General features: G+C 34.7%; 3 protein-coding genes, 1 long non-coding RNA gene and 1 other non-coding gene across 6 annotated transcripts; all 5 read right to left on the bottom strand.

Moving 5' to 3' along the window:
• Positions 1–2,836: 2,836 nt before the first annotated feature.
• On the bottom strand, positions 2,837–6,008 carry LOC146929095 (receptor-like protein EIX2). The gene has a single exon (XM_085708213.1). It carries the CDS (start codon positions 6,006–6,008, stop codon positions 2,871–2,873), a length of 3,138 nt encoding a protein of 1,045 aa, XP_085564339.1. The 3' UTR covers positions 2,837–2,870.
• A 4,845-nt stretch (positions 6,009–10,853) lies between these two features.
• On the bottom strand, positions 10,854–31,179 carry LOC146929092 (uncharacterized). 2 transcript variants are annotated; one of them, XR_015005960.1, is made up of 3 exons: positions 30,905–31,179; positions 27,464–27,694; positions 10,854–11,602 (listed from the first exon to the last, which is right to left on the bottom strand). It is a non-coding gene; the product is annotated as an uncharacterized LOC146929092 (long non-coding RNA). The 2 variants fall into 2 exon arrangements; XR_015005961.1 differs by having other exon boundaries at positions 30,918–31,179.
• Positions 18,681–18,787, bottom strand: LOC146929094 (small nucleolar RNA R71). Its single transcript, XR_015009213.1, has one exon. It is a non-coding gene; the product is annotated as a small nucleolar RNA R71 (small nucleolar RNA).
• LOC146929093 (uncharacterized) lies at positions 28,901–29,703 on the bottom strand. Its single transcript, XM_085708212.1, has 2 exons — positions 29,253–29,703; positions 28,901–28,935 (listed from the first exon to the last, which is right to left on the bottom strand). Exons 1-2 carry the CDS (start codon positions 29,701–29,703, stop codon positions 28,901–28,903), a joined length of 486 nt encoding a protein of 161 aa, XP_085564338.1.
• Positions 31,180–35,410: 4,231 nt separating the features above from the next.
• LOC146929091 (glutamine-dependent NAD(+) synthetase-like) lies at positions 35,411–41,702 on the bottom strand. Its single transcript, XM_085701168.1, has 13 exons — positions 41,509–41,702; positions 40,810–41,115; positions 40,192–40,415; positions 39,915–40,018; positions 39,671–39,805; positions 39,271–39,439; positions 38,388–38,523; positions 37,769–37,907; positions 37,290–37,466; positions 36,806–36,973; positions 36,445–36,540; positions 35,905–36,033; positions 35,411–35,771 (listed from the first exon to the last, which is right to left on the bottom strand). Exons 1-13 carry the CDS (start codon positions 41,700–41,702, stop codon positions 35,550–35,552), a joined length of 2,199 nt encoding a protein of 732 aa, XP_085557294.1. The 3' UTR covers positions 35,411–35,549.
• Between the last annotated feature and the right edge of the window lie 14,863 nt (positions 41,703–56,565).

Here is a 56,565-nt window from a genome sequence, read left to right as displayed (position 1 = left end):
AAATTCTTGAAGATCAGTTGAAGAAGCAAGCTGAAGAAATGGAGAAGATGAGGAAACAACTTCAAACCAAACCTTAGTTGCACACCTTAGTATTTATTTTTGTTTGTTGTTTGTTTTAATCCTTTTCTATTTCCTGCTTCTGAATACTTCTTATCTTTGCGTTTCTTACTGCTTCTGAATACTTAATGGTCCTGATTCTTAAATGCCTGAATACCTTATATTGTTTATATATTTTCATTGCTTAGTTACTTATATTTTTGATGAGCTAGATTATAGGTTCTGATTCTTTGTTATACTCTCTTTTGTTTGAGTTTTTTTTCTCAAATCTTTTTGTCTTGATTTTTTTTTTGATAATGACAAAAGGGGGAGTATATGTGATAGTATTTAAAGGCTCTGAGCCCCATTAATGATATTTGAAATTTTTTGAAAAACTTATATCTTTTAGTCTTACCTAAACAGAGGTGTATCAAAAAGGGGGAGTATCAAAATCTCAAATAAAATTAATAGAATCACTCTTCTCATCTATAACTCATTTCATTTTAAGCTCTGAGATTATTATTGCGCGAAAAATGAATTTAATTAACTTGGATAGAACTTAGGGGGAGCTTACAAACCTCACCTTAAAGACTATCAGACTCAGGGGGAGTTTGAGCTTACAAACCTCAGATTCTGAGCTTACAAACCTCAGAACCCCAAAGTCAACTTGTTAATTAGATTAACAACAATTGATCAATTTTAAATACTATTGTTTGTCATCATCAAAAAGGGGGAGATTGTTGGAACAAAATGTGTTTAACAATGAACCTTAAAGAGTTTTGATGATAACAAGGTATTAAAAATTGTAAATTGGACTAGCTAATATTTGTTCAAGTGTACAGGACCTTAATTAAAAACTTACATCATTTATTGGTTCTGAGTGAGCAAATAAAGAGAAAAAGGAAGCAACAAAATTGAAGCTTAGTGATTCTGAATGCAACTCGCTCCTGAAGAGAAAAAGCGCTCCTGAAGTGAGTAAAGTGCTTCTGAAGAATAGTGCTCCTGAAGAATAGTGCTCCTGAAGACAAGAGGTCCAGAAGCCACATCATCAGAAGCTGCGTTATCAGAAGCTGTATCAATCAGAAGCTGCATCATCAGAAGCTGCCTCATCAGAAGTCATTTCACTAGAAGCTGAAGATCAACTGGATTTGCAAAAGATTCAAGGATTGAAGAATCATCACTGCAAAAGCTGTCTATTGGATTCAAAAACACAACAAAAGATTAGTGGAATTTTGCAACGGTCATTTCAAAGGTGTTTGAAGGCATGTGCTTGCAATTTGGACGAAAGCGTTGACATTGTACTTTGTACGAACTGTACAACCACCTTCTCCACTACTCTGTTTTGTGTCCACGCTACAAGACAAGAAAACAACTCCAGAATACGGCTTCGCCTGCATAGATGTTCCTTTGGATAAGGAATGGATTTCAAATTGGTTCTTCATAGGACAACAACCAAATCAGGCAAAAGATCATTGGTGAAAGATCAAGCTTCAACAACGACTTTTTGATGTGCTGGCAATTTCACAACGTCTCTTTCATACCTCTATATAAAGGAGTGAAGACTTAGAGAATTGACAATGCTGAACAAAAGACTCACAACATTTCTACAAGTGCCAAACCTCTGCTGAAATTGTTCTGCATTCACTTAGAATTTCTGTGTCTCATATTCATATCTTAGAAATTCTTAAGTCATTGAGTCTGTATCTGATTTGTATTGTGAGCACCTCTGATTGTATATCAAGTGTTCAACCTTAAACAATTTTCTGTGTAATTTTGTTTAGCTAGAAGTCTCTTGCAGTTGTGCTTGAGCAGGGAAGTCTCTTGATTGTGTTCTTGAGCAAAGGAAGTCTCTTGCTTGTGTGCTTGAGCAATGGAAGTCTCTTGCTTGTGGGCTTGAGCAATTGTAATCAGATATTACTCTTAGTAAAATCTCCTTGGAAGTGCAAGGGGGACTGGACTACTTCCGGTTTGTGGAAGGAACCAGTATAATTGCTTTGTGTCGTTCTTCTTCTCTCTCTCTGTTTTATTCCGCTGCATTTAGATTCTGATAACCACTTCAGAAGCTGTTTCACTTAGCTTCTGACCAGTGTGTTCAGTTTTTAGGAGAAACGAAAAATTTTCCAAAACACAATTCAACCCCCCTTCTTGTGTTTTTCTCACCTTCATAGACATGATAGGATTAGGAATGACACCATTAGAGAGAGTGGGGGTAGCACTTATAGTAGAAAAGTTGGTAGAAAATAGGCTTAGATGGTTTGGACATGTAGAGAGAAGACGCGTAGATGCCGTTGTAAGAAGAGTAGATCAAATGGAGGAGAGTCAGGTTAAAAGAGGTAGATGAAGACATATGAAAACCATTCGAGAAACCATTAGAAAAGATTTAGAGGTCAATGAGTTGGATCCAAATATGGTTTTTGATAGAACACTATGACGTCATTTGATCCATGTAGCCGACCCCATTTAATGGGATAAGGCTTGGTTATTGTTGTTGTTGTTCTTCTTTCTTTTCTTTTGACAAATAATAGGTTTTCACTATATTCTATACTTTTTTTTAAAGGAACAAACTTATGTTATATCATTTCTGAATAATAATTTCAACAACACTTCCTTCAAAAATAATAATTTCAACAATACAAGTAGGAATAATAACATGAAAAGTTTGAGAACAAGCGATACATGTAGCTACTCTATATTAATAAAACATTACAGATTTTATTGTAGAGGCAAGAATAAGAGTAAAAGATCAAGTTCCATCATGCTCGATGATCTTATGAACCTTTTTTTTTTTTTTTTTTTTTAAATCTTTGAAACCATGTCAAATTCATGTATACAAACTATTGCCTCTGACGAATCTTCTTCCTTTGGCCATGATTTATCCCTTGTTTGAGTGTGCACCTCAATAACTTGTGAATAACTTGATCCACAAAACCAAAATAGACATCACCCCATGAACTTTTCATTGTTAAAATGAAATAAGGAACTAGAATGCCTGTTGCAAACCCCAAACCAAGACTCATGTAAAACCAGTTATCAAACAATCCCTCATCATCTGTATCATCACTACTCTGTCTGTTGTCACCATCATCTGAACACCTCACAAGAAGTGGAGGACCACAGAGACCCGGATTCCCGGTAAAAGCTATCGCATCAAAAGTTGTCATATGGCCTGTATATGGAATGGCACCCGAGAGGTTGTTATTGGACAAATCCAGGGACCCTAAAAATGACAAGGAAGACAAGCTTGAAGGAATTGTTCCGGAAAGTTGGTTGGTTGATAGATCAAGAGATGATAATTGAAGCAAATTTGACATACTTTCAGGAATTTGACCACTTATATGGTTTCTTGACAAGTTGAGAACCACTAAACCATATAGTTTTGTTATTTCAATGGGAATATATCCAGTGAAGTTATTATCTGAAAGATCTATGCTAGTAACAAGTGAAAGAGTCTTGGTATACTTTAGCACTTGGTTTTTCACATACACATTCAATCCTTCTTCATAGTAATGACCAAGATATTGTCCATACAATAAGTATTTATTTTTCTTCCGCACTTCGGCTATTGCTTTTAAATCAGCCAAGTTTGTTGGGATTCTGCCAGTCAATTCATTCCCAGCAAGGTCAAGGACTTGCAAAGAACCTAGTTTTGAAAACTCAAGTGACAATTCTCCATAAAATGCATTGGACCTCAAAATGAGAATTCTAAGATAAGGAAAACCTTTCTCAAACCAAGTTGGAATAACACCAGACAATTTATTGGAGCCTAGATTCATGGTTTCCAAATTGGACAAATTTCTTAAAGATGATGGCAAATCCCCTGAAAAGTGATTATCATTAAGGTGCAGTGATCTGAGTAGTTGTAATTGACCCAAAGAACCTGGAACTATCCCAAATAGACTATTATTCCCAAGGTCGAGTACATCGAGTAAAGAGCAATTTGCAAGGCTTGGAGGGATCCTTCCAGTTAAGTTGTTTCCTGAAAGATCAATGGCAATAACAGAGGACATTTCTCCTAAAGACAATGGTATTTCTCCATTGAGTTGATTATGTGAAAGAGATAAAAATCTCACTCCATTCATGCGTCGACTTATGTTCAATGGTATTACACCTGAAAAGCGATTGTGTGAGAGATCTAGCAATTCAAATCCTTGTGTCATAGTAGGGAGAGGTCCGTGAAGAAGATTAAAGCTTAGATCAAGCCTAACTAATACATAAAATGCCATAGGGATTGGACTTGGAAGCCGACCTTGTAACTCATTATGAGACATGTTTAGAAATGTCAATGAAGATGTAATATCCCAGAACCAATTTGGAATAAAGCCAACAATGCCAGCGTTGGAGAAGTCTAAAATCGAAATCCTACTTTGCGATTTCAGCCAAGGTGGAAATGAACGACCCAAAGTACATGAACCCATATCAAGTAAAGATACTTGGAATGGTGGTAGCCAATTTGCACTGACATTTAAAGTGAATGAATTGGAAGACATAATCAAAATTGTCAACTTACTCATCTTTGAAAAATGGTCTTCAGTTACCATGCCTGTCAACTGATTGGAAGAAATATCTACATATGACAACTTATCTAGTTGTCCTATACTATAAGGTAAAGTACCATTTAATTTATTCCCCTTAAAGTCCAAGAGAACGAGATTTTGCAGTGACCCTATGGAAAGAGGAATGGGACCTTCAAGCAAATTATTTGAAATACTAATATGATCTAAATTTTCTAGCTGCATTAACCAATCTGGAATTTGACCTTGCAGCTGGTTGTTGCTCATGTCGAAAACCTTCATATTAGAAAGAGGTATTTTAGAAGGACATTTTTCTATTCCTTGAAGAAACTCGGGTAAAGTTCCTGTCATGTTGTTTCTTGATAAATAAAGTTTGTTCAAGTTGCAGAGTGCACCAATTGAACTAGGAATAACACCCTCGATATTATTATTTGAAAGATCAAGGTAAGTGAGAGAAGTCAAGTTTCCAAAGGATGAAGGAAGTCTCCCATATAATTTATTACTTTCCAAATCAAGGACCTCTATTCTTTCCCATCCTCTCATGAAGAATTGAGAACAATTGGCTGTGAGATTTCCATTATTCCCTAAATTCAAAAACTTTAAGTTTGGTAGGTCTCTTAAACCAAGTGGTATTTTTCCATACAAAGCACCATTTCTTATGTCAATATGTGTTACGGTACTAATATTAACAACCCAATCAGGTATCTTTGAAACAAAGTTATTAGAACTAAGATCTAAAACAGCAAGTGAAGTAAAATTGAGAGATGGGGGAGATGGAATATGACCAAAAAGTTTGCAAGAAGATAGATGCAATTTCATTAAAGAAGGTAGCTGGTTCAGTGCACTAACCCAATCTGTTCTCGCTACCGATGAAAGGTCGACTCCATCCATGGCAAGATGTTTCAAAGAGACAAGGCCAGCCACCCATTTTAGATTTTCAACATGCAGGCTATTATCCGTGAGATCAAGAGATTGCAAGTGAGAAAGGTTTCCCAAATGGGATGGAATTAAACCAGAAAAGCCAGCATTTGACAGGTTCAAATATTGCAACTTTACCAGTGATCCAAAGAACTTAGGAATTGTTGTTCCCTTGAATGTGTTAAAGCTCAAGTCTAAATGACTTAGTGACTTGAGCTTCATCAAAGATGGTCTTAGCTCACCATTCAGGTTCCAATCAAATGACGGTGGATGCGGGTTATGGAGATCGATTGAAACGACCGCGCCTGTGATGTTATCACAGTAAATTCCACGCCATTGACAACAATTGGTGTTTCTCCATGAAGATAGCCGGTTGTGAGAATCCTCAAGCCCATTTTTGAAGTCTATAAGAGCTTCCTGATCAGAAGCTAAGCATTCAATTGCTACAACATTGATTTTCACAGAAATCGCAAGGAACAAGCTATAAACTAGTAATATTAACAACCAAACTTGAGAAATGTTTTCCATTGAAGCTTCTCTCATCCTCTCACTGTAAACTGATAATTATATGTCAATTTTGAAAGCCTAGGTCACAATCAAAACATTGCAATTTAAGCCTATTTTCTTGTTTTTGATAGGCAAATTATATTTATAAATAGATGCCAACTTTTGACCAAGGTTATCAAAATCGGGACTTTACTTCAAGTCGAAGGGGAGTAGCAAAATCGGGACTCGTAAAATCGTAATCAAAATCGAAGGATTTTGCTCAAGGACTATTGTAGAATCGATATAGGATAGTAAAGTCGGGACTCGTAAAATCGCAATCAAAATCGAGGATTCTACCAAAACAAAAATAATGCTAAATATATGTTGATTGAAGGAAAGGATGATGGATTGAAGGAAGGAGGCAATCTAGTTAGATTTAGTTCATTTTGAACTAGATGAAAAGTGAACAATCCCGTGTAACTATTGAGGAAGTGTGGGGGAAGTGAAAGAATGAAAATGTTTGGCCTTTAGGGTATTTATAGAACCGGGCCATGGATTCAAATTGAGTCAATTTACGAACCGGGTTAAAAATTGACCCTTATCAAAAATTGAACAAAATCCTTCAAAATCCATCAAAATCCTGCGATTTTGAACGGATTTCACGATTTTGTGCGATTTTGATAGGATTTTGTCTGTTTTTGGGACTTTGCTATGGATTTGAGTCGTTAAAGCTACGCAAAGTCACAAAAACCAGGATTTTGGGACTTAAGTCGCGTTTTTGATAACAATGCTTTTGACCAATTCTGATCCTTCGTTTCACAGGAAATTTCTTTTTGTTTACCATGCAAGGGATCACAATCAAAACTAAACTAAATGTTCATAAATACTACAAAATGCATATATATAAACAATTACCTATATACAAACCAAAATATTAAATAACAGAATTAAATTACGTTTAGTTTTCCTTGTGAGTTTATTCATTTGGAAGTATTCATTCTGTAACCTTCTCTGCCAAAACATATTTTTGAATCAGTCATTCTACATTGTTTAATAATAGATCATTAGACTAACAGTAGGATGAGATAGAATTTTAGCAATAGTACAATACAGTGAGTCCAAGAAATCTAAAAAGAAGTCAAACTAATAAAATGCAGATCATTTTCCTGTGAGTTTATTAATTTGGAAGTATGCATTCTTCCTGCTTGTGTGATTTTGACTGGAACTACCAAGTACAAATACTGTTATGACCTCTTCCAATGGTTGTAATCAATATACCCTATAGCATTTTAACAGCCGCATTGTAACAACGCAACGATTGTAACAAAGTGGGTGCAAAAGCTGCATCGAACCGCAATAAACTATAAAGTTCTCACAAATTAGCTCACATTTCTACTGCCAAGATGCTGATAGAAAGAATAATCGACATGAATAGAATTTCGGAATTGTGATACAGTCATTCAAATTATGTACTTCCATCAGAGAGACTAACCAGAACTACTTGTTATTTGTATGATGGGAGACAATTTGAAATGTGATATACAGTCATTCAAATTATGTACTTGATTCCATCACCATGCACGAAGATACCATTTCCTTTTCATCAACCATTCAAATTATATTTCTTTTTTTGCATAGGAATTCTCCATCTCCATCAATATCAGTATAGAATATTTTATAAAAACAATATCAAAGTTCTTTAAAAATACTTTCTCAATAGAATTAATCAAAAGGAATTAAAAAACATATATCTGTATAATATTAAAAATAATAATTTTGGTGCCCTAAAAAAATGGTGTCCTGAGCTGCTACTCCCACCCTCAGATGAGAGCCACCCCTGGTGAAGTTCAAGAGTTTGTATAACTCATGAGACTAGATAGCGAAACCAGACACCACGTTGGAGATCTAGATTCAACTCATTGTCTCGTTGGGTTCATTGCAAACATGTAATTATGAGTTTGCTCATGTTTTCTGGTTCATGACTTTGATCGTGTTAATTTATTATGGATTGAAAAAGAAAATGTAAACGAAATTCCTTGTTAGAATATCAATTGGAGAGGATCGTTTATACGATGATGCAATTGATCCGTCAAGAAACATGCATAGAGTGAAATACCTTTTAGCCGTTGCACAGTAATTGACACAGTAATATTGGTTGTTTCTGGTTCTCTAATGTGAGTTTAAATAAACTACTTTATGGGCATTTGATTAAATGCTTGGAGGATAGGTTGTAGTAAGGCATCAATACTTGGGTATTGGGGTTGCTGGGACACACTCCTTGGTGGTAACCGTGTTGATCATCGGTTAAACGACGATCGGAATGGCATTACGATTGCTAAGAAAAAGGAGTCATTTTCAAGATTCCTAATCACTATGTTGATCATTAAATTTAGATTTGCATCGAGTTTATCTTTGACCTGCGCCTTCTCGATGTCGATGCCATGGGACAACAATTGTTTGAAAATACATTATTTGGATCAAGAGCATCAATTCCATTTGTTTATTTTTTTTGACCAATTCCGAATGTATTCAAGCAAGTATTTTGGAATTTTATGAAATTAATATTTTTTTTTATCGAAAGTGTGATTTAAAAAAAAATATTCATCAGTTGTGATTTAACAAAATTAATGATGTGCGGAAAGTGGGACAACAATTAATATTTTAGGCCGGTTGCTCTTAGAAGATTCTTTGTTGTTATTAGCCCTCTATATGGGGTTTAAATATTTTTCCCATTTTCAAGTTCGCATTCTCTCTGTTTTTCTTCAAAGAAGAGTTCGCTTTGTCTTTTTTTTTTGTTACAATAGTTCGTTTGTCTTGGAAGGCTTTTTTTTTTGTTGTGTCATGGGTTCGAACTTCGGACCTTGCATATATTATGCATTGTCCTTACCAGCTTAGCTAAGCTCACGGGACTCTTGGAATGACTTTAATAAAATTATGGGTGCGTTTGTTTCGGCTTTAAAAAAATAGATTTTGAGTTACAATAATCCAGAGATTTTTTTTAGAGATTTTCAAAAAAATCTAAAGCTATTTCTGTTTGTTTACTATCATAAAAATCATTTTGAAAGATTTGAAGCTCCTACACTTGAGTTCCTTATATTTAGAAAAAAATAGATTTTGGAAAAGCTACTTGAAATAGCTTTTCATTTTGAGGCTAAAAATGATTTTTTTAACAAAATGGATTTTTAAAAAATCTGAAACAAACACTACAAAAAGAAAAAAAAGTGTTTTTTTAGTTTAAAAAATAGATTTTTTTTTTCAAAAAAATCCAAAACAAACGGGCCCTATATTTGCCGATAAAAAAATATTAACATTTTTTTAAAGGAAATTTTTTTATGGTTAATACCGCTTTTGGTCCCTGTAATATTAGCAAATTCCGGTTTTAGTTCTTGTAAAAAATAAAAAAATTGATTTTGTCCCTATAATTTCAGATTCCTCCACTTTTGGTCTCTCATTTAACCACGTCAGCAGAATCTGCATACATGGCACGTGAAATGAGGGAGTAAAATTGAAGGTATATAAGATTACAGAGACCAAATGTGGAGGAAAATGAAATTACAGGGACATAATTTATGCAGATTCTGCTGACGTGGTTAAATGAGGGACCAAAAGTGGAGGAATATGAAATTACAAGGACAAAATCTATTTTTTTTACAGGGACTAAAACCAAAATTTGCTAATATTACAGGGACCAAAAGCAGTATTAACCCAAAAAAATTAACATTTATATTTACTTAAAACATTTAAAATTTACGCATAACAAACTTAAACTATATTAAAAAAAATGCTTAATTGCACTTTTGGTCCTCGCATTTTAACTAAATCACAAAATTGGTCCAGTCTTTTTCAAATCGAACTTAGTTGTCCCTATACTTCCATTTTTTTGCACTTTTGATCCTTGCCTCCATTTTAGCTACCAAAAACGCTGATGTGTCACATTTTTTTGATGAGGTGTCCTTAAAAGCACTTAGGTGGCAAATCACAAGTGGAAAAACACTTGTACATGTCAACAAATCATATTTAACCATTTTTTGAACCGGGTGAACATCATAAATTTGTTAATAAAACCAAATGACTTCAACATTAACGGTTTGATTTGGATTGGCACGAAATTTGCGAATTCTTCGTCCTTCCTACATTCTTTCTCATTCCTATTAAAAAAAAGTAACTATTCTTTTGTAAATTTTCGTTAACTAGATCGTCTGCCCGTGCTACCGCATGGGTCATATACATTCTTTTTTTACTTAAATGCAAAGTTTCTATTTATAATAATGAGGGCCTAAACTCGTACTTAATTGATATATTAGAAAATTTCTTTATATATTATATTTAAAGTCATATCAATGCAATTGTCATTTTTATCGTTAAGAATTTTCAGACCATTTCTTGATGTAATTCTTAGGTAGAGAGACGATATGACAAATCCATTATAAACTCACACATAAGCGGAGGTGTCGAGGTTTGAACTCCGTTCATGGTGTCTGGTCTTAACAATTTCGTGACTTATGTCTGGTCTTTACAATGAGAATTATAAAAATAGTAATATGGAACATAGTAAATTTATCACAATCTTCACTATTATAATTGAAATTTCATACATTTTAGTGATTAAATTTTAAAGGAAGTGAGCAATTTAAAATCTGCTGTTGACATTTGGCATGCTCAAATAAACGTGTTGCATCTTCAAATGGATATAAGGTAGTTCTTCTTTAGACAATGTCATTTGAGCAATTTAATGCTATATATGTATCTTCTTTAGACAATGATACCAATAGTTTCACACATCACTACTGCCATGGACTAAAACAACTTCACACATCACTTGTTTATAGTATTACTCTACTACTCACTTGTGCAGATTGGAGATGATAATTAAGTAAGCATTTAAAGAACATTACACATAGCTTGAAGCAGAATAAGTTGTTTTAATTGGATTTTATTGAAATTGAAATACAAAAACAGATTACACAGTGGAGCTGAACACTTTAGACGCAAACTTATCTACCACAATTTTGATAATTGGCAGATTACAATAGAAACAACATTCAAAATTGAAATCTCGATAGACATGAAGGTAAACAATTTCACTATTGCCAACGATCGGATCACCCAGCTTGAAACGTACACCTTCAACAATTCCGCACTCAATCATGCGCTTCCACTCACCACCACCAATTATGATTGTACGACATAGATCCAAAAATAAGAGTGCAATTCCACTTGTTGCCGCAATTGTGCTATGACCACCATGGCCGTAGTCCTCTTATCCAATGTGAATTCACAAAAACCATTGTAGAACAACTTCTATGAATCAGGGAAGAATAGCCATAAGAAGTAATTTTGTCCAATAAAAGTAATAATAAAAAATGTGAATTGGTAAGGAACATACCAAAAATTCACGGGTAACATCATACTCAGAGATAATGTTGAAGGGATGACAGAGTTTTCAATATTAATGAAAGAATAGAAAATTTCTACTCAGTACAGTAAATTTGACTTAGGGTAAGTGATTTGGTGTGTACAATGATCATGAGAGATTATGGGAACTTCAGTTTAGAGAGCTATTTTCCCATGGAGTGCAAACTAATTTCATTCTCAACCCCTAAATGAACAAAGCACAATACCACAATTGGACAGCCCTGTAAGTAACAAACCTGTAGCTGCACAAATCATTAGCAAATCCGCAAAAAACACACAGCCAAAACAAAAAATAGCTCTTAAAGAAATGTTTGGATACATATGCTTATACACAAATTTGCAATCGTTTCAAAATCAACATGAACCCATCAAAAGAAAATATTGTAGCAATGACATGATCTAATAACAACGACCACTTCAAATGGTATTAGAAAACAATAGTTAAAGAAAAATCAGCAAAAATTCAAAGTTATTGAAAAAATGTTAATTAACTACTTCAATAATATATCATATTTACTGTTCCAAATTTGCAAAAAAGAAAGAAAGTTTATTCATGCTTTTGAGCCACTTAAGACATATTGATGGTTCACACTAACCAACATTTGTTACATGTTGTAGATTAAACCGTGCACAGATCTAATAATAATGATTGTCTCAAATTGTTGTTACTAGGTTGAGTCACGACCAGGTCGCTCTCTTTAAGACGTTTCGTGGCACTGCCCAAAATTGTGCAAGAACGACTATCAACCACGCCGCCTCTAGGATAAAACAAGCCCAGCTACAACTGTGCGATTAACTACTGCACTGTAGAAAACCGTTCGAGAATTACACCTTCGAATATGGTACTAAGATCACTCTTTAATACTGAAACCACTTTAATATGGTATTGTTACCATTCTGTTATGGTGCTGAGACCACTCAAATATGGTGTTACCACCATTCTAACTTTAATTTCTCCAAAGTATCAATATGGCACTACGACCACTCAAATATGGTGATACCACCATTTCCACTTTTTAATTTCTCCTCAATTAAAATATTGAAAGAATATTTATTTAAATACTGTTAAGATCATTCTTAATTCCGACGGGACATTATTATTCAAAAAAAGGGACTATGATCTTAATAGTACTCTTTATTCCGAAGGGACTTATATTATCAAAGGGACTATGTTTTTAAGACCATTCTTAATTCCGAAGGGACATTAAACCGAAAAGGGACTATGGTCTTAAGAACACTCTAAATTCCGAAGGGACAGAAAAAAGGAGATGAAGAGAAGAAAGACTCGTCAACACAAGTCAAGAAAGGGAGAAGAGAGAAAGAGTTCCCGACAACTCAATGAAACTCTTTGGTGTGATTTTGGAACTAGGCGAGCTCTCCTTTTATAAGGAGAGTTTGTAACTAATTTGGAGAAACTTAATAATGAAGTAAACTTAAAAATTAAGCAACCCACAGATCAGCTCAAGTAACAAACTAATCGGATAAGTTCAAAAAGAAACAAACCCACTAACGAAGGAAAGATAGGAAATTCAGTTGGATTCTCAATCTTATCACAACAAACATAACCTAAAATTATGGGAAGTGATATCCATGAATAAAGAATAATAATAATTATTATTTTCATTATTATTTTCATAATAGTAATTATTATTTTAATCATTATCATGTATTTAAAATTAAATACCACTATTTAAACACTACTAATGTGTATGTTCTATTTTATGTGGGACTCCCACACTCTATTTTTTCAATTCACACAACATTAGATCAAAGTTTAATAACTTGGTGTTTAATCTTCGAACCTTCCAATTTCTTTCCATTTTTACACCAATGTTCCAACAATCCCCCACTTGAATTTAAAAAATGGTTTCAATAATAACGTCAAAACGTTTCTATAAGGTTGCTAATAAACAAAGGTGTCGCCTACAACTTGAACCTTTGCATAGCAGATAATATTCTGATTAACAAGAGTTGCTTACAGCATTGAACTCTATCTCAGACATAGAACCCGCACACAAACCTTTTCATAAGGTGTATTCTAAAAGCCCGTGCGTTTATGGCCCTGCACGTCTATCCCAGTTTTAACGAACGCTCTAGGTATTCTGCCCTGAATCCTATAGGAATCGGCCCTTAGTTCCACATTCGTATAGGTGAGTCTATCAAGAGTACTCCTATAGCTATGTACTCCACTCAAGATAAAGTATAGATCTCATTAAGGGTTTCCATTATCTCATCCTTATGTCGCTGTAGGAATCATGCTTTCTTACTTTTATCATAGCATGTTCTATCACTTGTGACTTATTATTACCCATTGAACCTATTTCTTGGGCTCTCCAATCATGTAGGTCAGGTTACCATCACTTGTGATCTTTGGGCATTAGTCCCATCCTACTGGATGTGTTTAGGATTTTCTTTATAGTAATTCCTTTCGTCAAAGGATTTGACTAATTCTTTATCAGTACGTGCACGATATACTTTAACCGTTCCTTTTAGAGCTCTCTAATTATTCTGTGTTCGTGCCTTAATTATCGTCTCTTACCATTGTGGTAACGATTCTCATTTTTGTAATAGCTGCAGACTATCACAATAAATTAACACTTCGGACAACGGTTTCACCCACTAAGGGTTCTCAGCTAGCAAGCATCTTATCAACTTGCTTCTTCACTAGTTTTCTCTAGTGTACTCATCTCAGATTCATTCCATAGTGGACTGAGTCAATATCATTTGTTTTAACAAACAACTCCTCCAGTGAAGCTCATTATGCAAACACTAGTCGCTTTAAGACTCATCTGAAAGATGTTCTATTTTGTATCTTGTACCATTCAAGTACAAAAGATTACTCCTCATAATTTAATCTTAGAGTCATAGTCTTCTTAAGGAACCTCATGACTCTTTCAGTAGCATGTCAATGCTTCTAATCTGTCTACTAATAAACTTGAACAAAAATCAACGTCGAGTCTAATACATTTAATGGCATACTTAAAAGATTGCCAATGATGCTCGCATATTCTATTTGTCTAACACCATCTCATGTGTTCTTTGAAAAGTTTTACACTTGGATCATAAGGTGTGCTTGCAAGTTTACAGTCAAATAATTACATATTCTCAACTTTGTGAGATTCATCAGAAATGTTCTCTTTTCTGATCTAGTAATCTTGAAACCAAGAATTACTTCAACTTTGTCTAGGTCTTTCTTATCAATGTTGTTGATAAACAATGATTTCACATAATTCATAACATGAATCTTTAAACCAAAATATGAGCAAGTCGTCTTCATAGAGACATACGATCGTGCAAATATTATTTGTCACTTTCATTCACTTTATACTCATTCGATAGCATTAGAATGTCAAAAAATTTATGTCATTCCTTTTTAGACCTCACAAAGAATTATCTAACTTACAGACCTTGTTTTCTTGTCCATGAATCACAAAACCTTCAGGTTGTTTAATATAGATTTCTTCTTCTATTCACAATAAAAAGGCAACTTTCACATCCATTTGGAGTACTATCGAGTTATGAATGGCGGCTAAAGGGACTAGTACTCTTATGGATATGATTCTAGTGACTGGTGAATGAGTATCGAAGAAGTCTATCTTTTTCTTTTTGTCTAAAACCTTTGACTACAAGGAGGGCCTTGTATTCATAAACCGTACCATCAGGTTTTAGTTCTTTTTCCCAAAATCGAAATACAACCAATTAGTTTGAAACTATGAGGCAAGTCAACCAAGTGTCATGTTTCGTTAGACTCTAGAGAATCCATTTCATCATTTATTGTTTCTTACCATAATCCAACATCCAATGAGGATATAGTTTCTTTAAGGCTTAATGGATCTTTTTCCAATGTATAAACCGTAAGGTCCATACTCTTTAGCAATTCTTGCTTTCTTACCTCTTCGAGGTTCTATAACATCTTGTACAATGTTTTCATAACTAATTCTGATTACTGAAATATGATTAGATATAATGCCACCACTAGTTCATACTTTTTTTAAAAAAGGGAATTATTTTGCCCCCACTAATATCGTGCTCCCACTAGTGCCCCCGCTATTCTTTAGTTAAAGAGGTAAATATTTTCATAGAAATCAACATCGTTTTATTCTATGATCACTTTAACATTTAGGTCATAAAACCTATATGTTTCGCTAATTATAGCATACCTAATGAATACACATTCATAGGCTCTACTAGTGAGTTTAACTTTCTTAGGGTCCAGAATCCAAATATAGTCCAGACAATCCCAAGTTCAAAAATAATAAGACAAGTTGAATTGTCTTTTCTTCAAAAATTTCTTAATTAGAATTTTTGTTCATAGACTTGGGTACTCTATCCAACATAAATTTCAATTTATAGAAATTAAACATATCAAGCATGTCAATTTTATTTTCCAAAATTTGCAGTCATCAATAAATATGATAAAATATCATTTTATCATTTCTAGGTTATGTGCCATCAAGTTCACACATATCATAATTTATTAAGTTTAGAGATTTATATTCTCTAAATTCTAATTTATATGAACTGTTGGTTCATATATCTTGACTGCAATAAATAAAATTGTCTAATCATATAACTTGGAATTAAGTCCAAGTTACTCAAGTTTAAAATTAAACGCTTGTTCGTGATCAACTTTGACGTGTCAAATATTAAAATCACACAACTAATAAAATAAAAGCAGAATTTAATTTTGAACATACCATCAAATGCGCAGTCTTTTCCACAAGAATGCATGATACACAAGTCTCTCTTTAAGTCTGAGTCAACTCAGTCTTATTCAATAGAAATCTGAAATTCAGATTCTTTCTAATATTTGTTTCAAACATTTTGAACATATTTCTCATATAATTTCTTTAAACGATTAACCAGTGCTCAAATTTATGAATTTGCGCATTTTTCCATATGGTTATTCCAAGAGTAATTCACTAAGCTAACAGCCAATCACAACTAAATGCATTTCAGGAAATCATTAGTAGATTACCATCTATTCTTTAATAGCAACTAGCAAGAGGTTCGTAACAGATGTTAGCTTTTCAATAGCAACAGTGAGGTCATGCTTTTAGTAATTCCCTAAAAGTTCTTCAACATCGTAAGTCACATTCTTATTTAATATGAAAGGTAAGCAAGACATGCAATGGTTTGATTGTGGCTTCAAATATCAAATAAGATCAATATTGCTCTCCGGTTAATTTGTCGTTTGAAACAACAAGTACTTCATTGTTTCAGTCGAAATGTAATTATATATTGCCAGATTTATCCTTAATGTATTTAGGGACAACTTAACCTCAGTAAGTAACTTATTCGGTAGACATAGCAGATCGAAACGTCTTAAAATTGTTGTTTTTGGATTTCCAAACTGTTGTATTTGGATTTCCAAATTCTATTATCTACCGAAGTTGTTACTAGGTTGAGTCACGACCAGGTCCCTCTCTTTAAGACGTTTCGTGGCACTGCCCAAAATTGTGCAAGACCGACTATCAACCACGCCGCCTCCAGGATAAAACAAGCTCAACAACAACTGTGCGATTAACTACTGCACTGTAGAAAACCGTTCGAGAATTACACCTTCGAATATGTGATGAGTCATAGATAGTCTAATTTATTGCCTTATTTAGTTTAGTTTTAAATAAGATTTGATTTAGTTTTATTGCATTTTATTTTCTTTTAGAATATTTTACTTTAAATTGTCTTTTATTTTATTTTAGGAATGAATATATGGTGGAAGGTGCCTTGGAGCGAAAGAAAGAGGACTGGAGCAAATACAGCGCAAGAATACGAAGATACGGGACAAAAATATGTTCCCCCAATCTCAGAAGCTTGGCACGGCCCGTGCCATGTGGCACGGCCGTGCCCGTCCCAGAACACTCTTTTGCTGCTTTTCTTCGGGCCCAAGTTACCATGTTGCAGCTTTACCGTTTTATCCCTTTAGTTGCTTAGTTTCTAAGTCGATTGTAAAGCTATAAATAGAGTAGCTCTCCACCATAAAACATTCACCTTTTACTTTGTTGATTTCAAGTATTATTTCAATAAAAAGTCTTTATTTCCTTTTTACTTTCTTTGCAATTTATTTTACTGTTTATCTCTCTTCTTCCCCCATGTCTACGATGAACATGAGTGAGTAGACTTCTTCGTCTTGGGATTGTTGGGGAGTCTAATGACTCAATCCTAAACAAAACAAGCCTAAACCCTAATTTCTATGTAACCCTAATTTCTAATCTAGATTCACCGTCTTAACGTGGATTAACAATTATCAAACTGTGGAAGCGAAAGCGGAGGGTTTGATAATCGTTAATCCATCATCCCAAACATCAATTCATAAAGCGAGAGCGGAGTCTTGATGTTGGAACAAGTGAATCTAGACAATAATTGCAAAACAGTGAAATAGTCTTTGCAATTATTGAGACAAAGAGTAGTTTCAATCCTCTATGCATCTTCTAGTAATCATGTCAGCGAAATAGGCTTGGTTGCTAGAAGTAAACTCTCACCGGACTTTCATCGGAAAGGTGAGGGGCTAAGGGAAACCGGTCTTTAGAAATTTGTGTGTAAACCATGAAATTAGATGTTTAGGTCTTGTCTAGTGAAGGATTTGTCATTATGATGAACCAATGATCCCGAGGCCCTTTATTATTATTGTTTTTACCTTCAGCAATAAAACTCCCTTTTTCTAACTTTCTCTCCTCTAATCATTCACTAAAAGTTAATTAAGTTGAACAACTCCCTAGCGGAACGATACTCTTACTTACTACTATTACTTCGATAGGCCGTGCACTTGCGGTTTGGCTCTATCAAGTTTTTGGCGCCGTTGCCGGGGAGTTAACTAATTTAATTAGCTTTTTCTTAGTGATTATAATTCTCTCTTCTTCTTTCTCTTTTCTTTTCTTTTTATTTTTAACTTTTTATTTTTTTCCTTCATCATTAACTTCTTGGAAAGCATAAAAATAATACCAAACATGGCTGAAAGACGTGCTCTTAAAGAATACGTGACTCCTTCAACGGAAGAGCCATATGCTATTATTGTGTATCCAACGGTTGAAGATGAAGATTTTGAAATTAAGCCTGCCCAACTTAAGATGGTGCAGCAAAATTATTTTTCGGGATCCCCCGATGAGGATCCCAATCTCCATATCTCAACTTTTTGGCGGCTCACCGTAACATATAAGAAAAACCAAGAAACTTTGAGACTGCATCTCTTCCCTTTTTCTCTAAAAAACAAGGCTCTTAATTGGTTCCATTCCCTAAGAGTTGGTTCCATCACCTCATGGGACCAATTGAAGCGTGAATTTTCTTATCCGTTTCCTTCCCCCTTCAAAAATCGGCCAACTAAGGGCCAAGCTTTTTCAATTCACTCAAAAAGAGGGGGAATCCCTTCATGATTCATGGGGACATTTTAAAGATATGCTTAAACTTTGCCCCCTCCATGGACTAGAGGAATGGTTGATCATCCACACTTTCTACAATGGTTTATCTCAGGCCACTAAAATCTTTGTTGATACAGCTGCATGTGGTGCTCTAATGAACAAGGACTTCGAAACAGCTTATGCCTTGATTGAAGACATGACTCGAAATCTCTTTCTATGGACTGATGAAGAATTCTCTACAAAGTCTTCACCCTCCAAAAAGAGGGCAGGTATGTACGAAGTCTCTAACTATGACCACCTTGCTTCTAGGATTGATGCACTAACCCACAAATTTGAAAAACATAATGTTAGTGATACTACTTCTACATCTCCTTGCAAAACATGTAGTGAATGCAAACTAGGTAGTGTTGAGCAAATAAACTTTATTCAAAGCAACCAAGGGGTAAGTTTTGACCAAAGCCCTAATGAAAATCCCCTGGTTTACGGAACAACACCACCAAGTTATGCTAATGATCAAAAGGTTATTCAAAAGTCTAATCTTGAACTTTTAATGGAAAACTATCTTCTTAACCAATCCGAGCAGCTCAAGGAGCTTGCAAATCAAACTAGACTTTTAAATGACTCTTTTGTTTCACTTACATCAAAAGTAGACTCCATTTCCTCTCACAACAAAGTCTTAGAGGCTCAGCTCTCTCTAGTTGTTCAATTTTACCAACCTAGAATGAACGCCGTTACACTTAGAAGTGGTAAGCAATTAGAAGACCCCTTAAGAGTCAAGCCTAGTGAGGAAGAGACTAGTGAACCACAAGGTGAGATGACTAGGGAAGAGAGTGAGAAACCACAAAGTGAGGAAGTTACACCACCCCTCTTCAAACCAAAAATTCCTTTCCCTCAAAGATTTGCCAAGTCTAAACTTGATGAGCAATTTAAAAAGTTCATTGAAATGATGAATAAAATCTACATTGATGTTCCCTTCATCGACGTTCTAACTCAAATGCCTACCTATGCTAAGTTTTTAAAAGAGATTCTTTCAAAAAAGAGGAAAATTGAGGAAAGTGAAACGGTGAACCTTACGGAAGAATGTAGTGCCATCATCCAAAATAAGTTGCCACCCAAGCTTAAGGATCCAGGAAGTTTCTCCATACCTTGTGTCATAGGGTCTGAAATAGTAAAGAGGGCAATGTGTGACTTAGGAGCCAGTGTAAGTTTGATGCCTTTATCTCTTTACGAAAGATTGGGGTTGGGGGAACTTAAGTCAACTAGGATGACCCTACAATTAGCGGACCGTTCCCTTAAGTATCCAGCTGGAATCATAGAGGATGTCCCTGTCAAGGTAGGAGAAATCTATGTCCCTACGGACTTTGTTGTGATGGAAATAGAGGAAGATAACCAAGTACCAATACTTTTGGGAAGGCCTTTCCTTGCTACCGCTGGGGCTATAATTGATGTTAAACATGGGAAGTTGGAATTTAATGTTGGTGAAGATACTGTTGAATTTGAACTTGCTAAACTAATGAAAAATCCCTCCATTAAAGATTCTTGTTGCATGTTAGATATAATTGACCATTGTGTGAAAGAGTGCTCCTTAGCATCAACTACACATGATGGCTTGGAGGTGTGCTTGGTTAGTGATGCAGGTACAAAGCTAGAAGGAGATGCCAAGACATACGAGGAGTTATTGAATGAAAACCCTCCCATGCAAGGTTTGGGAATGGAAGAATTAATAAGGGAGGAAGCAGCCCCTCTACCAAAAGAGGCACCAAAGGTGGAGCTCAAGCCACTTCCACCAAGCTTGAGGTATGAATTCTTAGGCCCTAACTCAACCTACCCTGTTATTGTGAATGCAAGCTTGAATAAGGTAGAAACTGAAAAATTGCTTTATGTTCTCAAGAAATACCCTAAAGCCATAGGTTATACCATTGATGACATTAAAGGAATAAATCCCTCATTGTGTACGCATAGGATATTGCTTGAAGAGGACTATAAGCCCTCTGTTGAACACCAAAGAAGATTAAATCCTAACATGAAAGAAGTTGTGAAAAAAGAAGTCTTAAAGCTCCTAGATGCAGGTGTTATCTATCCAATTTCTGATTCTAAATGGGTTAGCCCGGTTCAAGTAGTACCTAAAAAGGGTGGTCTTACAGTTATTAAAAATGATAAAAATGGATCCATTGCAACTAGAACTGTCACCGGTTGGAGGATGTGCATCGACTATAGGAAGCTTAACAAAGAAACCCGTAAAGATCACTTCCCACTCCCCTTTATAGACCAAATGTTAGAAAGGTTAGCTAAGCATTCACACTTTTGTTACTTAGATGGCTATTCTGGATTCTTCCAAATACTCATTCACCCTAATGACCAAGAGAAAACCACTTTCACATGTCCCTTTGGTACCTTTGCCTATAGGAGAATGCCCTTTGGTCTTTGCAATGCCCCCGCTACCTTTCAAAGATGCATGATGTCTATTTTTTCTGATTTTGTTGAAGATATAATGGAAGTTTTTATGGATGATTTTTCTGTGCATGGATCTAGTTTTGATAATTGTTTAACTAACCTGGAAAAAGTTTTGGAAAGATGTGAACAGGTGAACTTAGTGTTGAATTGGGAAAAATGTCACTTCATGGTAAGAGAAGGGATTGTCCTAGGACACTTAGTCTCTGAACGAGGTATAGAGGTAGATAAAAAAAAATTGAAATTATTGAAAAAATGTGTCCTCCTACCTCGGTCAAAGAAGTTAGAAGCTTCCTAAGACATGCGGGATTCTACCGCCGTTTCATTAAAGATTTTTCTTCAATCACTAAGCCACTAACAAGCTTGCTCCTTAAGGATGCAGATTTTGTGTTTGATGATACATGCCTAAAAGCATTCTGCAGGTTAAAAGAAGCCCTGGTCACTGCCCCAATCATACAACCACCAGATTGGAACTTACCTTTTGAAATAATGTGTGATGCAAGTGACTATGCAGTTGGAGCTGTGTTGGGACAAAGAAAAGACAAGAAGATGCACACCATTTATTATGCAAGTAAGACCCTTGATGAGGCACAGGTAAATTGTGCTACAACTGAGAAGGAACTGTTAGCAGTAGTCTATGCTATTGACAAATTCAGGCCATACTTGGTAGGATCAAAAATCATTATTTACACAGATCACTCGACAATAAAATATTTGTTAAACAAAAAAGATGCCAAACCGAGGTTGATCCGATGGATTTTGCTCCTCCAAGAATTTGATATTGAAATAAAAGATAAAAAGGGCACTGAAAATGTTGTGGCTGATCACCTGTCCCGTCTTAGGGAACCCAATGAGGACGAGTTGCCTTTGGATGATTCTTTTCCGGATGACCAACTCTTCTTATTGGCGCAAACTAACGCACCTTGGTATGCAGACTTTGTTAATTTTCTTGCAGCAGGAGTACTACCGCCTAACTTGAACTACCAGCAAAAGAAAAAATTCTTCCATGATCTCAAGCACTACTATTGGGATGAGCCTTACCTCTTCAAAAGAGGTTCGGATGGGGTTTTTCGAAGATGCATCCCTGAAAGCGAGGTAAGTAGTATTCTTCACCATTGTCACTCCTCCTCCTATGGTGGCCACGCCAGTAGTCAAAAAACTTCTTTCAAAATTCTTCAATCTGGTTTCTGGTGGCCATCACTTTTTAAGGACGTGCATCTCTTTGTTTCTAAATGTGACAATTGTCAACGCACCGGTAATATTACTAAAAGGAATGAAATGCCCTTGAACAATATCCTTGAAGTGGAAATTTTCGATGTATGGGGTATTGATTTCATGGGGCCATTTCCTTCCTCTTTTGGTAATCAATACATATTAGTGGTTGTTGACTATGTGTCCAAATGGGTTGAGGCCATTGCTTCCCCCACCAATGATGCACATGTAGTTATGAAATTGTTCAAAAAAGTTATCTTTCCAAGGTTTGGAGTGCCAAGGGTTGTCATAAGCGATGGAGGGTCTCACTTCATTTCTAAACATTTTGAAAAACTTTTACAAAAATATGGAGTGAAACATAAAGTTGCAACACCCTATCACCCACAAACTAGTGGACAAGTCGAGGTCTCAAATAGACAAATAAAGGCCATTCTTGAAAAGACAGTTTCTATCTCTAGGAAAGATTGGTCAACTAAGCTTGATGATGCTCTTTGGGCCTATCGAACAGCTTACAAAACTCCCATTGGAATGACTCCTTTTAAGCTAATTTATGGGAAATCTTGTCACCTCCCGGTTGAACTCGAGCACAAGGCTTATTGGGCAATTAGGAACCTTAACTTAGACCCCAACTTAGCCGGTCAAAAAAGGAAACTTCAACTAAGTGAGTTAGAAGAACTTAGGATAGATGCCTATGAGAATGATCGCATTTATAAAGAAAGAACTAAAAAATGGCATGATAAGCATATCCTTAAAAAGGACTTCAAAATTGGTGACCTTGTGCTGCTCTTTAACTCTAGGATGAAGCTCTTTCCAGGAAAACTAAGGTCTAGGTGGTCTGGTCCGTTTCAAGTCCGCAAGGTCTATCCCAATGGGGCTATTGAAATCTTTTCTGAAAAAACCGGACCATTCAAAGTTAACGGACAAAGGCTAAAAGTTTACAATGTAGGAGAATGGACTGAAGTAGTGGCTGCTTGGAGACTTATTGACCCGCCTTAAAGTTGTTTTTCTTTTCGTCAAGCTAATGACGGTAAAAGAGAGCTTCGTGGGAGGCAACCCACGCATTTAATTGCTTTTGTTTTGTTTGTTTTTCTTTGTTTTAAGTTGTTTTGTAGGTAATTGTCCAAGTATGATTCGACAAGAAGTCAAGAAATTGAAATTTTTTGAAGTCCCCTTACTAGAATGTTGGCACGGCCCGTGCCATGGTTTTTAAGCAAAAAAGGGAGGGCTGCCACAGAATGTTGGCACGGCCCGTGCTGAGGATGGCACGGCCGTGCCAGCTTGCAGATTCCAAAAATCAACATTTTTTGCTATTTATAGCACAATGTGAGCTTTCTGCACCCCTTTCTTCTTTCTTCTCCTTCTTTTGCTTTTTAATTTCTTTTCTTTTTGAATCATTGAAGACAATGCTTCCCCTAAGTGTGTGTGTGTGTGTGTGTGTGTGGGGGGGGGAGGGGGGCTAATAAAGTGTCTAGAGTCATAGTGTCCAAACTCCCTTGAACTTTATTCTTTTGTTTTGTTTTTATAGTGAAAGGCATGACTAGTAGCTTGCTTTTAATGCAAAAAATGGCATGAAATTTTTTGTTTTGTCTCTTCTTTAGGTTGCTTCTTGTACATGAAAGTAGTTTCTTGTGTTTCTTATGATCATACTATACCCATATCATGTTTTACTGTGAAATTCTCCAATGAGAAAAGCACTCGGTTGCAATCCTTGAGCAAATGTATGAATAGGTATTTTAAGGAACACGTTCTATCTTTAATGTTAACTTAGACCTTTTAAAGTCTTAAGAGTAAAAGTAGTATAAGTTTGTGTGGGAAATTAATCTATGTTCTTAATTGTTATATCCTTAATTGTTAAAGTTAAAATGGGGCGGGAGAATGGCACCAACATGTGGGGGAAAGGACAATCCCTAACTTCCTAATTATGGTGGTGACTCCCTAATTTGAACTTAAAGTGAAACAAATTCATCAATGCTAGGGGGAAAGGACAATTACATCCAAAAAGACTTCCTACGCGGAGATGAAACAAATAAAATTTTGCAGCATTGCTTAGGGTGATTTTGAATCTAGGGGGAAAGGACAATTACATCCGAGAAGACTTCCTACGAGGATAGATAGCCCCTAAGCATCTGCAGCCCCTTGTGCTTAATTGTTAAATTAATTCAATCTTAACTTAAATTCCCATCACTCTTATATGAAATGAAGAAAGGACTTTTCTCGGTTACTTTAGCACTAAGGATAGAACCTATTCCTCATAATATCTGTCTTATACAGGAGCAAGAAAAGGGTTGGACTGCACACACACACTCACTTGAGACTTGATGTTGGGTAGAATAGGTTCATGAGAAGTATTTGAAATTGTAATTAGTGTACTTGAAGCAAAGCCTTTCTTTTGAGACATGTGTTCTTAATATTGCCATAATAATCTTTTGTTGCTGCTATGTCTGTTGCCTTTTGCTTGAGGACAAGCAAAGATTCAAGTGTGGGGGAGTTTGATGAGTCATAGATAGTCTAATTTATTGCCTTATTTAGTTTAGTTTTAAATAAGATTTGATTTAGTTTTATTGCATTTTATTTTCTTTTAGAATATTTTACTTTAAATTGTCTTTTATTTTATTTTAGGAATGAATATATGGTGGAAGGTGCCTTGGAGCGAAAGAAAGAGGACTGGAGCAAATACAGCGCAAGAATACGAAGATACGGGACAAAAATATGTTCCCCCAATCTCAGAAGCTTGGCACGGCCCGTGCCATGTGGCACGGCCGTGCCCGTCCCAGAACACTCTTTTGCTGCTTTTCTTCGGGCCCAAGTTACCATGTTGCAGCTTTACCGTTTTATCCCTTTAGTTGCTTAGTTTCTAAGTCGATTGTAAAGCTATAAATAGAGTAGCTCTCCACCATAAAACATTCACCTTTTACTTTGTTGATTTCAAGTATTATTTCAATAAAAAGTCTTTATTTCCTTTTTACTTTCTTTGCAATTTATTTTACTGTTTATCTCTCTTCTTCCCCCATGTCTACGATGAACATGAGTGAGTAGACTTCTTCGTCTTGGGATTGTTGGGGAGTCTAATGACTCAATCCTAAGCAAAACAAGCCTAAACCCTAATTTCTATGTAACCCTAATTTCTAATCTAGATTCACCGTCTTAACGTGGATTAACAATTATCAAACTGTGGAAGCGAAAGCGGAGGGTTTGATAATCGTTAATCCATCATCCCAAACATCAATTCATAAAGCGAGAGCGAAGTCTTGATGTTGGAACAAGTGAATCTAGACAATAATTGCAAAACAGTGAAATAGTCTTTGCAATTATTGAGACAAAGAGTAGTTTCAATCCTCTATGCATCTTCTAGTAATCATGTCAGCGAATTAGGCTTGGTTGCTAGAAGTAAACTCTCACCGGACTTTCATCGGAAAGGTGAGGGGCTAAGGGAAACCGGTCTTTAGAAATTAGTGTGTAAACCATGAAATTAGATGTTTAGGTCTTGTCTAGTGAAGGATTTGTCATTATGATGAACCAATGATCCCGAGGCCCTTTATTATTATTGTTTTTACCTTCAGCAATAAAACTCCCTTTTTCTAACTTTCTCTCCTCTAATCATTCACTAAAAGTTAATTAAGTTGAACAACTCCCTAGCGGAACGATACTCTTACTTACTACTATTACTTCGATAGGCTGTGCACTTGCGGTTTGGCTCTATCAATATGGTACTAAGATTACTCTTTAATACTGAAACCACTTTAATATGGTATTGTTACCATTCTGTTATGGTGCTGAGACCACTCAAATATGGTGTTACCACCATTCTAACTTTAATTTCTCCAAAGTATCAATATGGCACTACGACCACTCAAATATGGTGATACCACCATTTCCACTTTTTAATTTCTCCTCAATTAAAATATTGAAAGAATATTTATTTAAATACTGTTAAGATCATTTTTAATTCCGACGGGACATTATTATTCAAAAAAAGGGACTATGATCTTAATAGTACTCTTTATTCCGAAGGGACTTATATTATCAAAGGGACTATGTTTTTAAGACCATTCTTAATTCCGAAGGGACATTAAACCGAAAAGGGACTATGGTCTTAAGAACACTCTAAATTCCGAAGGGACAGAAAAAAGGAGATGAAGAGAAGAAAGACTCGTCAACACAAGTCAAGAAAGGGAGAAAAGAGAAAGAGTTCCCGACAACTCAATGAAACTCTTTGGTGTGATTTTGGAACTAGGCGAGCTCTCCTTTTATAAGGAGAGTTTGTAACTAATTTGGAGAAACTTAATAATGAAGTAAACTTAAAAATTAAGCAACCCACAGATCAGCTCAAGTAACAAACTAATCGGATAAGTTCAAAAAGAAACAAACCCACTAACGAAGGAAAGATAGGAAATTCAGTTGGATTCTCAATCTTATCACAACAAACATAACCTAAAATTATGGGAAGTGATATCCATGAATAAAGAATAATAATTATTATTATTTTCATTATTATTTTCATAATTGTAATTATTATTTTCATCATTATCATGTATTTAAAATTAAATACCACTATTTAAACACTACTAATGTGTATGTTCTATTTTATGTTAGACTCCCACACTCTATTTTTTCAATTCACACAACATTAAATCAAAGTTTAATAACTTGGTGTTTAATCTTCCAACCTTCCAATTTCTTTCCATTTTTACACCAATGTTCCAACACAAATGCTATACATGTGGAGTTTTTGCTTGTAGCAATTGTGATTAGTCAATAAGGTAGCAACAATACATTAGATTCTGATTGTTGAGTAATGCGACATGACACTCTTTAATCCTTTTCTAGAATTTGACTCTATTGAAAGCGAGTATACTAAGAACAATATTTGCAATTGAAAATATATTTGTAAACTTAATACTGTCATGGCTCACCAAAAATAATGAAGTAGGATTAATCCTTCATCAAAGAGGTGCACAGGTCAAACAACACCAAAACAAACAATCAAACTACAAAATCAACATTTATATGAGATAATTTTCCAATGTCAAAATCAAACAAAAAATCTGATATCATAAGAGAAACAGATCTAAGCATCACCTCAACGTTTGAAATTGAACCGTCTCCGTAATGCTACCTCGAGGCATGGAAGAATCCAGATGCTCCGCGATTACCTCCTCCATTGGAAAAGAATAACCTTGCCATCATAATAGGAATATTTTTTATTTGATTTGATTTGAAACATAAAAGAAATACGTTTGATTTGAAACATGAATATTTTTTGAATATTTTTTTTAGAAAACCGTTCTTCCAATGTTCATCTTCACAAACCTGCAATGCAAATTCAGGAAGATAATGACATCACAAATCATTAGCTTATATCAATATTAAACATAGTTAATTTTTTCCAACTCTTGCAACATTTAATTATTCTTAAAGAAGTGTACCAATAAGATATGCATGTAAGTCTCCATGTTATGATAAAAGAACATCACAGAAAAAAATCTAAAAGCTAGACATTCAGAGAAAAGAAAACAATCAATCTGGGTACATATTGTAAAAGTGACTTTCCATGTAAAATTCAAATTATCTTATCAGCACTCCAACTTAGTTCAACAAAATAAATAATCAAATGAAAAAGTCAATGAAACTTGTTTACAAATTACATGGCATAAATGATGATTCAAACGAAAACAATGATATATGAGCTATATAAAGGAAACAATAAAATAGAAAATGATAAATGGTATACTGTGAAATTAGGAGCTTGATGAAAAGGCTTAGGTTATGAAGATGCAGATTAAATAGAAAAACAAAGCTATGATCTAATTGCTTGCATCTTAGAGAAGTTGAATGAGTTTTCTTAAACTTTACCATATCCATGGTGAAAACTCAGAGAAAATTGAATCTTGATGAAGAAGAAAGAGAGAAAATGAGAGAAAATTCTGATTTCATTCAATAGAAAATAGTGAACTATTACAACAGTGCTACTTATAACAGTTCATGAACCTAACAAACTTCTAACTAACTTTTGGATCAAGTAAAGCTAGTACATGATAAGGTTCTAAGGAATCACAAGGAAACTTGCTCTCCAAGTTATCTAATGTTGGTAACTTGCTCTGCAAGTTACTTAATGATACAAGGAGTAAAACAGTTTAACAACCATAGTCATCAAGAGCACTAATGAAATATTTATAACCATGAATAGACTGAATGGAAACAGGACCCCATATGTCAAAATGAAACATTTCATAGCATTTGTTTGCTTTATTTACACTGAGCTGAAAAGGTAATTTTCTATGTCTAGAGTAGTGACATATATCACATACTGAATTTTCATCAATCTTAATACAATGAAAGGATTGTTTCAAACTAAGTAACCTACTATTGGACAAATGACCTAATTTGAAGTGCCATAAGGCTTCTTGAGGCAGAAAAGAAGAACTTTGCGAACTGGTTTGAGATGAAGCTATGACAGGTTGGGGCTTGGTTGATGAAGAAGCTTGTGTGGCAAGAAAGTACAATCCCTCTATCAAATCAGCCAAACCAATCATCTTCAAGTTCCTCCTTTCCTTTATTAAACATTTATCATTATCAAAAGTTACTATGTAGTCACTATCAACACATAATTTAGGTACAGATAGCAAATTCAATTTGAATTCAGCAACATATAGCACATTCTTAGCAATCAGTCCTAGAGAAAACTGAACTGTGCCAGAGAATTTTGCTATGGCCATATTACCATTTGGTAGCTTAATATGAACAGGTTTAATTGACTGATAAGAATCAAATACTCTAATGGATGAACATATGTGGTCACTAGCACCTGAATCAACTATCCATGAACCAAAACTGGATTGATTCAAAGCATATGAGAGTCTGGATATACCTGATGTCACATGATTAGTGACATGGTTCACCTTGCTAGAAGAACTCAGTTGAGTCTGAAGAAGATTAACCAGCTGTTCATATTGCTCCTTTGTGATACCAAAAGAATCACTCCCTTTGCAACTCTTTGAATCATCCAGATCCTCCCTTTCTTCATGCACTTCAAGGGCAGCATTATTAGCAGTGGCATTCTTGCCAAAATTTGGAGGAAAACCATGTTTCCTATAACAAGTATCAACTGTATGGTTGCTTCTTCCACAGAAAGAACACACACGTTTTGCACCAGAAGTGGATGAAGAACCTCCATAGCCACGTCCTCTTCCTTGGGACTTAGGAAAATTCACTGCATTGATGAGAATCTTTGATTCATCAGCAAAAACAGAGACTCTAAACTGTCTTTCATGCTGTAGTACCATTGAGAAAATCTTGTTGAGAGTTGGTAAAGGATTCATCAACATAATTTAGGAACGCACAAGATCAAATTGATCATTAAGACCAGTGAGAAAACGAATAGAACGCGTAATCTCATGTTGATGTTTAGCATTGAGAACACCAGTATTACAAGTACAACGGTGAGCACAAGCACAAACTGGAGTTGGGAGATAAGCTTCAAGTTCTTCCCACAAAACCTTCAAAGCAGTGAAAAATTCAAAAACAGAGCGTGAATCTTGTTTCAAACCAAAGATTTCACACTGTAATTCAGAAATTCGAATGTAATCGCCTTGAGAAAATCTTTCTTTGAGTTCGTTACAAATGTCTACTACATTCTCAAGAAAAACAATACTCTGCGCAATGGAATCTTCAACCGAATTCATGACCACGAGTGAACAAGCATGTTGCAACGATTCCATGCCTTGAAACTTGGATCAAAATCCGTAGGAACATGGATTGATCCATCAACAAAATCAAATTTGTTCTTTCCTCCCAAAGCTCTTCGTATTGAACGCGCCCAAGAATGATAATTCGAATTGTTCAATACCGGAGTGATAGCAACAGAGGAAAGACCATCAGAAGCGTGAACGTAATAGACGTTACCAGGTTGTTGAGACGGATCGAGAATCGGAGGAATAACAGCACCTCCAAGAACACCACCGTTCACGGCGGCGTTACCGGCATTACCACGCACCATCGGAGAAGAAGCAGAAAAATAACCGGAAGAAAGAAAGAATAAAAGAGACGATGCGCTGCAGAGCTCAGAGGAGCTCTGATACCATCTTAAACTTTACCATATCCATGGTGAAAACTCAGAGAAAATTGAATCTTGATGAAGAAGAAAGAAAGAAAATGAGAGAAAATTCTGATTTCATTCAATTAGAAAATAGTGAACTATTACAACAGTGCTATTTATAACAGTTCATGAACCTAACAAACTTCTAACTAACTTTTGGATCAAGTAAAGCTAGTACATGATGAGGTTCTATGGAATCACAAGGAAACTTGCTCTCCAAGTTATCTAATGTTGGTAACTTGCTCTGCAAGTTACTTAATGATACAGGGAGTAAAAAAGTTTAACAAGTTTCCCAACTACAAAAATGAAGAAGCGCAAATATATTAAACAGAGATCAGGAAGAAAAATTCAAAACAAAAGAGGATTCACAATCATAGGGAAAATAAAAGAAGGAAATAGACAGGGATGAAAAAAAAATGATGGACTTTGATCTTCCACTGGAGGTGCTCTCAAACTTCACCGCCATCTTGGCTTCTTCAACCCCAATTCATGGCCTTCCGCGGTGACCGCAACAAACCTAGAGGGAGAAGGAGGAAAAAAACGAAATAAGGAGGATGAGATAAATCAACTGCAAAAAATTTGCAAACAAATCAACGGTAACTATCATCAGAATATTAAATTAATCCGGAGAGAAAAAGAGATTGGTCAGTGAGTTTGACAAAGCTCATCAAGTCAGATTTGGATTTCAGAAGAGGTTGAACAGCCTGTGTTTGAGAAAAAATGAATGAATAATTCTGAAAAAAATTACAAAAATAAATTTAGAGAGTGAGTGGGTACCTTGGACTGAAGAGGAAGACACCACCATGAAGAAAATAATGAATAATTGCCTTAATCAAAGTGATAGAGGGAGGAGAAGAGGGAAGCATGGGGCTCTGTAGAGTTTGCATCGGTATTGAAGAAATAATGGAGAGGTGTGGTATCAGTTGTTTTGTTTCCCTATGCACGTGTTTCAATTTTTAAGGAGTGAGATTTGATCAACGGCTGATGTGCTAACCGCCCCTAATTACAATGATCTAACGGTCTGCATTGATTGGCGCCTAAAAATATAGAATTAGGGTTGTGCAATTAGGCTAACAATGTATGTTAAGATTAGATATAAGTAAGATTCTTTTCAGATAAAAACGGAAAACCTTTTTTTTTTTGTCAAGTAATGTAGTGGTTAGAAATTAATGTAATTGGTGGAAAATTTGGAATTCGAACTTGGCCCTACATACTGTAATGTTCTCGCCAACTGAACTATGCTCACGAAGACTTGATAAACCCAATTTAATTCAAGAAAGATAAAAAAAAGTTTCGTTGTTATATTAAAAAACTAAAAATCTACTTTTAATTATAAGAAAAATAAACCCGACATCTTAGTTGAACCTAAACTAAATTAAAAATTGAGCAATGTTATTTGAACAATCATTTCTTGTGACAACTTATTTGAAAACCAAAGTATATAAAGAAATTTAGGTAGTGGCACAAAAATTAAAGCAATAGGGAGAGAAAGTAGAAGGACAATATGAGTATGAGAGATAAAGTTGTCACAAAAGTTGTCAAAAAATGGTTGTTTAAATATCATTTCTCTTAAAAATTGGCAATGTTCAATTAGGAACTATATTGTCTTGGATTATTTTTCTCATAGAACAAAAAATAATTTTATTTTTCAGAGCCTAAATTGAGCCTCTAATTATTTTTCTTAAAGATTAAAATAGGTCTTCACTCTTATTCTTTTTCTTCTTTCTTTTCTTTTCTTCACTCGAGTGGTAAGACTAGACATGATAGGATTAGGAATGACACCATTAGAGAGAGTAGGGGTAGCACTTATAGTAGAAAAGTTGGTAGAAAATAGGCTTAGATGGTTTGGACATGTAGAGAGAAGACGCGTAGATGCCGTTGTAAGAGGAGTAGATCAAATGGAGGAGAGTCAGGTTAAAAGAGGTAGAGGAAGACCTATGAAAACAATTCGAGAAACCATTAGAAAAGATTTAGAGGTCAATGAGTTGGATCCAAATATGGTTTTTGATACTCCCTCCGTTTCAAAATGAGTGTCACTTTAGCCAAAAAAATTTGTTTCAAAATGAATGTCACTTTACATTTCCAATGCAACTTTAATTTTTTTCTTCCAACCCTACTCTCAATCAATACTCCAACTTTTCTCTCACACAATTTTCAATGCAACTTTAAGTTTGTCTTTTTCCTTATAAAGTAAGGGCAGTTTAGTAAAAGTGTTACGTCTAATGATTATTTATTCCATTCCTTAATCTGTGTGCAATTGGCTAAAGTGACACTCATTTTGAAACGGAGGGAGTAGAACACTATGACGTCATTTGATCCATGTAGCCGACCCCATTTAATGGGATAAGGCTTGGTTATTGTTGTTGTTGTTCTTCTTTCTTTTCTTTTGACAAATAATAGGTTTTCACTATATTCTATACTTTTTTTTAAAGGAACAAACTTATGTCATATCATTTCTCAATAATAATTTCAACAACACTTCCTTCAAAAAAAATAATTTCAACAATACAAGTAGGAATAACATGAAAAGTTTGAGAACAAGCGATACATGTAGCTACTCTATATTAATCAAACATTACAGAAAACACTGTTTTGAAGCCTTCAAACAAACAAGCAGCATCCTTTTCAACTAAAAAGGTCCCGACAGTTTTAAGTATGAGAAGACATTGTTTATCTTTGAAGCATGTTTGTTCCAAAAGAGGTGTCAACAATTGTGAGAACAGCTTTCTATGATAATGATAATGATAAATTGACAATAGAAGAAATCAGTCTAGAATATATATATATATATATATATATATATATATATATATATATATATATATATATATATATATATATATATATATATATATATATACCTGTTGATCAAGCTTGGAAGCAGATACAAAATGCATTACGCTAAAAATCCAACTCCTGTGGAAATATTTTAAAGAATATCTTCAAATATTATGAAATTCAACAGAAGATATGGGAAAGAAAGATATATAATTAACACATGAAAGAAGAAAATAAAGTAAGGCTACAAAAAATTATATAAAGCAATGCAATCCAGATGAAATGGATTTCGTGTTTTTTATACACGTTGATATCGCGTTTCTATAGATTGAAAATAGTATGAGTACTTTTTAGTTTTACATTGAAAATATCTATACAAACTTAATCAACATCATGGTCATATATTAAGGGTAAACTCAAACCCTAACTTCTGTATTAACGTGTGTTTCGTTAGCGATAGACAATTGCCACATTGAGTTTAGAGCTCCTTCACTGTTATTTTCAGAAGCTGTAATTTTTTTTTTTTTTTTTTTTTTTTTTTTAGAATCAGCAAATATTATTACGGCGCGGGTGTGTAAGAAACACAACAAACACACAAGCAGGCACAATACAAACAAGGTCTCTGATATACCAGAAGACCATCAGCCAAAAAACAGCAAAACAACAAAAACCCCTAGCAGGTGTAACAGCGCGCCCAACACGAACAGAACCGCCCAGCTGTTACTGTCAAGGACTTGAGGCTGCCATATACCAAAATGGCAGCAGACCTGAGATCAGGCAGCAGCAGAGGTAGCATACCCCAGCCTCAAACTCCCAAACACAAAGACCGGAAAAACTAACGCAAGAGGCATTCTCTCGGGTTCCAACACCATTCGTAAAATAGACAGGCCGGCACCTTCACGCGAGTCAAAGTCCATCTCCACGACAAAACCTTAATAGCTTCCACTACCTCCTCGACGTTGCTAAGAACATTGTTAAAAATGCGGTCATTTCTCGCCCTCCAAATGCTCCAAACCGCCGCATGCCAAATTAACCGGTAGCCATTACAGACTTTTTTGTTGGTTGTAGAACCATTCCAACACTCCCAATGAATGTACAAGTTAGGAGGCGACAGAAAAGAAAAACCCAACCAACTAAACAAGCCATCCCACACCCCTTGTGCAAACACACAGTGGATAAATAGGTGATCTGTCAATTCCATGTTCCTATCACACAACACACAATTCAAGGAAGCCTCAGGAGGTAGCACATTCCTATATGATAAATTAACCTTCGTCGGGATCCGATCATGGAATACCTTCCACGAAAAAGCCACCACTTTCGAAGGTGCCGGACTCATCCATATGTTCATAAACACCCTCCCTTGGTCTTCCGTTACTGATCGTGCCTCCAGCATCAATTCCTCCAACTTCTTGTACATGGAATTCACCGTAAACCGACCATGATCATCCAACCTCCACCGCCAAACATCCTCCACTTGCGTCCGAGAAAAGCCTCCCAAATCATCCAAAAGCTCCCGGAGGAGAGCCTCCTCCCACACAAACAGCGGTCGTCTCCAAACAAACCCCCAATGGCTACCCGGAAGATGGACATCTCCAAAATCACCTACTTTGGCCTCCTTTTGGTTTGATAAAGAATAAAGTCTAGCAAACTTATTGTAACATTAGTTTTGGTTCACCGTGGTTTTGGTGTTTCCTAAAGACACACTTAGTGTATGTTTGGATTGACGGTGACTTCGACGAAATCATGATGACACTGAGATTTGTTGAAGCTCCAAAATGGGTGATTTCGCCAAACTTACCACCAATCTAAACATTCATTTAATTGTTTGGGATATCACTTCTAAATCAGCATAACAATCTTCACGTATTTTTTGATAATTATGAATCGAACTCAGCACCCCAGAATTGGCAGCACTCACACACACACACACTCTATGGTAACAATCTTCACATGTAAATAATTTTTTTTTATTGTATATAAAAAAGTTTTTCATGAAAAGATACAAGTTAAATTTTATTATTAAACTTTTTTGTTTTGTCTCATTTTCAATTCTGAAGTTTTACTTTCATATTGCATCGTCATCTAAATCTTTCTCTTTGTAGTAAATCGAAACATTGAATGATAGTATAAGCATGTTTTTACACTAAACATGGGATGAAAGGTTGAATGAGTTTCATTATCTGGATAAAGAGTGCTGTAAAAATATTGAATTATAGATCAGATTACAATCTTGCACATGCAAATCGATAATTTATATTGTTTTGTTTTATTAGGGGAGGTTAACTTCAACTAGATTCCAACATTTGAATTGCCTGAACTTGCTGCAGCAACTCCCATCCCACCAACACCATCTGATGCAACTGCCACTGTCACATGGTTTGCTGATTTTTGAACATCTTTGACATCCAGCTCATGTACGAGTTCATCGATTTTCCGAAATTGATATGGCCATCTTGTATTGTAGAGAAACTGGCGAAGATCAAACCTATTATTATCCTCTGGCGAATAACTCTGGACGTTGAGTGAAAGATTGCATATTTTCATCAGCCAATAAAAATATACGAAGCAGACAAAATCTTTAGGGGACATCAAGAGCTATCTAGCAAAAATTCAACCCTGACTTTAAATCATAATAACTGCATACCTCAGCATGATAGGAAGGTGTCAAGGTGGTCATTTTGTGTCGATTTATAGAATAATACTTGAAGAAGTGTTTTACTTTTTCGGCCACTTGTGATGGAGTCAACCTTACACTCCATCTGTAACACAGATTCTGAGACAATAAAATTAAGAAAAAAAGTTATGATTGAACTCAAAATGGGCAGCCTTAAATTACAAGCTTCTATTGAGACTGTTAACTGGTGATGCAAAACACTACTTATTTTTTAGTCGATCATAACAAGTAGAACAGTTACTCATTCCGTTAAGCTCTCCATATCAATTGAAAACATGGTAGTTTTGAAGTCAATCTAATGTGACTTGAGATACACGGTAAGTATTTCTTCTAGCGATGCTTAGCTTAAACAATGTGCATTTTATGTTATTTCATTATGAGATGATCATGTATAAGATCATCGCATGTTTTCACCAACCCTTCGACCATTATAATGAGAAATACAATAATGCAAAACAAGGGAGAGGTTAAAGAAGTCAGCAAGACAGGATGCATAAACATGAGATATACCTGGAACATGGAAACTGGACCACAACGAAAAGTTTTCCGTAATCTTCCATAAACTGATAGTTCCTCGTAAGTCATTCCAATATCAACTTCATCACACTATTCAATAAAAAATGAGCGATTTGATTATAGTTACTAATAGATACGAAAAAAAACTAATAGATCAGTGTTAAAGGGAGAATAAATGAATATACTAGTTCCAACATTTCACCCAAACCATCACCGGCATAACAGATCACCAGAAAGTGTCTGAATAAGTAGAAGTCAACAAATTTTTAAAAGGTTATTATGAGCTGAGATTTAAGCTCATGCTTCTGTAAAATTGAACCTTGTAAGTACTGAAAGTATAACAGAACATAACTACCTGAATGTAGTTAGAACGTATTGGCTCAAGTTCAGCTGTGGGTGGAGCTGCTTCAATATCTGCCAAAGATGAGTAACCAAGATGGATGGCTGCCCATCTCAGGAATGCCCGAAGGTCCTGCTTACTTATACTGCCAATAGGATTTATATCTGCTGAGCTGCAATCATACTGTAAGAAGAACTTTGATAACTAGGGTGTAATGGACCACAAACATGAGAAACTAAATGAGAAACTAAGTGGCCAGTTCATTTTAGGACAAACAATTTATGTTTCTATTTAGGTTTTTTTAGTTTTACTAATAATTACAAAATGTCATCTTATTTTCGCTTTGTTTCTTGTTTCGAAAGATTCAACCAAGAAACAAAGTGAAAACAAAGAAAAATGTTTTCTAAATTATCATTGAAAATATGAAATAGAATAAAAATAATTTTAAGCTATAAGATCTTATAATAAAATCAAGTGATCTAATGCTATATAGAGATACCTTCGTCAAGTTGCCACGTAACCCTTCATCTGCATTGGTGCTCCCCAAGACAAGATAAAACCCAGGTTTTTTGTGAACCCAAGGCAAGAGTGACGCTAACATGAAGGCTAGCACCATTCTGGTTCGAGCTTGAATGTTTTGCAAGCTTAAATTCTCAACATTAGATCCACCATCTACCTGTATAAGCAAAACCATAGAAAAATATGAGGCTACAATATGATAGAAAATATAAAACGTTCCTAATCTTAGTTCTGAAAAAAGTGAGATTCCCCATAAAGAGACTAAGCTAAGCAACTAGACGAACACCCTGATACAATGATCTGTGTTAAATTGTTTTAGAGTCAAAATACTATTATTTGTTAATATTAACATACTCTTGTGGAAAAACTAAGTGTGGCAGTCGACCACATCATAGATTACACGGTTCTAGTATGTTTTTATGATGATTGAAATAATGCACAAGTCCATGCTTCAGTTACCCTGTAGCGTGGTCGCATTCCAGTAAGTGTTTGGAACAATGACAAAAGAGAAGATACAACTCCATCAATGCTGACCTCTAGGTGCCAGGAACCAATTTCATCAGTCAGCACTTTGGCTCGCAACCTCGTCATTTTCGAACTGCAAGGTGAATACAGTCAGTGCGCCATGACTTTTTTTTCTCGGTGATTGGAATGTGTTATTATGCTTGAACTTAAACTAATTGACACAATAAAAGGATTTCATGAGATAGAAAAGTCCTAGCATTCAAAGATGAAGTTCTTTCAACATTTTAGTCTTCAATTAATTATACTATAAAACATCTGTTCACAGACACCACAAACATTTCAACACTATCTGTGATATCATTGATGTGTATCAGCAACAAAACCAATCAGCATTGTTCAAGGCCACTCACATAAATTTAATAAGAGGCGCTATGAAAAAAAATACTAAAAAAGTAGTACCAGAGCCATACATAAAGGCCAAAGATAAAACATAACTAAGGGAGGCCTCTCATACAAACATTGATGAAGTATTGATGGAATATAGCAGATATAGAAACTTAAAGAGACACAACCAAGGATCGTAAAACACTAGAACATGAAAATGATCACTTACTTGTTTTCAGTTCCCATAAACACAGTATAAAATATTCGTTTAGCGAATTCTCTACTGTCTATAGGATACTGTCCATTCTTATAGTTTCCGATTCTTATTGCATCAGCTTTAACTTGTTCATTCGCATTTGCAATTTCTGAAGCCAAATATGAATCACTGGTTAATGACGTCCAAACTACCAGGTTTGAATTTGTAAGTTCAAATAATGTTGTTTATTTAACCCCTGCCACTTCCAAAAATTGTAAATGAAAGAGAAAAAGAGGTCAATAGTCTGTGACATTATTGCTATCAACCATGATTATACAACTCAGTTTTTCTGCAAAAAGTAAAACATTCTAAACTAATGAAAGGACACTATAATCTATATTCAAGCAATTTTGCAAGACTTTCGAGAAAGGAAATTTGAATATTTAGGTCTGCTTCTCCAATTAATTCTGCCGTCAATTAGTTAGATGTGCGGCATAAAATTACAGCTCAATTGATAGTTGGATTCCATGATCTTTGTACTTATCCCCCAAGGTACAAGGTTGGAATCCCACAGAAGGCTAAAACACACCAAAGGGTGGTGAGAAGATATAGTAACAGTTCCGGACTTCCGGTAGCCCAGCTCAGCGGTCAAGGATGAACCCAATGGAGGAGCCAGGCTGTTACATGTGGCCTCTTCACTACCCTTCTTTTAGATCTTTACACTGCTGATACTTAACGGAATCAGAATTAGTGGTCACTTGAATCATTTGTTATTCCTAAATAAAGAATCCTATGATAGTATGCTAATTGCTAATAATGTAGCTTTGAAGTATTGTCACGAGTTGATGAGAAATGGAAACTTTGAAGGTAATCCACAATTTAATCTAACTGCAGTTGTTGTTGCATTTGAGCTTACCTTTCACAACCAGCTGACACATACACCCAACAATCGCAGAAACAGAGGAACTGTCCGCTCCACCAGAAAGAGGGAGCAGAAAACCAGATGCTCCACTTCTTCGTAAATAGTCCCATAACCAGCAAGCAGGTCCAAATGCTATTTCCTCCTCAGGAGAGTGATATTTTATCTGTAATATATAATAACGTTCAACTCAGCAACATGAATGTTTGATTAATTTCAGCAGTAACATTATGATATATCAATATAAAAGGATTTAGAATTTGGTATTGATAAAAAAAAGAAAAAGCTCGGAGCCAGATACTCCTTAAGGGAAAGCGGCCTTCATCATACATGCATCTTCAAAGTTGATAATTTTTTGCTATCTGAAAATTGCATCTAAAGATGACGATAAACTAACCTTAAGTGGAACAGAAAGGCGTGATTTAAGGTCAAAAGGGAGACAGAGACAGTATGGTACATATACTAAAGGAACATTGGCTCTACAACTGGCCTGCTCTTGGAAGCTGCTTATAGATCCTCTAAGGCTTGCAACCTACCAGTAGACAAACGAGTAAAGGAACCAATCTGATATAAATTGCTTTATGTTTATGGTCAAAATGGCGTTGCATTGCATGCATTTAAATACGGAAACTAATGCATACCACATCTAGATCTATCTGAGCAACCACAACCTCAACATCATTTAAAGAAAATTGGGAACCCTGAGCAACAACATCACCATTTACCACAACACTGGCACATCCATCTGTTACAAATAAAATGAAAGACAATAATTTTTTTAGATAAAAAGTAAAAAAAGCTATATAATTGATATTTAAGCAAGCCTAAATGGAAATCAAGATGTCCTTATACCGGCTTCCTGAATGTGAAAAAACATGAAGGTCAATTGTCATTCCATTAAGGGAAACATTTTCCTACCATAGTAAAGGCGACCACCAGTACAGCCTTGATGATTGCTGTACATATAAACGCCTCCACGAGTATGAGTGGCACCTATAAAAGCACGAAGACGAATATCAAGCTTTCTAAGTTGGTGGTGACTTCCGCTTGCATTCATAAACACTTCAACCCCATTTAATGCAAGCTCAGCATGAGGGGGAGATGGAGTAAAAAGCTCTTCACAAACTTCAGCTGCAATAGCTCTAAGAAGGGGCAAACGATTTATGTTAAGCACTTAATAAACTTCTGAGTATAAGTTGGAAAGTCCCAAAAAAATAAATTAAACACATACACACAAAATAGTTCGAACATGCTACTTTTTAGGTGTAAGAAAGAATATGCAGGTATGTCAATCACAAGATTACTGCATGCACGGGATGCTGATGCATATTATAAGGGTTGGGATCATTTGAGAAGTAAAGACAGAATAAAAATGCAGATTTTGCACTATTGAATCAATGAAATAGTACAACAGGTGGGTCTGGGAAATTGCAACAACACTTTGAATGAATGAAATAGTCATCTTTGAATGCTTTCGCAAGGGTCTTTTAGTAGTATTAATTGAAACAAAAAATAAAGTGTGAATTTGGCACTTACGTGTCTTGAAATTTAACCAAGCCATAACCAAAAGGAACAGATTTTTGTCCCAATGCTTCGGAAACATGAGGAGGAAGTTGAAAATCATCAAGTTGATCCCTTTGTTTCCAAGCAGTAAACCATCGAAGTTCTCCGTAATTACCATCATTTGCAAGCCACATCTTGGGTCGTATCATAATAATCTTTCGGTTGAAACACAAAACCTGACAATTGTATCTTTCAGAACCTTTGATAATAGGCATTCCAATACTGCACACTATGTTATCAGTCCAATCACCAATCAATATATCTTTCAAACATTCCCATCTGCAACGGAAACAGTCTGAAACGGTTAGATGTTAGATTTTTTTTTTTTTAGTGAAGATGTAATTAGATATGATTAAGGGTTATTAATATCTCAAATAGCCAGGTAATTTGAGAGAGATCTAAAAATAGCTGTAAACTAAAAAAAACTCATATTTCACCCCAATTGTGGTTCTTCATATTTTAGCTTTTTAGGAGGGAAAATTGGATACCTCGTCCACATTTTGGTGGTTATTTGAGGAATAATCTTTAACATATAATGAAGAATTTAAAATTACACGTTAAATATGTGTTTTTGGTTTTACAAAGATTCTGTTAAGACATCGTCCACATTACATGCATGTGTTATTTGAGGTATTAACTTTAGAATTAATCAAACATTGTTGCTAGTATTACGAATGGTTAACGGTGTCAAGCTCTAAGAAGTGGTCCTCGCAGCCACAACCGGGAATCTCTAGCTCAGGTCCAAGTCTGATGACAGCGCCAGCTTGTTTGGATTTGGAGATGTAGTCTTTGATTTGGTTGGTATTGGAATCGAACTCCATAGCCCATTGGTTCAGATTGCAAGTAGCTACCTTCAAAAGCCTCATCTCTAGGACAAAATGGTACTATCAATTTGAATTCGTGAGTGAGATTACTACAATACAAGGATCGTTTGTGGTAGTGAAAATTGCGAGAGCCCTTTATTTATTTATATTCGTATGCTATGCTTTGATTCCAACAAGATCTAATGAAAACTGAAAGTATTTTCTTGACTTTTTTTAATAACTCTAGTAAAAGACCTATACGAAAGCGTAACATTACGATAATTATATAAAAAATAATTAGATTGTTAATATTGTAGAATATTTATAAATATTAAATGAAAATTATGAGTATTAATGTAATGTTTTTATTAAATGTTTTTCTCTAATATAGACAAAAATTTGATAAATAGTTGAGTCATACTAGGTATGAATTTTATTTACTTATATATGCGAAAATAAATTTTTATATACATATATGAGAAATTTGATATGATAAAATTTTGAAAACTCGTAATTATTTTTAAAATCAAAATTAATATAGTGTTTTTATTAAATAAGTTTTTATTTTATATGAAAACAGTGTTCAATGTTTGCACCCCACCCGTTGCAGATTTTATGTACTTATATCTGCATAAACAAATTTTTATATACATGTATGAGAAAGTCGATATGATATAATTTTGGAAACTCATGACTATTTTCTAAATATCAACATAAATGAAGTGTGTCTATTAAATAAATTTTTATTTTATATTTAAAACACCTATAAATATTTAAACCGCACTCGTTAAGAATTTTATATGTTTATATATGCAAAAGATTTTTTTTAAGTATGTGATAGTCGATATGATAAGGACGATTTTTATGTGATAGTCGATATGATAAGGAAGGAATTTTGAAAACTCGAGACTATTTTTATAATATCCACATTAAGCAAATCATGAGTTTTAATAAGGACGATTATGAAATTTCGGTGTACTTCGATTTTTATATACTGTTAGTAGATTTTTGTTTTTGTTTTGACAAACATATATCATTAATAGATATGACCATTATCCGTAGTTAATTCTTTTAAAAACAAATAAATTAGTTTCATGGTTATCCGTGGAAATTGGTTATTGAGCATTATCCGTAATTAATTTTTTAAAAACAAATAAATTAAATTTTGTAAAATGACCGTTATGCACATAAAATTAAGGAGATAATGAGTTTTAATAAGGACGGTTATGAAATTTTGTTGTACTTTGATTTTTATATATTGTTATATATATACAAAAATTTGATAAATAGTTGAGTCATACTAGTTATGAATTTTATTTGCTTATATATGCGAAAATAAATTTTTACATACATATATGAGAAATTTGATATGATAAAATGCTTATATATGCGAAAATAAATTTTTACATACATATATGAGAAATTTGATATGATAAAATTTTGAAAACTCGTAATTATTTTTAAAATCAAAATTAATATAGTGTTTTTATTAAATAAGTTTTTATTTTATATGAAAACAGTGTTCAATGTTTGCACCCCACCCGTTGCAGATTTTATGTACTTATATCTGCATAAACAAATTTTTATATACATGTATGAGAAAGTCGATATGATATAATTTTGGAAACTCATGACTATTTTCTAAATATCAACATAAATGAAGTGTGTCTATTAAATAAATTTTTATTTTATATTTAAAACACCTTTAAATATTTAAACCGCACTCGTTAAGAATTTTATATGTTTATATATGCAAAAGATTTTTTTTAAGTATGTGATAGTCGATATGATAAGGACGATTTTTATGTGATAGTCGATATGATAAGGAAGGAATTTTGAAAACTCGAGACTATTTTTAAAATATCCACATTAAGCAAATCATGAGTTTTAATAAGAACGATTATGAAATTTCGGTGTACTTCGATTTTTATATACTGTTAGTAGATTTTTGTTTTTGTTTTGACAAACATATATCGTTAATAGATATGACCATTATCCGTAGTTAATTATTTTAAAAACAAATAAATTAGTTTCATGGTTATCCGTGGAAATTGGTTATTGAGCATTATCCGTAATTAATTTTTTAAAAACAAATAAATTAAATTTTGTAAAATGACCGTTATGCACATAAAATTAAGGAGATAATGAGTTTTAATAAGGACGGTTATGAAATTTTGTTGTACTTTGATTTTTATATATTGTTATATATATACAAAAATTTGATAAATAGTTGAGTCATACTAGTTATGAATTTTATTTGCTTATATATGCGAAAATAAATTTTTATATACATATATGAGAAATTTGATATGATAAAATTTTGAAAACTCGTAATTATTTTTAAAATCAAAATTAATATAGTGTTTTTATTAAATAAGTTTTTATTTTATATGAAAATAGTGTTCAATGTTTGCACCCCACCCGTTGCAGATTTTATGTACTTATATCTGCATAAACAAATTTTTATATACATGTATGAGAAAGTCGATATGATATAATTTTGGAAACTCATGACTATTTTCTAAATATCAACATAAATGAAGTGTGTCTATTAAATAAATTTTTATTTTATATTTAAAACACCTTTAAATATTTAAACCGCACTCGTTAAGAATTTTATATGTTTATATATGCAAAAGATTTTTTTTAAGTATGTGATAGTCGATATGATAAGGACGATTTTTATGTGATAGTCGATATGATAAGGAAGGAATTTTGAAAACTAGAGACTATTTTTAAAATATCCACATTAAGCAAATCATGAGTTTTAATAAGGACGATTATGAAATTTCGGTGTACTTCGATTTTTATATACTGTTAGTAGATTTTTGTTTTTGTTTTGACAAACATATATCGTTAATAGATATGACCATTATCCGTAGTTAATCAATAGTATATATATATATATATATATATATATATATATATAAAGTAAGGTTTTTTATGCCACATGTCGCTTCCACATTTATTTTTAATATTTTATTAATATTTTTATTTTTTTAAAACTAATATTTTATTTAGCATAAATATCTCAACAAACTTCATATATTACTTTGAGATCTTATCAACTAAATATTTTATTTAAATTTTAAATTTATTTTTAATATTTATGTAGCATAAATATCTCAACAAACTACTCTTTATATTTTATCCTTATCATTTGATACATCAACCTACTTTTACTCTTTTGTAACAAAAAGATTCTAGTTACAGGAGAGACCAAATAAATATCAAAAGATTGAAGTGTTTTTGTACCAAAAAATTCTTTTATATAATTATATTAAACGAACTCTTTTTTTAATTATTTTTTTACTATAAAAAACATTATATATTTTGATTTTTTTTATATAAAATGTCAACAAAAAACTAAACTATTAAATATAAAAATTATTTTGATTCCAATCCGTAACAAACAGGCTCTATGAAGTTGTTTGTAGAAAATGAGGTAGCAGAAGCAAATCTTTTGAAAAGTATTGAATCTGAACCAGTTAACCTTTACACACATAACCCTAACCCTCCCTTTCAGCTGGTTACCCACAGAAAACCCAAAGCTCAAAAATCTAAAAATACAACAAAAACCAATTACCCCACAAGGTCGAAGGTTGGTACCTCCAAACCTTCCCAATGAAGTGTTTATATTGGAATATTAGAGGTTTAGCCAATGACCCCTCAAGATTGGCTCTTAAGAATATTATTTTAAATCATAAGCCTGACTTTGTGTTTATTGCAGAACCCTGGATGTGTTTTGAGGATTTTCCTTCCAATTGGTTTTCTAGTCTTAACTTTAAATTCTTTGCTTCCAATAGTAGAGATAATATGTCCCCCAATCTTTGGTGCTTCTGTTCCACAAATCTCAATCCCATCACCTTAGCTTCTGATGACCAGCATGTGTCTTTTACTATAACTGATAATGGCAAAGTTTTTGCAATAGCAGCAGTTTATGCTTCTACCAACTATTTGAGTAGGAGGCGGTTGTGGCATACTCTTTCAAATCTGCAAAACCAACACCCTATGCCTTGGAATTTTTTGGGTGACTTTAATACAATATTAGGTGCTCATGAACATCAAGGATTTTGAAGAAATCCGATCCAGGACTTCCAAAACTGGACAGACTCATCGAATCTCTTGCATTTACCAACCAGAGGGGCGTACTATACTTGGAGTAATGGTAGAAGGGGAAGAAGATATACTCAAAGGAGGTTAGATAGATCTATCTGCAACCAAGAATGGTTGGATATGTGTAGCACAACTTCATGTTCCACCATCACCAACAACAGGTCTGACCACTATCCTTTATTGCTGGAATTTAAAACTTTTGAGGGTACTTTCACCTCTAATTTTAAATTTCTGCAAATGTGGGCAAAACATGAAAATTGTAAAGACTTCATAGCTGCTTGCTGGCAAGAAAGTGTTATTGGTTGCCCAATGATGATTCTCACCAAAAAGCTTAAACTTCTGAAAGCCAAACTGAAAACCTGGAACCTTGAAGTCTTTGGCAATGTTCATAGTCATGTCAAAGAAGCTGAAGAGAAACTCCATTCCATACAACAACAAATTCATACTTCTACCTCTAACCCTACCGATGACATCCTAAACCTGGAGAAAAATGCACAGTGTGATCTTGACAAAGCGTTAGAGAGACAAGAGTGTTTTTGGAGAGAAAAATCTAGAACTGCTTGGCACATTGAGGGAGATAGAAATACTGCTTATTTTCATCGTGTGACTAAGATAAAAAATAAGACAAAGCTGATCACTACACTGAGAGTTGGTGATAACATATTATCTGAACCTCAAGAGATTTCAAATCATGTTGTTTCTTATTTCAAAAATTTGTTTTGTACTAATACTGTTTTGCAGGATCAGGTGCTAGTGGAAGAAGTCATACCCAATCTAATTGGGGATAATATAAATGCCATGCTTACTATGCTTCCCAGTCATGATGAGATCAAAAATGCTGTCTTCAGTTTGAATAAAGATGGAGCCCCTGGACCTGATGGTTTTGGGGCCTTCTTCTTTCAAACCTATTGGGGAATCATCCATAAGGAGGTGACTGATGCAGTTTTGCAGTTCTTTCAATCCGGATGGATACTGCCTAATTACAATGCAAATACTCTCATTCTCATTCCAAAGGGTCCTAATTCAGATACAGTGGAACAATACAGACCAATTGCAATGGCCAACTTTAAATTCAAGGTGATTTCCAAGATTATTGCAGATAGGTTAGCACAAATCCTCCCTTCTATTATCTCAAACAATCAAAAAGGTTTCATTCAAGGAAGAAATATTAAAGATTGTATCTGCTTAGCCTCTGAAGCAATCAATATTATGCACAAAAAATCTTATGCTGGTAACATAGCCTTGAAGATAGACATACACAAAGCCTTTGATACTCTAAATTGGAATTTCTTGCTTAAAGTCTTAACATGCTTTGGTTTCAATAACACTTTTGTCAACTGGATTGCTTCCATCTTATCATCAGCAACTCTCTCAATTTCCATAAATGGTGCTCAACATGGTTACTTTTCTTGTTCAAGAGGAGTGAGGCAGGGAGACCCCCTATCCCCTCTTTTATTTTGTATAGCTGAAGAGGTGCTTAGTCGAGGTATTCTGAAACTAGTTGAAGACGGAAAGGTCAATCTTATCACAGGTTCCAGACATTCTCAGGTTCCTTCTCATTGTTTTTATGCCGACGACATAATGATTTATTGCAAAGCTAAAATTGAAAGTTTGCAGGCTCTAAAGCTTCTTTTCACCAGATATGCTAATAGCGCTGGCCAAATTATTAGTGCGTCTAAATCAACAATTTTTTATGGCGGTATATCTGAAAGTAGGCTGCACAATGTAATAAACCTGTTTGGTTTCAGTATTGGTTCTCTCCCTTTCACATACTTAGGGGCCCCAATCTTCAAGGGGAAACCAAAATCAATATACTTTCAAGCTATAGCCGACAAAGTGAAATCCAAACTAGCTAATTGGAAAGCTTCTCTCTTATCAATAGCTGGTAGGGTGCAGCTTGTTAAGTCAGTAATCACTAGCATGCTAACTCACACAATGTCTATCTACTCTTGGCCTATATCTTTATTGAAAAGCTTGGAAAAATGTATCAAAAACTTCATTTGGAGTGGGGACACTTCAAAAAGAAAGCTTGTTACGGTGGCTTGGAAAAAGGTTTGTAATTCTTACGAGGAAGGTGGTCTGGGCATAAGATCTCTAGTTTGTTTGAATGAAGCCTTTAACTTGAAGCTTGGTTGGGATATGCTGCACTCAAATGAAGAATGGGCAAATATTCTCAGAAGTAGAGCTATCAAAAGGAGAAAACCTATTATTCATCACATCTTTTCATCTTTATGGAATGGTATCAAACCTGAAATGACAGTGATCACAGAGAATTCAACTTGGCTGATTGGCAATGGGAAAAATGTTGATTTTTGGTATGATAATTGGTGTGGAGATTCTTTGCAAAACACTCTCAATCTCAGCAACACGGATGCTAATAATTATCCACAGGCTGTTTGCGACTTTATTACCAATTTTCACTGGAATATCCCTCATGATATCACAATCAAATTTCCGACTTTGAATGATCATGTTAGACAAGTTATCCTCCCTCTTGAAGACAAAGAGGATTTGCGGATTTGGAAGCACTCATCGTCTGGTACACTATCTCTAAAAGATGCTTATCAATTCAAAAAACCTCAGGCTGCTTCGATGAATTGGGCTTCGAAAATTTGGTGCAAAGACATCCCACCCTCAAAATCCTTGTTGGTTTGGCGATTAATGCATGATAAAGTTCCTACTGATAAGAAGCTAATGGAAAGAGGATGTTCTATCCCATCAATGTGCTCTCTTTGTTCCATACATACTGAGTCATCTTTTCACCTATTTTTTGAATGCAGTTTCGCAATTAGGTTGTGGTGTTGGCTAGCTTCCGTTCTCAATCTTAACCTGCACTTTCAATCTTTAGAAGACATTTGGACATTATGTGATAGAGGATGGTCCCCTCAGTGTAGAATAGTCGTGACTGCTGCCATTGTGAATATCATGGCTACCATTTGGTTTTATAGAAATCAGGCAAGGTTCCATTCTAAAAACATTCATTGGAGATTAGCAATCAATAGCATAATCTCTAGTGTAGCTTTGTCAGGAAACAACACTTCAAAAGCTTCTAATTCTTCTGTCAGGGACCTTATCATTTTGAAAAAGTTTAATATCAATATCCATTCCCCTAAAGCTCCAGTCATCAAGGAGGTGATTTGGCAGCCCCCTATTGCCAACTGGGTGAAGTGCAACACTGATGGAGCTTCAAACACAACAAACTCTTCTTGTGGAGGTATTTTCAGGAACTCTGATGCTATTTCTCTTTGTTGCTTTGCTGAGAACATTGGAGGTGGTTCTGCATACCATGCTGAGATTTCAGGAGTGCTTAGAGCTATTGAGATAGCTAGCCAAAGGAGATGGTCGAATCTTTGGATTGAAACAGACTCAGCTTTAGTTGTGATGGCTTTTAAAAATGAAGCTCTTATTCCTTGCAATCTGAGAAATAGGTGGTACAATTGTAAGCTTCTGCTAAATGCCATGAATTTCATTGTTTCTCATATATACAGAGAAGGCAACCACTGTGCTGATAGATTGGCAGCTTTAGGGCTAACTGTCCAAAATTTAACAATTTGGTCAGAAGTGCCTCTTGATATCAGAGAATTTTATGTAAAAAATCGTCTTGGTATGCCTATTTTTAGGTTTATCAATTTTTAGGAGGTTTTGGTCCTTTGTCCCCCTCCTTTTTCTCTTGTTTTTCTCTCTTTTATAATGAAGTTTTGAGGTAGCAGACCTTTACTGCTCCTATTTTTGGTTAAAAAAAAAAATTAAAGAGCATTGTATCTATTTGATATAGTTATTTTTTTTAAATCAAAAGTATCAATCAATCAATAAATAGTGTGTGTGTGTCTATATATATATATATATATATATATATATATATATATATATATATATGTATGTATGTATGTATGTATCAATCAATAGTATATATATAAAGTAAGGTTTTTATGCCACGTGTCACTTCCACGTTTATTCTCAATATTTTTATTAATTTTTTCTATTTTAAAACTAATATTTTATTTGACATAAACATCTCAACAAACTTTTGATCTTATCCACTAAATATTTCATTTTTATTGAATTTCTAATATTTTATGTAGCAGAAATATCTCAACAAACTACAAATAATACTTTCCACAAAATTTACATATATGACCTTATTTTATAATTAAAAGGCTCCAATTGGTTTGTTTTTTTATGAAAAGAAGCTTCAATTAGTTACTAAGTTATCTTTTAGCACCGTATCATTGAATTAGTTTTTTTTTTTGAGGAAAAAAATGTTTCGATTTTTTTTTTTTGAAAAAAAAAAGACAATTACTTTTTATTGATTGAACATGTCCCAAAGGACTTCAGATACAATGCAGTTAGGGGTTTCCTCCAGCCAAATCATGTTGGGCTCTTTAAGAGCATGATGGGCCAATTTGTGGGCTACCTGATTCCCTTCCCTACCCACATGACTAAAGACAATTCTTCTGAACCGTCGGATCCCACCTTTGATGCCTAGGATGATATTACCAACATATTATGTTATCTTTTAGAAGCATATTCTAATGCAAATGTTAACTATAACTAAATAAATTTTTGTTAATCACATATTTTAAGCACAAACGGAAACCTCAAACCTTTTTTTCATCTAACTTTTTTCCTTCTTCAGGTTAGCCAAACACCTAATCTATTATTTCTCTTACATATACTATGATATATATATTTCAACCACTTTATAATGCTACTCTTTGATATAACTTGTTTTCATCTTTTTTTTATTTTTATTTTTTGGTTTTTGAAGATAACTTTTCAAACATGTATATAAATAAAGTAAAGTATTTTATGTCACGTTTTCTTCTTTCTATTTAGTATATATCTCTTTCTTTTTTTGGTGGTATCTGGGGTTAGAACCCCGGATCCTGCATATATTATTATGCAATGTCCTTATCAACTGAGTTAAACTCCCGAGGACTAGCATATATCTCTCACTCAACAACTATATACATTTATACATTACATTGATATTTTCTAATAAATATGTTACTTCATTATCTTTTTTTTTAGTGGCGGAGTTTGAACCTCGAACCTTGCGTATATTATGCACTGTCCATACCAACTGAGCTAAGCTCACAAGGACTATTACTTCATTATCTGATTAAATAATAATTTTTTCGTACAATTATTAAAAGTATAGTTTAATTTTATCATAATTTATTTCAAGAATTTATTTTTTATTTATTTATTTTTTTTCATATTCAATATTTTTGTCTCTTTCACATTTATTTTGAATATTTTTTTATTTTTTATTATTATTGATTTTAATTTGATATAAATATAACAATGTAGATTTTTTAATGTTTTTGTAATATTATGTTTTTCTATTTAAATAAATTTATTATTTTTTGAATTTTCTATTTTTTTTTGTAATAGTTTTCTAAATATTTTATTCATTTATAAGTATATTTTTGTTTTATTTTTGTTATATCTTATCTTTTGAAACTTGATTTTTATAATTGCTTAAATTATTTGTTACTTCTTCTATTTATCTTTTAGCATCATATTCCAATTCAAACTTTAACTATAAATCTAGGTTCCTTTTGTTTTATTTCCATTTTTTTAATGTTGTTTTGTTTTACTTTATCATAGTTTATTTCAATAAATTTATTATTTTTCAATTTTTTAGTAATTTTTATTTAATATTTTTTATGTAACATAATTGTCTCAACACACTACATATATTATATCTTTTTCTTTCTTTAAAACCTAATTTTTTTGAATTGCTTAAATTATTTGTTATTTCTTTATCTTTTAGCAACATATGCCAATTCAAATTTTAACTACTCGGATATTTTTAGGACTATAAAATCAAGAGATTTTGCTAAACAACTACTCACATAATTTTAGCTCAAGTAGAATTACACCTTTCAAATCAACCTTTCTCATTCTTCAGGTTTGACAAATATCACTTCTATAAAAAAAATTCATACACTTTTTCGTATACGATTGATTTTTTTTTTTTGCAGACACTGTAATATCCCGCTTATCAGTAACGGAATATTACCCATCAGACGCGTCAGAGGACAAATGTTCATGGAAATGTCTATTAATGGCATAAGTCAGGTATGAGCTAGATATCAGGGATTAAGTGTTACAGAACGTCAAGTACGACGGAAGATGTTTTTATGAGATATCAGTCGAGCAGGGGTTTATGTATCAGTGTCAGGTTAAGAGCAACCAAGACGAAGGGCATTTAAGTAAACTCGCACAAGGGAGTATATAAGGGATTTTGGGGGTGGAAACCTCATAATTTCTTCTTCTTTCTCTCTCTAGGTTTTGAGAGAAAGAGTTCTCTCCTCCTTCTCTCTAGCCACGCCTCCCCCTCTCCATCATAATCATCCAAACTTCTTCCAAATCATGATCAAGCATGGATTAAGGCAGCTTAGCAAGCAAGAAACACATAAGAAAAGGATTAAAGCATGGTTTGGTTTGAAAGCTAAGGATCAAGAATTGCATCAAAACCTAGGGTTTGGGCTTGAAGCTTGAATAGATGCAAGAAACATGATTAGGTGAGTTCCATAGATAGTTTACCTTCCCTTGGTTGTGTAAATTCATGCTAGAAAGTAGTGATTTATGTTTATGAGAGGTTTAGAACCTTAATGTACTTTTGATAAATTCTTGTTGATTACTTGTTAGTTTGCCATGAAAGATGTTTATAAATGTATATATATGTTGCTGGATGTTTTGGTGCATTGCAGGAACCATTAGGATGAGTTTTGGGTCAAAAACTGGAAATTTTGTACCTCAGACTCGAAGAACCACGCTATTAGCGAAATCTACGCTAATAGCGAAATTCTTCAGGATGCCCACGCTCCAGGGGCGCTATTAGCACAGCCCTCTGGTTTGGCCAACATGCTTTTGGCCTGTTGGTCCATCCTGGGGCCCGTGGTGCATTCCGGTGTCGTTCTTTCAACGTTTTACAACTTTGTAACCCCAAAACAACATCTAGGCAATGCACATAACATCAAATGATTCTTGAAATGAAAATCATGGCAAACTTAATAAGAATGGCAAGAGTGATTCAAGAGAGTTTAAACCGATATTACTCGGGTAGTGAAGATTTAAGGAAGGGCATGAACGTAGAGCCTTGACATAGCTTGTCAAGAACTAGAATAGTTAGTAAAGAATAGAATGCTAGGCATGAGTAGTATGCTTGATTAGATGCGAAGTGATATAGAGTATTCTCTTCGTATAGAAACTAGAGTGCCATACGAGTGTGGCCAGACGTGAATTGATTAGACATCTCTTCACATAGCAAGTTAAGCAAGCATATAGTTTACCTCTAGTCGGATCGTTTAGGCATCCGAGGTAAAAGAGATAGCATTTATAGATTTAATACTCATGCATATATATAGACCAAGACTTTTAAGTTAAAGGTGCCATGTCTCTTGTGTCCACACTAGGTTGGCTTAAGCGGTTTCCATTAGGTGAAACGGGGTTAGCAGTAAGGAACCCGCATGTCACTTAGTAAGCAAGATGTAGTGGTCGTGTCTCTTGTGTCCACACTAGGTTGGCTCAAGGGGTTTCCATTAGGAGAAACGGGGTTAGTCGTAAGGATCCCGCACGTCACTGCAGGAGTGCCGTTGGTTATACCTTAGATAGGTTTCCATCGGATAGATAGGGATTGCGCTCGGGGTTACTCCACTCGGGGCTCTCCGTAAAATGAACTCAGATAATGCTTGTTTGTTAAACGCTAACTTATGAATGAATCTGACTGTGCATATTTATTAGACATATTTATGTTATGTCATAGAGCCTTGACGTAGATCGTCAAGAATAGTAGAACATAGACGTAGATCGTCAAAACTAGTATGATAGCAAGATAAGATACGTTGTTAGAAACATCGTATTTTGCATTAGAGCAAATAGAGAAAGATATGCCGATGACGATCTTAGGTTTACCCTAATCGTCCGGTTTAGAACCGTGTCAAGATTATGTTAGAATTAGGCCTCGAAACGTAGAGCGTATTCTTGGCATTGCGGTTTTAGATTCCCCTTGACCGCCATGACACGTATAGGAAGTGAAGCCTATAACAAGTGAGATAAGACTATGACGGCCCTAGTATGCACGACCGTCTAAGTATCCAAGTCCCCACACACGTATAATCAACCGTCATGTTGTATTTTAGACACGTGGTGACCGTAGGTTTCCCCTGAGGTTGCCTATAGCCTAGGATTTAGGGGAACTCATTGAGACATTATGTCTCATCCCAATCCTTATTTGTTTCAGATAAACAGGTTGGATTAGTAAGCTAGTAGCCGAATGGATGATGCGACAAGTGTCCGTTCGTACCGCTGCAGGACGGTGTGGATATTCAAGGATGCATCTGTTATACTTTAGAAAGTTGAGTTGTATTATTATGTACGAACGCATTTGGTTGTATATATATATTCATTCGTAGTTGTATTGTTGTAAATTTTTAATGTATCCAGTACTAAACTAATACACATGCTAGACTTTCTATGTAACACCCATACTAGACGTATCTAGAAAGTCTAGCATGTGTATTAGTTTAGTACTGGATACATTAAAAATTTACAACAATACAACTACGAATGAATATATATATATATACAACCAAATGCGTTCGTACATAATAATACAACTCAACTTTTCTAAAGTATATTAGATGCATCCTTGAATATCCACATCGTCCTGCAGCGGTACGAACGAACACTTGTCGCATCATCCATTCGGCTACTAGCTTGCTAATCCAACCTGTTTATCTGAAACAAATAAGGATTGGGATGAGACATAATGTCTCAGTGAGTTCCGCCTAATCCTAGGCTATAGGTGACCTCAGGGGAAACCTACAGTCACCACGTGTCTAAAATACAACCTGCCGGTTGATTATACGTGTGTGGGGACATGCTTTCTTAGACAGCGGTGCTTGCTAGGGCCGTCTTAGTATTCTTAACTTGTTATAGGCTTCTCTGCTATACGTGTCATGGCGGTGAAGGGGGAACTAAAACCGCATTGCCAAGAGTACACTCTAAGCATCAAGGCTCTCTTATATCTCTATCATGACACGACTCTAAACCAGACGATTAGGGGGTAACCTAAGATCGTCGTCGGCATATTTTTCCTTACTTGCTTCTACTTGCTTAATATGTTGTATCTACAACATATCATCTCTTATCACCTAAGTGATTCTTGCTATCTTACTACTTCTTGACGAATTACGCCAAGTCTCTACTTGTTCTTGACGATCTACGTCAAGGCTCTATGACATAACATAAACATGTATAATAGATATGCATAGTTAGCTTCATTGATTATGTTAGCGTGTGACAAACAACTTATCTGAATTCATTTTACGGATTAGTCCCGAGTGGAGTAACCCCGGAAGCTAATCCCTTACTACCGATGAAATGCTTAGCAAGAGCGCACCGAACTCCCTTAGTGAACGTGCGGGTCCCTTACGGCTTACCCCATTCCCCTTGGAGAACCTTTTGTACCCAACCTTGGAAGGAATACAAAAGACACGACACCTTAACTTAGTGAAATACGGCTCCCTTGCGGCTTAACCATTCCCCTTGGGGAACCCCTTGAATCCAATTTGGATAACAAGAGACATGACACTCTTTCTTTCTTAAAAGTCTTAGTCTTATGCATGAAAATTAACTTAAACATGCTAACTCTTTATCTCGGATCCCTAGACGATCCCACTAGAGGTAACTTTATGCTTGCTCAACTTACTTTGTGAATGGATATAAAATCAATTCACGTCTTGCCATACTCGTATGGCACTCTAATTTCTATATGAAGAGAATACTCTATATCACTTCGCATCTAATCAAGCATACTACTCATGCCTAGCATTCTATTCTTTACTAACTATTCTAGTTCTTGACAAGCTATGTCAAGGCTCTACTTTCATCCCATGCCTAGTTCTTTGCTACCCGAGTAATTCGGCTAATCTCTCTTGAATCACTCTTGCCATTCATGTTAAGATTGCCATGATTTTCTTCCAAGAATCGCTTGATGTTATGTGCATTGCCTAGATGTTGTTTTGGGGTTATAAAGTTATAAAACGTCGAAAGAAAGACTCCGGAATGCCCCACGGACCCCAGGATGGACCAATAGGCCAAAAGCTTGTTGGCCAAACCAGAGGGCTGCGCTAATAGCGCCCCTGGAGCGTGGGTCATCTGAAGAATTTCGCTATTAGCGTAGATTTCGCTAATAGCGTAGTTCTTCGGGTCTGTGGTACCAAATTTCCAATTTTTGACCCAAAACTCAATCTAATGGTTCCTGCAATGCACCAGAACATCCAGCAACATATATATACTTTATAAAACAACTTTCATAGCAATATTAACAAGTACAAAGCAAGATCAAGGCTAGGGTACTAAAACTCATATTTCTCTAATCTTAACAAAAATCATGTTTTGCTTGCAATTAAACACAAAATCCCAAAGGTGGGTTCTATCTAAGAACTCACCTAATGATTAGCACTTGATCTTCAAGCTTCAAGCATCAACCCTAACTTCCTCTTCATTCTTGATCTTTAGCCCTTTCCTCCAAACCATGCTTTAATCTCTTCCTCCACTTGTTTCTTGCTTGATAAGCTACCTTAATCCTTGCTTGATCATGATTTGGAAGAAGATTGGATGTCTTAGAGAGGAGAGGGAGGCGAAATTCTAGAGAGAAGGAGGAGAGAAAGGTTTTCCCAAAAACCTAGAGAGAGAAAGTGTGGGTAGAAATGAAGGAAAATGGCCCTTGTGGCCTTATATAGTCGCTCCCGACGTTTTACCACTTTGCCCTTCGCCTTAGTCGTGTTTATCT

Source organism: Medicago sativa, chromosome 4 (assembly GCF_051527215.1).
Source record: "Medicago sativa cultivar Bolivia chromosome 4, Bolivia_mono, whole genome shotgun sequence".
Classification (NCBI taxonomy): domain Eukaryota; kingdom Viridiplantae; phylum Streptophyta; class Magnoliopsida; order Fabales; family Fabaceae; genus Medicago; species Medicago sativa.
Note: the sequence above shows the minus strand (reverse complement) of the source record. Positions and strands in the feature narration are given on the sequence as shown.

Bases quoted from the DNA above. Each gene is read 5' to 3' on its own strand.
- LOC146929091 (XM_085701168.1), bottom strand. From the start codon at position 41,702: ATGAGGCTTTTGAAGGTAGCTACTTGCAATCTGAACCAATGGGCTATG. The intron at 39,806-39,914 runs GTATGCATTAGT...GTCTACTGGTAG, and splicing joins CTCAGATAGATCTAGATGTG to GTTGCAAGCCTTAGAGGATC. The intron at 36,541-36,805 runs GTAGTTATGTTC...TTTATTGAATAG, and splicing joins TACGTTCTAACTACATTCAG to TGTGATGAAGTTGATATTGG.
- LOC146929095 (XM_085708213.1), bottom strand. From the start codon at position 6,008: ATGAGAGAAGCTTCAATGGAAAACATTTCTCAAGTTTGGTTGTTAATA.
- LOC146929093 (XM_085708212.1), bottom strand. From the start codon at position 29,703: ATGAATCCTTTACCAACTCTCAACAAGATTTTCTCAATGGTACTACAG. The intron at 28,936-29,252 runs GTATATCCAGAC...TGTTTAATAAAG, and splicing joins CACTAATCATGTGACATCAG to GAAAGGAGGAACTTGAAGAT.